Consider the following 72,089-nt stretch of genomic DNA (forward strand, 5'->3'; position numbering starts at 1 on the left):
TCTTCATCACTATACAATCCCTTTTACCATCGTAGTCCTCATCGTCATAGCCTGTATCATGCTATAATCAGTATCATAATACTGGTATCCATAACCTTCATAACTATTATAATCAGCAACATCAATGCTGCTAGCAAAAACTCACTTTAATATTATTACAAATTTGCTGGACCTTTGACCTCACTCTACTGTGACAAGAGTGCAGCTAAACTTGTTTTGGTTGTTGTTATACATACGCTTGATAAATATTCTCACCATTTCTTCCTCTTCCTTCTTACAGAGGTTTAGTGTCACATTGCATCGCCATCTTAAAGGTAACAGTTACCCCCCAAGCTTAACACAGGTTTTAAGAAGTTTATAGAGTGGAACATTATCCTCTTAGATATTTTAATGCACACTGGACCATGCCTGTACCTCTACTTCAGATTTGCCATACCCTGACTGAGAAGCTTGTAGCCATGACGATGGGTTCGGGGGCAAAGGTCAAAGCCCCCGCCAGCCTCAGTGACATCATCACCGTGGCCAAACGCATCAGCCCCAGGTGTGTCTGCAATTAGTGAGAGCGGGTATAAACAGGAAACTGCAAGCTTATTTCCAGTGGGGTCAGCTCCACACTGTTCTGATGTTTAAATGTAATGCGTGTCTGAAGTGTTTCAGCCTTTAACTCAAAGGCTGTGTCCTGTGTCCTTGCAGGGTGGACGATGTTGTGAGATCCATGTACCCACCTCTGGACCCAGTACTCCTCGATGCCAGGCAAGACAGTTTAAACCGTGAAACCCAAAAAATAAGACAATCTCAACAAGTGTTTTAATATTATATTGAGACTTAAAATCGTATTTCTACAACCCTTTTGCTAAATACGACAAAATTAGTACCAATGAGCAAAGGAAGTTGACTTATTTCAGGATTTGCCACAGTGACAAGCTAATATTTTCTACTTGAGAGAAAAAACTAAGATATAATACAAGACTAATACACTAGCAGTCACTTTTTGCAGTATATAAGAGGACAGGTATGCTCTACCCTGCTGATGTGTGAACCTCATGAATATGTACAAATCTGTGCAGTGATATTTATCACTGAGACAGCATGGACAGGAGGGTGGCGACAGTTTATCCAAATCATTTTATCCACAGTAAATTATTTTTTAAAATACTAATAATAATAATAATAATTATTATTATTATTATTATTATTATTATTATTATATAAAATGAGAATGAATATAAAATTAAATCAATCAAAATTTATATATTTTTTTATTTTTATTTATATTTATTACTAGTATGATGAAATTAAAATAATACAGACTAGAGAACGGAATTATTATGCATAATAAAAGATTGCATTGCCCATTATTTATGGTGGCGTGATGTAATTTTGTCCCTTCAGGGCCACCGCCCTCCTGCTGTCAGTCAGCCACCTGGTGCTGGTGACCCGTAACGCGTGTCACATGGCGGGCAGCACCGACTGGATCGACATGTCGCTGCACGCCGCTGAGGACCACATGGTGGCGCTACGAGAGGCGGCACTGGCTTCCGAACCCAACCTCACCCCTCCAGGACCTGAGACCTTCCAGAAGGAGCAGGCCATCTAGGCCCCCGGTAACCGGTGTCTAGATCTGCTATCAACGGCACCTAGATCTGTTCTGAATGGTGTGTAGATCTGCTCTGAACAGCACAAAGATCTATTCTGAACAGTGTCTAGATATGTTCTGAACAGCACCTAGATCTGTTCTGAACGGTCTCTAGATCTGCTCTGAAGAGCACATAGATCTCTTCTGAACAGTGTCTAGATGTGATCTGAACAGCACCTAGATCTGTTCTGAAACACCCAAGGCCTGAGGAGCATGAACACACTTCATGTACATACACACATCAGCTACAATAACAGACATGGGCCACGAGGGCTGTATCCATTTCTGGTTTTCATGCTGTCCTTAACTTCTGTCCTTAATGACTTAATTAGCGCTAACATTTACACCAGCTCACATCAGCTACAGTTCATCGAAGTGCACGAATGACAGCCGAAGACTGCACTTGTGTCCATATTACCAACATTTTATTGTGCTCTAATCGATGAGTGTAGCAATATTGGTGTATATAGCCAATTAGCTAATTCAGCTGGGGTAATTGGTGGAAATAAAAACAAGGTATTCAAATTCTCCATTTCATGCCTTGCAATGCCTGAGCTGTCAGGTAACACAGGTGTGCCAAATTAACAGAAACCCCAAAAGAAATACAACTGCCAAAATAACTGCTCTTTCTCAGCTCTTACTGTTGCTAGTGGTAAGAGTATTTTCACATGACAGAAGTCCACTGCGCAGTCCACTTTTTCGAAAAACTAATTTTCAGTAGATTGAAGCACAAAAAAATCGAATTTGTTAGAGAACTACTACACGCTCATGGGTCCCAGTTTGACTAAGCCCATTTGACATGAAACATTTCACACTTGGAAGGAGTCCTGCAGGCTTTTCACCCAAATCCTTTATGAAGGATCAGCCCTTAATCCATACACAGAACGCCTTTTCCCATCGTGGATATGGAAATACATTTACAGTACTGCCATTTTAAGGGTAGGAATAATAACTAAAGCTTCAGCCTACACCGTTTCGGCCAATATTGTTATTCATTTGTTTCTATGTGCAATCATTCTGTAAACTTGTTAATAAGGACCAAAATAAATTACTACTACTACTACTACAATGAAACAAATGTGCAAACTGCCCTCATGGAATATTGTTGTTATTGTTATACCGTTTCACAGATATTGTGGTATCTGTTTTTGTTATTAGACTTTATATTGGTGTATCCACAGTCATCAACATAATATGTTGTTGCTTTATTAACTTCTTGAAAAATGTATGTATTTAATATCGGTTTCGTAATACAGCAATTTTGAATGATTTTTATATTTGCTAATATATTGTGATGTGTATTTGTTCCACTATTTCTCGAAAAGGTCACCCATGATGAGAAGTTAACAGTTAAAAAACATAATTCAAGGATATGTAGAGAGATGTGAGAGGTCTTCTGAAGTAGATATTATGGGTGTGGGAATGTTCTTATCCAAGCTCTGCGGCCTAAGAGTGACCCATAGGCTAATCTCGCCGTAATCAGCAGTGAACACAGTGTTGTGGAATGCTGCTCAAACAGAAACTAATCCGTGACAAAAACAGTGACCAAACTCACAGGAGAAGGGTTACTTATTTCCCGTTCCGGGAACCGTGACGTGGTTTTAGGAGAGGGGTGGGTACCGTTGAGTCGTCCCAGCATTGGACCAGTGTTTCTGTGCAGTTTATCAATTTACAGTGCTTCAAGACATTTAGCATTTGATGAGAAAACACCTTACATTTCCTCTGATTAGCTTTGAAAATGAACAGCAGAGACTATGTTCAGTAACCAACTGCTTTAGTCAGAAAAGTACATGTAGTAGGATTTAAATATTATAAAATGTACACAGAGCAACCAGACCTTGGTCAAATACGTAATGGTTTTGGATTCAAATACTATTCTACGTTCTACTGAGCTTTTCTGGTGTATTGGAACCTATGAAATGCTCTCAAAAAAGGGCAAACCCCACATTATGGTCCTCTTGTTTGGCTGAATTGCACCAGAAAAGACCAAACAAGAAAAGTATTTGAATCCAAAACAATGAGGTATTTTACCCAGGTCTGGGAGCAATACTGAAGTATTAAAATGTTGAATGTCAATGATGTTGGGTGGTCCAGGGCACCAGCTGATTCAATGTAATTTCTATGATTTATCCAGCTGTGATTTAAACCACAGAACTGTACTTGAGCAATACTGTAACTTTCTTATTTTCACATAGCTTACAACCAATATGTAACGCCTTTGTACTCTTCACTGTTTACCACATTACTGGTGTTCTGCATTGTGTTTATTGTTTCCTATCTTTTATTCAGTTGATTTGAAATTCAAAAATGAGTTTCTTTAAAATACACAAATGGTTTTACTAATTTTTCCCTCCCCCCTCATTCAGTTCAGTAATACAGCCATACGTTTCACTTAAAGTCTTCTCAAATGAAAAGCACAAATGAATGTAAAAATTAACCAATTTAAATACAGATGTAACAATGTACAAATGTTGTACTGTGCTTCTTTATTACGACTGTGTGACTATGTCGTTTGCCTTTTTTAATTGTGTTATTCCTTAGAGCGCCGTGCCTACATATTATAAAAGAGTTCATATTGCACCATGTTACATTTATTTAAAAAAAAACTACAGATTTTTTTTCGCAGGAGCAATATAATGTTTTACAAATTAATTACTTTGAAGGCAGTTCATCAGTCAGGTACTAATCCAGAGCCTGGATTCAGAGCCACAGATCCCTGAACAATGCGATGACAAAGTACTCTCTCTGTTACAGGAGAGAGTATGCATAGACTAGTGTGGAGTAACTACTCCTTTTGAGTATATACAGACCAGAGTGGAGTAAAGTCTTAATACTCTTGACTATGTACAAACCAACAAAGAGTAACTACTCTGAATACTTAGTACGTACATACCAGTATACAGAGAAGTTACCCCACATTGGTCTGAGTAACTATTGTGAGCACTTTAGTACGGGAGTAACTAGCCTTAATACTCTGAAACAGGCCTGGGTTCAAATAGTTTTTGCTGTGTATTCAAATACTTTTCTGCATTTGACTAAGCTTGCCTGGTTTATCGGAACCAATTAAATAATCTCAAAAGTGTAAACCCCACCCCATCTGCTTCTCCGAACAGGCTCAAATGCCACAGGCATGATCAACAGAGTGGCCTGTAGCATAGTGGTTAAGGTACATGACTGGGACACGCAAGGTCGGTGGTTCGATCCCCAGTGTAGCCAGATTAAGATCCGCACAGCCATTGGCCCCTTGAGCAAGCATTGCTCCAGGGGAGGATTGTCTCCCGATAAGTCTAATCAACTGTATGCCGCTCTGGATAAGAGCGTCTGTCAAATGCCAATAATGTAATGTAATGTCAGGTAATTTGAATCCAAAACAAATACGACTTGAACCCAGGTCTGCTCTGAGAATGTGAAAACCAGAGTAGAACAACTACTCAGGATACTCTGAATAAACACTGGCCAGTTTGTGCCTTGTATTGCACTTACCATAAGCACCATTTTAGGGATCAGAATGGCTCTATTGTCATATCTTCCATGATTTTTGCTACAGGAAAACATTACACTTACAATATACAACATGTATACTAAGGATTTGTCTTCAATGTATCTAGTTGAATTGAGATTTAGAAAATTACTTTTTCTTAAAGGCATCTTTCCTCCCAGAATACATCACTGAGATATGGTAAATACATGGCTAATCCAGAATGTACAATCTGAGCATTGTCACTTTACAAGAAAAAAATGCTTTTCTTAAAAATTCAACATACAAAAAAGTGCAGAGTGTTTCTCCTGTTATTTGCATACAGAAAAAAAGTTGAATAATATTTATTCTTTTTTTTTCAAATCAGTCCTTTGCTTTTTTTCAAGCTGAGTTGTTTGCAGTCTGGAAGGGAGTTGAATTCTTCCCTCTTCATCGCCAAAACTCTCTGAAAGATTCAGACAGGAAATGGTGGAACTTCAGCAAACAAGAAACTTAGCTGAATGGAAGGCCCTACGTGAAATATCAATGACTGTTCACACCAGAAGCACAGCAGTTACATGCAATATCAAAATACCAGCGACTTCTTCAAATTATGTTGTCGCTGGGATATGACCTTCCCTCTTATCACTTAAGGGAATGGATTTGCAGGTAATAACATGCAAATCCATTCAACATTGTTTTCTGTATATTTCATGTCACAATGACAATAGTACAATAGTAATAATACAAAAGTATTGCAAGCTTGATGCAGCTTTTGCAAGCAACGGATATGCTACCAAATATTAAGTGTTATTTTCTTTCATTGACTTAGATATTCTCCCAATAATTCACGTAATAAACGTGGTAGTCTGATATCAAAGATGCTATGTTCAATGTAGTTTAACATATCTATGTGGAAATACCAGGAAATAAAAGCTGAAATTCTTAACTCGTCTTGGGTTCATCTTTTTATCTGAACCCAAAGTGTATAGAAAAAACAAAGACACTGGCCTTGCTGTTCCAATACTTTTGGAGGGGACTGTGACTGAAGTTTTAGTTTAATTTGTACAGTAGCCTCCCCTGAATGGCCAAAAATGGGCATAAGAAATTGTGGGGCTGTGGCCTAAAATGGACAGATGGGATTATGTGGTGTGTCTTACTTGGAAGTCCAGGTCAGAGAGGTAGGTCTCCAGGCGCAGGGGGTCCACTCCCTGGGGCAGCGGCTGCCTCAGCAGCTCCTCCACAGAGTATTGGGCTTTAGTGAGACGAGCCAGAGCATCCCGCACCAGCACCACCTTGCTCCGCACAGGCTCCCCCTGCTGGCAGACACAGTCATCACCATGCAGCTCTCAGCCAAAGCTCAACTCCGCTGCTTGTGGTGAACCGACTCTTCTACATTATTATAGGCATTTTGGCAGACGCTCTTATCCAGAGCGACGTACAGTTGATTAGACTAAGCAGGAGACAATCCTCCCCTGGAGCAATGCAGTGTTAAGGGCCTTGCTCAAGGGCCCAACGGCTGTGCGGATCTTATTTCGGGTACACACGGATTAGAACCACTGGCTTTTGTTTGTGTGTGTTTGTGTCATTTACCCTAACCTCTATGCTACAGGCTGCCTTCTACCTACAACCTGGTTTTGGGCTCCCTTTCTTACTAGCAGCCTGGTTTTTGGCTCCCTTTCTTACCTGCGGCCTGGTTTTGGGGTCCCACTCCCAGCGGGGGAAGACGTTGGTGAAGGTCAGGGGCTCAGTGCCGGCATGTATCAGGTAGGCCTGGGGGGGCCGTCTTGAGTTCTTCTCTGAAAGACACAAGAAACAGCTTTCAGCTAGTCCACAGAGACACACGCTCACTGTGCATACAGTCAGGCAGGAACCAAACTCAAACAGAAACCAAACACGGAAGGTTTCTATTGGTTCCAGAATGTTCAGGGTGCATTTCCCTGACTTAATTTGGGTGTACTCGTCCACTTAGAAGGCGAGGTCAATGTTCTGAGTGACCGCTTCACCCGACCTTAAAGCATTCCTTTCATGCAGAGGGGTGTCCTTCATGTTGACAATGTCCCTGTCCACAAAGTAGTCACTCAATGGTTTAAGGAGTGCTAATGTTATACTAAGGCCACCTCAATCATCAGATCTGAACTGAAACAAGCATTTCTTGCATGTTCTGGAATGGTTTTCTTACACTAAGAGCAAGGTGCTTCAGCGTGGAAGAATGGAATTCCAGATGTTGGTGCAACAAAGCAAACACACACGCTGCCCTAAGACACTCAAGTGACTTCAAATGGTGTGTCCATATTTTCTTCACTGCGTCCAGAACCAAATTCCCCTGTCTGCCTGCACCACTGTTGGGCCCAATCTCTCTCCATTGCAGTACAGCCCTTCAATACTGACCCAATGCCCCACCTCAAGCATACATGGGTCAAACACATCATTGTTTTGGATTCAAATCGTTGCCTGGTGCAATTCAGCCAACCAAGAGGAGTTACTGAGTATGTCATAGTTTCCAATACACCAGACAAGCTCAGGAAAGTGTAGAAAAGTATTTGGATCCAAAACAATTACGCATTTGACCCAGGTCTGATTTCAATTACTGAACAGACACACAGAGTGTAGCTCCCTGAGCCCCACCTCTGCAGTACTGAAGCACGGTCTCCATGGCGCATTTCCTCTCACTGTCCCAGCGAATCCGCGCCGAGCCCAGGGGCTCCGCCTCACCAGGCTCCTCCCCCTGCCACAGGTACACCTCCAAGTGGTTATCTAGCAGGAACTGGGCTAGAGACAGACAAACCAAAATACAACATAGTATTGGTATAAACCCCATATGATGACCAAACAGGAAGTCAGCTACAGGTATATTATAGGTAACAGTAGGTAAGCCTATTGTTTGGCCTATGTCTCCGTTTTCTTATTTCTCTGCCTCATAATGGCTTGTTATTGGCACAATGCTGCCCCTCATATTGACAAACGCTAATAACAGACTCCACAGGCAAACAAAAGCCAAGACTTAAGACTAGATATTGAAAGCTTTCTTAGACTTTTACTAAGGAAACTATTGAATACACTTGAGTAATCAGAAACAGCTGAGAGGCAGAAACAGCTAAAGTGTCCAATTACTTTTGGTCTCCTAAAATCTGGGGACTATGTATAAAAAGGGATGCAATTCTGAGACAGATCCCCCAATATGGGTGTAAGACCCTCAAATTAAAGCTGCACTTTGACCTCATATTCATCATTTAATTTCACATCTAATGTGCCGGAGTACAGAAATTGTATAACTGTTAAAATGGGTGCTGCACAGCATTTAGCACTGTGGTGTCTCAGTTTTCAACATGCTGTGTTGGTCTTGGCACCTACCTGGCTGGGGTACAGAGTACAGGTTCTCCTGTAGGAAAGGCATGGGCGTGACCACGCCAATCACACGAGCGGGGCCCAGGATCTCCTCCCCCTCAAAGACCCCTGTGCTCGCACCCAGGCGGAACAGGCGTGGGGTGAAGTTGTACTTTCCAGGGTCTGCAGGGAAACAACAAACTGGCCAATCAAAAACAGCCACAGCAGCCATTTGTCGGTATTCAGTTCCTTCATTATCCTGTATGAAGACCTGCAGCACTTCCACACTCCAACCCGGGAATAGGCAGGATTTCAAAAACATAGACTTAAAGAAATGCTGAAATGGAAATTCACAGCAGGACTAGCTTCCATGTCTATGCGAGTAAAACGGGGGATTTCTGGAGGGCGGGGAGTTGATTTGACTGATATACGCCCTATGTACAGTTGCAATCAAAATTATTCAACCCCCATTGCACATTAGGTTTATTGGCAAAATATACAATTTCTCAGCTGTTTGCAATAAACAAATTACACAAGAACTGTTTAAGTAGTTCAATGAAACATAATATTATAAAATATTACAAGGGTTTTATCCACATTCAACACAAAATGCTACTTTTAATCACTACTGCAGTCTCAAAAGCACACCTGATGCAACTAATCAAAATTACCCAACCCCCTGTTTCAAGCACACCTGGTGCAACTAATTAGTTCAGGTGTGCTTGAGATAAAACACATAAATACCTGGACTGGCTAGGGGTTTGTTGAGAGTGACGTTTGATTGCATGTTAGAAATATGTTAGTCAAAAGAATTGTCCAAAAAGTTCAGAGAAGAGATCATTGCCTTGCACAAACAAGGAAAAGGATACAAAAAGATAGCAAAAGCACTGAATGTTCCTAGAGATACAGTTGGAAGCATAGTTTGCAAGTTTAAAGTTAAAGGAACAGTGGCTACACTACCTGGACGTGGCAGAAAGAGGAAGCTATCAGCGGCTGCCACCAGATTCCTGAGGAGGCAAGTGGTCAAAAACCCTAGAGTGACTGCAAAACACCTGCAGCAAGACTTGGTGGCAGCAGGCACTGAGGTTTCAGTTTGCACAGTAAGGCATACTGGAGTCCGGGCTCCATGCCCGGACTCCAAGACGTACACCACTACTGACCCAAAAGCACAAGAAAAGTCGGCTCCAATATGCTCAAAACCATCTAAATAAGCCACAGAAGTTTTGGAATTCTGTTCTGTGGAGCGATGAAACAAAACTGGAACTTTTCGGGCCTATGGATCAGCGGTATGTCTGGAGGAAGAAGAATGAAGCATATGCTGAAAAGAACACCCTGCCTACAGTGAAGCATGGCGGTGGCTCAGTGATGCTCTGGGGCTGCTTTGCTGCCTCTGGCACTGGAAACCTGCAGCGTGTGGAGGGCACGATGGATTCAGTCAAGTATCAGGAAAACTTAGGGAAAAACCTCATGCTGTCTGTGATGAAGCTGAAGCTTGGGCGTCGTTGGACCTTCCAGCAGGACAATGATCCCAAGCATACCTCAAAGTCCACCAAGGCTTGGTTTCAGAAGAAGAAATGGAAGATTCTAGAGTGGCCATCACAGTCGCCTGACTTGAACCCCATAGAAAATCTCTGGTGGGATGCCAAACGCACACCCAAGAATATTACTGAACTGGAGGCCATTGCCCATGAGGAATGGGCTAAGATTCCTCAGAAACGCTGTCAGAAGCTGGTGTCTGGCTATGCATCGCGTTTGCAGCAGGTCATAACAGCAAAAGGGTGCTCTACTAAGCACTGAAGATGCTTGTCATGAAGGGGTTGAATAATTTTGAGACTGCAGTAGTGATTAAAAGAAGCATTTTGTGTTGAATGTGGATGAAAACCCTTGTAATATTTGAACTACTTAAACAGTTCTTGTGAAATTTGTTTATTGCAAACAGCTGAGAAATTGTATATTTTGCCAATAAACCTAATGTGCAATGGGGGTTGAATAATTTTGATTGCAACTGTAGCCTATGGCTCTGGGCGTAAGAATACATATTGGATATTGATTGAAGGGAAATGGAGCATGGTCTAGAGACACGCCCACTGGTACACGATGTCATATTTCTAATTTGTGTGGTCAGTGGTTCTGGGTGTGGCCAGGACCTTGCAGCATGCAGTCATAGGCCTTCCTGTCCAATGGTCCCAGGGCATCCCAAAACTCCACTGGCTCCGACCCTTCCTCCACCTCCTGCACCTTCAGACTGCTGCTGCTGCTCAAGCCCAGCTCGGGAGGACACCTAACACACACACACACACACACACAGACATGTACACACACACACACACACACACAGACACATACCCAGAGACCAACACATACATACACACACACACACACACACACACATACACACACACACACACACACAGACACGTACACACACACACGTGGAGACATACTCGCACAAGTACACACACACACCACATGCACACAAACACACACAGACACACAGACATAGAAACACACACACACATGCACATATTAATATCAAATTTCTGACACATATTTAAATTGTGTTTGTTTGTATGTGGTCTGCCCGAGCAGAGCCGGGTGGTTTGGGGGCACACATACGTCTGTGTGATTTTCTCTGCAGCCCTCCTGCCCACCTCCCGGGTGCTAGAGTGGGCCTTGCAACCGCTCCACAGGAACAGCGCCCCCTGCTGGGCATGCAGCAGGATGAGGGAGCCGCGGGAACGCAGGCTGGCACAGCAGCAGTCCACCTCCAGCAGGGACCCCTCATCCGCCAACTGCCCCCGTGCGCAGAACAACCGCCAGCCTTCTGTCGAAAACACCGCAGCATAGACACATGGGAATCACCCTCAGCACTGGCATTGGTGCTGTCTGTACTGGTGTTGATGCTGGTGTTGGTGCTGTCTGTACCTGTGTTGTTGGTCTATGTATTGGTGTTGGTGCTGTCTGTACCTGTGTTGCTGGTCTATGTATTGGTGTTGGTGCTGTCTGTTCCTGTGTTGTTGGTGTGTGTATTGGTGTTGGTGCTGTCTGTACCTGTGTTGTTGGTGTCTGTACCTGTGTTGGTGCTGTCTGTACCTGTGTTGTTGGTGTATGTATTGTTGTTGGTGCTGTCTGTACCTGTGTTGTTGGTGTATGTATTGGTGTTGGTGCTGTCTGTTCCTGTGTTGTTGGTGTATGTATTGGTGTTGGTGCTGTCTGTACCTGTGTTGTTGGTCTATGTATTGGTGTTGGTGCTGTCTGTACCTGTGTTGTTTGTGTATGTATGTATTGGTGTTGGTGCTGTCTGTACCTGTGTTGTTGGTGTCTGTACCTGTGTTGGTGCTGTCTGTACCTGTGTTGTTGGTGTATGTATTGGTGTTGGTGCTGTCTGTACCTGTGTTGTTGGTGTATGTATTGGTGTTGGTGCTGTCTGTACCTGTGTTGTTGGTGTCTGTACCTGTGTTGGTGCTGTCTGTACCTGTGTTGTTGGTGTATGTATTGGTGTTGGAGCTGTCTGTACCTGTGTTGTTGGTGTATGTATTGGTGTTGGTGCTGTCTGGACCTGTGTTGTTGGTGTATGTATTGGTGTTGGTGCTGTCTGGACCTGTGTTGTTGGTGTATGTATTGGTGTTGGTGCTGTCTGTACCTGTGTTGTTGGTGTCTTCTTGGCTACCCTTGTGGATGACTAGGCCTCCCTGGAACAGCTGCAGGAAACAGGGAGGTTCTCTCCCCTGTGGCACCAGCACCTGAACACCACACACACAGGTGTTCTATTTTACCATAGAAATAATCTTTACATACAGATCATGACAGTGCTGGTATGTTTATTGATAAATACTATTGTAAACATTGTATTTATGAAAGAGCAGAATTGAGAAAACGCTGAATGCACAGTGACGCTCACCTGCGCCCCCGTGTGGTCGCCCAGCTCCATGAGTGAGGATGTGTCCGTCCTGCTGATGCTGGAGCTCCGGCCCTGCCACAGGAAACAGGCACAGTGCTCCTGCCCTGGAGCAGCACTGCCCCCCTCACCCAGAGGCTGCTCCGGCCCCACTGCAAAGACATATGCAGACACACACGCACGCGCACACACGCACACACAGACACAAGCACACACATGCACACACACACACACAGACACATATACACACACACACACACGCACACACAGACACACGCACACACATGCACACACACACACACACACACACATACACACACACACGGACACACACACACACAAAGAAACACATCCAGTTACAGGCCAACTAACATACATGTCTTACATACATATATTCAGATGAAGCATCATACTCGAGGAGTACATGTTAAGTTTTACATTACGTATAGGTTTAATGACAACAGGCTGTCACAACAATGACTTAATAAGCTCTACTCATCGCACGTCATAAAGTAAACAATCTGACTAAGACAGATGCACCCACAATGGTGACCGCGGTAACAGATAAGCATACACAGGTAACCGTGGTAACATATAAGCACACACAGGTAACCGTGGTAACATATAAGCACACACAGGTAACCGTGGTAACATATACGCACACACAGGTCACCATGGTAACATACCTGCACTGGTGATAGAGTACTTCCAGCGCACGGCGTAGGTGTTCCCCTCGTGCAGCTGACCCTCGCTCTCCCGCGAGAGCCGTCGCTCGTCCAGCTCCCCGACGTTCCAGACGTCCACGGCAACGGTGCTCAGCTCCGCCTGCTGGCCGTCCTCCCCCCTCACCAGGCCACGCCCCCTCTGCACGTCCATGCCGTCTAAGATGGTGCCCGCCGGCCCGGCCCCCGCCGTCAGCAGGGCCCGGGCGTCACACGGCTGTAGCTCTGCCTCGGGGGGGTCAGGGGTCACGGGAGCCAGCAAGGGAGGAGACGGCTGGGATGATGTCACGCCGAAACCAGTCTTCTCCTGCTTAACACACAGACTGTGTTCGGAACTGCATACTAGCATACTACTTGTAGTACAATGAAAATGGGCCTGAAATTTAGTACGAGTAGTATGCTAGTATGCGGTTCTGAATGCACCACACAAGCTGTTCCTCACCTTTAGTTCCTCCACAGGCATCTCCACCGGGGCTCCGGCCTTCCCAGCCCAATCCAGAAACTTCTCTCTGAAGAGTGCGGTCTCGTTCTGCTCCGACAGACACCCGAACAGGGCCCAGCTGGGCCGCCCCTCCCCCTTCCTGTAGAGACAGACCCCGGTTATTTTACTTAACGCAGGGGAACAGCTTTAGATCTGACTGTGCTATCACAGGTAAATACCAATATATGTAAGACACTCTAAGGCATCACAGGGTAGCTGTTATTTTCTTTTCACCTTAATTCAGGAACCAGGTAAGGTGAGATATGGTGAGATTATCTCACCAGGTAGGGTGTGTGTGTGTGTGTGTGTGTGTGTGTGTGCGTGTGTTGGACTCACCTGTGTATCTCCGTGCTTGCGGCTGAGGGGTTGAGAGGGTTCACTCTGCAGTTGCTGTAATCGTAGGGCCCGCCCCACACCTGTCTGCCCAGTTGCAGCGCCACCTGCCTGTGGCCCAGAAGAACATCCTTCCCCTGCCAGACATACACCTCACTGCCAAAGTCAAAGACCAGCACCTGTATACCAATAAAATAAAGAACACACACATACACCTCACTGCCAAAGTCAAAGACCAGCACCTGTATACCAATAAAATAAAGAACACACACATACGCCTCACTGCCAAAGTCAAAGACCAGCACCTGTATACCAATAAAATAAAGAACACACACATACACCTCACTGCCAAAGTCAAAGACCAGCACCTGTATACCAATAAAGAACACACACATACACCTCACTGCCAAAGTCAAAGACCAGCACCTGTATACCAATAAAATAAAGAACACACACATACACCTCACTGCTAAAGTCAAAGACCAGCACCTGTATACCAATAAAGAATACACACACACATACACCTCACGGCCAAAGTCAAAGACCTGGAGCACCTGGAGATCAACACACACACACACAGTCAAACACTAGAGCCAGCAGGGCTATGCATAACACACACGCATGCACACACGCACACACACACACACACACACAGCTCTGACTCAATGTCACAGCTAGGTAAAGCACATATGCGCCCATACACACACGAGAGAGATACGGACACGGACACACAGAGCGAGCTCAGTCCCTGGGTGTAGTAGCGGGGGTTCTGACCTCGGTGGACTTGAGCAGGCTGACCGTGGGGATGGCGGCCCAGGCATCGTCATGGGGAACCAGCCTGTCCTCCATCATCCGAAACACGCAGTTCGACTCAACCACCCCACTCTCAAACTGCTCATCCTCCTCTGGATCTCCAGCTCCTGCACAAACAAACACACACACACACACACACACACACACACACACACAAAGGCCCATGACTATTTGACATACTATTTTACACCCTATAGTACACAGTACTAGAGAGTAGTTGTGTGTCCGTGTCAGTATCTAGTGGTACAAAATGGCTGCTAGCTGCAGCAGAACTGGTGTTAACAAGCTACTGAATTAAGATTTGTTCTCAGTTACTTCAAACTAGCTAGCTAGTTCACTATCCCCCCTGTTATAGTACGTAGCATCCTTAGCTACATAGCTAGCTAGTTAATAGCTGTGACTAGCTACAGCAGAGGAACATGTAAATATCATTGCGTACCACATCATGTCATGGAATGGCTTTTTCGAACTAGAGAGTAATATGAAAAAAGTAGTAATATATAATAATATATATAATATATAGTACATAGAAAATAAGTTATTGAGGTCAAATTAGAACTACGTAGTGAAAACATGCTGGCTCATGAAAGAAACACACGGGAGGACTTATTTTCTGACCCCAGGACTTTTGCAGATCACGTACCTCTGTACTGAGCCTTTCCTCCCAGCAGATCCCAGAACTCCTGGGCCAGGCTGCTGTCTGTCTCTCTGCCCTCCTCCAGGAGGGTCACCTGAGGGGCAGAGCACCCCAAATCCCCCTGTGCCTGCACCCAGGAAGCCAGCTCTGAGGCCTGGGGGGGGGGGGGGCAGGGATGAGTGCACATGCTATAACATGTATCTACAAATTATACCCCAATACCCCAATACATTTATATAAATCAAACAAGAAGGGGAACCTGTATGAAATACATATATGCAAATACATATTTCAGATACATGGATTAAAATACTTCCCATCCCTGCTTGGTAGAATTATAGAGCCAATGTCATCAAAATAAGCTTCTCTGGTTACAGGACTAACAGCAGCACACATATTTAACAACCCGTTGTCCTTTCATACATCTGAATATTTGCTTAACTGAAGTTACAGGCCATTACTCGGTTTTTCCAAAGCTCTACCCATGTGGTGTGGTACCTTGGCTTTCTCCATAGGGTTGGCGAATTCGCCGTTCCACTGGAAGCAGTGATTGGGCGTGACCAGAAGGAAGCAGTCACCGCTGTTCAAGGACCGGGCCATGGGCTCCACCAGACGCACCTGGACATGCCTTCGACCTGCCAAACACAACCGTACACAAACTCAGTGACCTCACCCGCACACAGTCAGTCACCTTCATTGAGAAACTACATATCCCAGCATCCTCAGCCATAAGACTTCCTACCACTTCCTGAAGAAGAGGAAGCAAGAAAACTTACCTTTGATGTGGAGGAGCATGAGTGCGCAGTATGGCAGGTAGCTGTTAGTCACAGCTTCGCTGGGCTTGGTGTTGCAATGGTTGGCATCACAATTCTCCTTATTGGCCGGGTCCGCTGGAGACTCATCTGATAGGCTGGGATTCTTGGCCACTGAAATACAACAGATTAACATTATTTCAGTGTATCCTTTTACAACTATTCAAAGAAATGTCCCAAAAATAGCTGCTGTTTTTTACGGTTGCCATTTTCTCTCAGTATGACATGAACGTGTGACATGACTCAACTCTTCTCCGTCGGTGAGGTCACGCTGGGGCGTTGCTCTGTGTAGTCCAGACGGATGTCCTCACGGGCAGCCAGCACACGCAGGGGGTTCCGTGAGCCCTGGGTCTTACGGGCCGGACGCACCGCCCGCTTATGATCCGCTACTGAGGACGTCAACCTGCACACACACACACACACACACACACACACACACATACAGTGAGCTCCATAAGTCTTGGGACAAAGACTTTTTTTCTTGTTTTGGCTCTGAACTGCACAATATTAGATTTGTAATCAAGTAATTCACTTGTGGTTAAAGTGCAGGTTTTCAGCTTATATTAAAGAGTATGTTTGTATATTTTGGTTTCACCATGGAGAAAGCACTTTTCAGCACTTTTATACATAGTTATACATTTGGGACAAATGGCTTTACAGGTGTTTATGATTAGTCAGGTGAGTTCAATCGCTTCGTTAGTATCGGAAAGCTTTCATGATCTAGTCCTTGATTGACTGCCTTTGGAGTTTGTTGTTGGCATTTGTCAACATGTCAGCATTTGTCCATTTGTCATTGTGCCAATGAAATGGAAGCCATTATGAGTCTGCTAAATACCAAAAACAGTCAGAGACACAGGCCAAACAATAGGCTTACCAAAAGCAACTGTTTGGAACATAACCAAGTGAAGGGCTTACTTGGGTGAGTCGGACTGGAGGATACAGCTGAAGTCCTGCTCTACGTGGAGGGGGCTGCTGGGGTGGAGGCCCCGGACCTCCTCACCGTCCACCGTCGACACCTCCATCACCGCCTCGGCTGCCACCTCCATCGGGGTCTCTCTCTGGGCTGATTCTGGGGACAGTCATCACACAGGACCATTTTAACAGAGCGTTTTACCAGGGGATTCAAGACAAATCGAAAGAAAATGTGATCGGTTCTATAGTGGCCAATGGCGTTAGTGTAGGGGTTTTTCTGTTGCAACCCCAAATTAATGTTCAGAAAATAATATATTACAGTCTATTGTGCCTTATTATAGTTGGGTTGTTGTGAGGTTCAACATGTAGTAGCCTACATTCATGCATTTTCAAGAGCCAAAATTTTTTTCTTTTATTTTATTCATTACCCACAGTTTTGGGAACCCCCACTAACTTCCCATTAGTGCTTACTGAAGCCCAGCTCCACTACTGAAGAACAAGATGAACAGAGTTATATAGAATGATCTAGAAAGGGTGCGCTTACCTTTGCTTTCAGGCTTGTCAAGGCTCTTATCCTCCTCAGGTTCCAGTTGGGGATGAGCAGAGGTCTCTGTTAAAAGTCAGAAAACTTAGGCTGAGCTGGGACAGAACACCTAAACCAGAAATAAACAACAGAGCTTAGCATCGACTTAAACTTAATCCCCCACAAGCACAAGAGCAGCAGTGCTTTAGGAGAGGATATTACCGCCGAAGAACCTAAGCGAGGCTCCTCTGGGAAAGTCCTGCCTGATGGATACAGCAGGCCTACTGTACCAGGAGACCAAATTCGGGGTCACCCCAAGCTCCCATATCCCTGTTGTTCGGCCATTTTACACTGCTCAGTCTCAAAGAACCTCCAGGCACTGACTGTGGCAGTCGTGACAGGTTTGTAAACTATATAATTTTAGTGTTTTAACTGCATCAATTGATATTGCTGGAAAATAACGTCCTCTACGTGGCCATCTGGGACAAAACCAGTGTTCTGTGCGCTTGTGTCCATAGGGGAATTCTTTTTCGTTCTTTATGGAACCGTCTATCATAGGTGTGAAGTCTGAAAGCTCCCAGACAAAGAACCATTTTGCTGGACAAAGAACCCTTGAACTGGAAAGGGTTCTTCTATGGAATCAGAGGGTTCCTTTTGGAACCATTTTTCTGAGCGTGGTTCACGAGGAGATTAGACCCGTTAAAGGAGACACACTGACCTGTCTCTGCCGTGCGTTCTGCGACCACATACTGGGCGGAGTCGTTGGAGGTGGTGTGACCCTTGACCTCCCGCTGCTCCTCCTCCTGCAGGACACACGCTCGCTCAGCCAATGGCACGCTGGCCTCCACCTCTGTAGCGGCACTCTGTATATACACACAGGGTTTGTGTAAATACTGCAGTTCACAGACACACAGGGTTTGTGTAAATACTGCAGTTCACAGACACACAGGGTTTGTGTAAATACTGCAGTTCACAGACACACAGGGTTTGTGTAAATACTGCAGTTCACAGACACACAGGGTTTGTGTAAATACTGCAGTTCACAGACACACAGGGTTTGTGTAAATACTGCAGTTCACAGACACACAGGGTTTGTGTAAATACTGCTGTTCTGTGTAGACACACAGGGTTTGTGTAAATACTGCAGTTCACAGACACACAGGGTTTTTGTAAATACTGCAGTTCATAGACACACAGGGTTTGTGTAAATACTGCTGTTCTGTGTATACACACACGGTTTGTGTAAATACTGCAGTTCACAGACACACATGGTTTGTGTAAATACTGCTGTTCTGTGTAGACACACATGGTTTGTGTAAATACTGCTGTTCTGTGTAGACACACAGGGTTTGTGTAAATACTGCAGTTCACAGACATACATGGTTTGTGTAAATACTGCTGTTCTGTGTAGACACACATGGTTTGTGTAAATACTGCTGTTCTGTGTAGACACACATGGTTTGTGTAAATACTGCTGTTCTGTGTAGACACACAGGGTTGGTGTAAATACTGCAGTTCACAGACACACATGGTTTGTGTAAATACTGCTGTTCTGTGTAGACACACAGGGTTGGTGTAAATACTGCAGTTCACAGACACACATGGTTTGTGTAAATACTGCTGTTCTGTGTAGACACACAGGGTTGGTGTAAATACTGTAGTTCACAGTCACAGGGTTTGTGTAAATACTGTGCGTGTGCATGTGTGTGCACGATTGTGCTTCACCTTCTGTCTCCAGGGGGATGTAACATTTCCCTCAGTGGGAGAGGATAGCTCTTGAGCCTCATAAGCCTGAGTGGTCTGGATAAGAAAGAGGGAGAGAGAGGATGCTGAGAGAGATTGAGAGAGAGAGAAAGAGAGAGAGAGCGAGAGAGAGAGAGATAGGAAATACCCCACACACAAAGAAGGGAGTACCAACCATTTATTTGCATATTTATTATATAAGCATTGGTCATTGGTCTTCTTTCTCAGCAGTATCTGTGTACCTTGATAACCCAAAACACTTGCCTGCTCCAGCAGATAAGTCTGCTCCCAAACAATCAGTGTACGTGCATGCCATGCTAGTTAAACTGAGACTACTTTAGAACATTCTCTATGGCAAACCAAGCGGCCAATCAGCAAAAGAGCTTGGTGAACTCCTGGCAATGTGATTGGAGGCTCTCTGCCCCCAGGGGGCGCCAAAGATCAGGCAGGAGGAACACACTACACAGACTGACATCTGCCATTTACAACTGCCGCAGGGGCTGCTCCCATACCAGCGCATAGATTCCCGCTGCATACGCGTGCTGGAGCCATCCTGCTATACTACACCTCCTCGCTTCGGGGAAACGCCTCCACAGTGTTGATGAAGGAACCCCTCGTTTCACACAGGCCAACTGATGCTGATAACCCAGCTCTCAGCTCAAAAGAAACCACGGCAGCCAACGAAAGAAGTACTGTGCAATAAGCAGACAAGCACAGAACTCCAAAACTCCAAACACGCACACATACGTGCACACGCAGACACCCACATGCACACACAAATGAGTGTGACAAGTAAACACTACACACGTAAACACAAATACACAAGCACACACAGACACAAATGCGCCTGCTCCCATACACGACACACACGTGTGCAAACACACAGACGCATGTACACAGCACATGCACACACATACAAAACACATATAAAAGCACCCACAAGCACACACACACACAGAAACACCCGCATCCGCACATGTGCACAGCCACATACATGCGCAAACACACAACATACAGTACATACACGTGCATACACCCACGCTTATACGCACGCACGTGCACGTGTACGCACTCACCTGGTTGTAACACAGAACGTACTGGGAGGTGGGGCTAGCAGGTACAAAGAGGGAGGAGAATACAGGCTCCTGGGATAGGAAGGCGGGGCAGAGCAGGTTCAAACTGAGCATCACAGCTCTACAGCTTACAGCAGATTAATACTCTCTAAGGGTCACACACCAGCCAATGGAATTAGGCAATAGTGCTCTCTCTGGAATGCACACCAGCCAATGAAATTAAGCGTTACTGTTCTGTATGGATCGCGCAGCAGCCAATGGGATTAAGCATTACTGCATTCTATGGATCGCACACCAGCCAATGAATTTAAGCATTACTGTTCAGTATGGATCGCACAGCAGCCAATGGAATTAAGCATTACTGCACTGTATGGATCTCACAGCAGCCAATGAAATGAAGCATTACTGCTTAATATGAACCAAACACCAGCCAGTGGAATTATATGTGATGATATATGAAAAATGGATGATAACACATTTATTCTGAGGCCATGGGAAATCTGGGGAGAGTATAATCTACACTTTCATAGGACTGTTGAAAAGTCCAGTATTGAAAATGCAGGCAGACATAACACAACAAATATAAAAATCTATTCCTGTAAATATTGGCTTTAAATACAACTGTAGCCAACATAGCTAACCAGTGAATACTCTTGTCTATGACTGCATCTGCACTGCTACTTATGGACCATGGGCAAGGGCAGGAACCCTGGAATCCCTGATTGGTCAGTTTTATCTGTATTCACTTCTGATTGGTTCACTGTTACCACCTATTCAACAGGACAACACAGAGACCTAAGCTTACCCAGCACACAGAGTGATCAGCAGCACCATGGGAAATCTCATTCTCAACCTAAAGGGGAAGTGTGGAGGGGGGAAGGAAGGAGGAACAGGAATAAGGAGGTGAACGCAGAGGAGGAGAGGAAAGATATTTTTCCCACACAAAGACGAGTAGAAGAGGATAATAGGACTAAACAACACGAGTTCTGAGAGGGAAAACATGAACTAGGGCCCAAAGGTTTAAACCAGCCCCAATATGGATAAACAAGGTAATGCATGAGCCTGCTTTTTAACGTTGAAGAGAAAAAAGAAACACATTGGCAATAACAACATTAGACAATACTGGAATAAACAAGTTGTCATTCATGGGCTTCAATGTTGAAGTTGCCTCCACCTTCTCAAGAATGTTCCGGAAAGAACTACTAGCAGCCAGCAAGTGGCCCATCCTGTTAAGAAACTAAGGGGTAAACCTCAGGCAGGATAGGATACAATTTCGATTCTTGAGGCAAGGGTTCGATATTCGGCAATATCGTGAAACAACGGGCAATAAACAATGAGGTGGAGCAAACAATGTCACGTACAGCTGGCCCAGAAAAACCATGCAGTCCCATTTCAGGTGCTGCTACAGATTCCCAAAGTCGCTTTCAAACACAACTTTAGCACTGGGATGATGACACGCATCTCATGCGTATCTGGCCCACAACCTCGAAAGCTCTACTGACTGCTGCTTTGAGCAAAAGGTGTAGCACCTAAAACAAACTGACGCCTGCCACCACTGAACCCTTCCACCAGGAAAAAATCACTCAAGATTATCTGAGACAGATTTAGGCAAGAAATCCTCAGAATCGTCTATGATGATCCACTTTCTGATTGCTACACTGTTTCCTGAGACATTGTGCTTGGTCGAATGAGGATGGTTGTTATGTCCAGGCTCTGTTGATCATGTGAGGCGGTACAGTCCAAGTTTCAGGAAGTCTGAATGGATTTTGCTTGTGTTTTAAAAAGTGTTAATCAAAGTCATCTTTCTCAGAGGATCTGAATGTTCTACCTCATACACTCACTCAAAGGTGAAAATAGTAAAAATGAAATCTCATGCAGTTAGCGGTGCTAGCGAGACGCAGTGCAGTGGCTGAATATAAGCTGTGCGCAGTTTGTGATAGCTGGGGAGATGCAGTGTAGAGTCTGTAATACTGTATTAGTGTGCACTGGGATCGGTATTGTAGTGTGTATAATAGTATTTTGATGGCACTGGGATATGTATTGTAGAGTGTGTAATACACTATTAGTGGCACTGGGGATATGTATTGTAGTGTGTATAATACTGTATTAGTGGCACTGGGGTCATGTATAGTAGTGTATGTAATACTGTATTAGTGGCACTGGGGTCATGTATTGTAGTGTGTATAATAGTATTTTAGTGGCACTGGGGACATGTTTTGTAGTGTGCGTAATAGTGGGTCAGTGACCTTACCTTCGCCCTACAGGAGTTCTCAGTGTCCTGCAGTTGGGTGTTGTGTTCTGGTAAGGACAGCTGGACCAGGTGACTGCCCTCACTATGCTTAACAGCACTCTGCTGCTCTGTGTCAGCACTGCAGGGCTCAGCCAACCCGCTAAAGAACAAAAAGCACAGTCACATGTGCACAAAACACACATGCGTACACACAGAGACACACACACACACACACACACACACACACATACTGGATGTTCTCTCCTTGTCTCTCAGAGTGCAGTGTGAGCTGTTGGTTCAGTACCTGGCTCTCAGGGGGCTAGGCTAAATGTTAGCTCTGGTTGTTGGTTCAGTACCTGGCTTTCAGTGCACGAGGCTAAGTGCTAGCACTGAGTATTGGTGGCTCTCACAGCATTAGACTAAGTGCTAGCACTGGGTGATGGTTCAGCACGTGTCTCTTCGTGTGCTAGGCTAAGTGCTAGCACTGGGTGGTGGTTCAGTACCTGCCTCGCAGAGTGCTAGGCTAAGTGCTTGCACTGAGTTTTCAGTGCTTGTCTGTCACAAGTGTAGCATGGGGTTAGCATTAGCGCTGGGTGTCAGGGTGTAATTTCAGCACCTGTGTGGCCCCTGGCCATGCTCGACCGGGGCGCCGGAGTCCTTCGGGACCAGTGGCTTCCCACGGGACCTGCGGGGTGGGGGGCGCGGCAGTTCGCCAAAAATGGGGGTGGTGGTCCTGCTCCTGGCCCTCCTCCTCCAGGGGGCGACGGGGGCGTAGACCTCGCTGCCGAACGTGCCCTCGCCGTTTCGGTCCTGGCCCACCAGCGCCTCCGGCTGGCTCCTGGGGCGGTTGGGGTTCTTCAGGATGCCCCGGATCTCCCGTGGCTCGCAGCTCAGGAGCTGAACCGGGGCGGGGTGGGGGGGCTCCGGTTGGAGCGCGGGCGGCTGGCGGCACACCTCGCTGGGCTTCAGGTTGACGGACTCGCCCTGCTGCCGGTCGCACAGGTGCGCAGGGAGGCTCAGGACCGGCAGCTGCACCGCTCCCTGCTGAAGCTGAGGGGGGTTCAGGGAGCAGTTAGAGAGGCTGTTGTTCAGATGAGACGTGCAACCAAGGTCCTGACTCACTTTATTAACGATCCCATGATCCACTCATTGCAAAGCTGGGGTTCCCCGCTGTCCTGGCTAAATTCCCAACCTGGTTCTTTCAGCCTACCACCTAATCATCCCCTGATTTAACAGGCTATAAAATTGTTCTGTCCTCTCCCCTAAGCTGGTGCAAAATGGCTGCTGTGCCTCACCTGCTGTGCTGCAAATTGGTTGTGTTTGAGACAAGTATACCCCTCATCACTGTGAGTGTGAGAAAAGTGCTATATAAATGCAACTATCTATCTATCTATCTCACAAGCTTCACAAGACAGGCTTTCCCTCTAGGCTGGATTGGTGTGGAGAGGGGTACTGGGGAACACAGCCACACACACACACACATACAAACACACACAGCGAGCCACTCACACACACACACACACACATACATACACACATACACACAGCCAGCCAGCCACCCACACATACACAAACACACACACACAGGCACAAACACATGCTCCACAACAATAACAAAACACCTTTAAAAAAACATGAATAATAATATAATGAACCTTTTAGCACACAAATACAAAATAAAAAAAGATACAATGCTCACCAGTTTGACCTCGTCCATGGTGATTGGCTGGGTGCGGTATCGCGCCCCCTTCTGCCTGCGCTTCTCCGGGGCATCCGTGGAGATTGGCAGGGCCTTCCTCTCGGGCTCCGCCCGCTTGTTGAAGAGGGCCAGTTTCTCACTCATGCTCAGCTTGGAGCTCTCATCTTCCATCTCTGGCTTCTCTACCTCCAGCCCATTCCCGTCGGTCTGCGGCTCGCCCTGCTTCACGCCCTGTTCCCCAGCCTGTTCCCCGCCCTGCTCCCCGCCCTGGTTCCTGCCCTGCTCCCCGGCCCTTCCAGCTGGCATGGGAAGTCTGCAGTTGGCGAAGCAGAAGGGGGCGTTGAATGCAACAGATTAGTCTTTGCGAATGGCAGCCAAAGCACGTTAATGTTCAATTCAACTTTCAACATGCCTGCATGTTATTATCCTCCAGAACAACAGGTGGCAGCATACACCAGGGACCATCAACTCCGGACCTCAAATCCAGCCCTGGTTTTCTTTTCTCCCGGGTAATTAGTGCTACTGATTGGACAGACTGTCTCGTAAACACAACAGGCAAACACAGTCCCAGTTAAAGGGAAGGTGGAAAACCAGCAGGTCTCGGCCCTCAAGGACCGTGAGTTGTTGATCCCTGGTATACACAATTTGTGAAGTATCTCAGTTTTACTCAGTTCAGAGCAGAGACACAGAATGAAGATTGTTCTCCAGTTGTCTAGTCTCAGTATAGATCATTGACAAAGAACCTTCAACCAATCATATCACATGAAAATTTGTGTCATCTGTGGAGGTGAAATCAAATTGAGTTTTAAAGCGAGAACCACCCACTCCCATCTTTTTTTTTTCCACATTCACCTAATTTATGTCATGTGACCCTTCACACTTGGCTTACAGAAAGCATAGCTAAAATTCTAATGGTGAAGGTTTGGTAAAATGTTGCTTGGTTGGCTGTTACAGTAATGGCACTTGAAATACAACACTAGACTTTCCGACGCACAGGAGTGAATCGACATTCATTGGAACAGCCGAAATTCCGTGCCGGTCAGCCAAGCAGGGGGTGGAAGGGTCTGAGCTGATATAGCTGCTGATTTACAACTTTCCCGCGAGTCGCAGCTCAGGATCCTGTCCTTCACAGCCAGGCCAAGGCCCAAGGAAGGACACAAGCCGATAGACTGAAAGAATAATAAATAGATAGATAGGACACACTGGTCCAGGTCCAAGTCTAAGCCCCTGCAGTTGAAAGTACAATTTCTATACAGTGCTTTTGTGAGTGAATACCCAGCCATTTTGTGAGTGAATATCACATGACTATCTTGAAATAATAACCAGCAACCAGTCGTTTCAAAACCTACTGTAGCTTGAGCTGTTTTTTCAGCAGGATACAGTCATGGCAACAGTCACGAAGTGATTGCAGTTTCTCCTTTAGCCAAAATCCTCCAACCCCCAGCTCTAAATCTTTTATCAGTCTGTTTCAACAAGACTGATAAAAGCCATGTTAACTGGAGCACAGGTGAAATACCTAACACTTCTTTTCTTACTGCAGAAAAAAAGGTATGTCATTCAGCATTATCAGCATTCTCTGGCCCTGTAACCAATGGTTTGAGGTAAAAGAAGAAGAAGAATGTTGGTAAAAGAAGAAGAAGAACGTTTCAACAAACCACTATTATCCTCCCAAGTGATTTATTAGACTTAACCTGTGACCCAACAAAGGTCAAACCATCAAAACCTTGTCACGTCTCATGGGTTAGTTCCAATATCACGTGACAGGCTTGATGGCTGTGTGCAGCTGCTTCATTTCTGCCTGAATGTGATGTGCACACTGAGCTTCGAGGCGGAGGCCTACCTGATAGCCTCCACCACCTCCTCAGTGGTGACCGGCTGCGTGAGCGCCCTGTAATCGTTGGCATGGCGACTCCGCCAATCGGACGTGCAGCTCCTAGGGCGGGGCTTCATGAAGGAGGGGGTCGCAGTCTTCTCCAGCTCCTGGAGACAAAACAAGCAAAACAGTCTCACTGCCAAGAAACCAGCAAAATGGCAGCACTGAGATGCTAGCACAGCTAGCCAGGCTCACTGCAAAAATACCAGCAAAATGGCTGTACAGAGATACAAGCACAAAAAGCCAGTCTTACTGCAATGATATCAGCAAAATGACAGCACTGACAGAGATACTACCAGCTATTCTAACACTTCCCTGTGTCTCATGGTTTATGTTTAAACTGCCTTAGAACTTGCTACAGTAAGTAATACAGTAAGTACAGTAATAATGCTGAAATCAATCTAGTCCAGCAAACTAAATTCTTAGGCATCATTATTGATAGTGATCTCAAGTGGTCTAATCACATTGACCTAGTCACCAAAAGATCTTCAAGGATGCTGGGCATATTGAGGAAAGTTTGTCCCTTAGTTCACTCTTCAGCTCATCTTACTCTATATTATAGCTTCCTGTTCCCTTTCATCAATTACTGTAACATTATCTGGGCAGCAACCTATCCTACATATCTTAATAAACTACGTACAGTACACAAGAAATACTTAAGGTTTATCTCCCACTCAAATAGATATGCACCATCCGCCCCCCTTTTTAAAAAATATAACATATTGCCGATTGAAAAAGTGAACACATACCAGATATGCATATTCATCCACAAATTCATGTATAGAAAACATGAACTTCCAGACACCCTTCAGAATCTATTTATTGCCACCTCCAATGTCCATTCACATCAAACGAGACACAGCAACAATAATCTACTCCTATCGCGCTCACAAACATCAAGACACCAGTATAATCTTTCCGTTAGAGGCCCAAAGCTGTGGAGTGAACTAAGTCCTCAACTGAGATCTATGTCCTCACATACTGTCTTTAAAAAACATTTGAAAAAATATCTAATGTCTACCTAAACTGCTACTCAATATTCATCTCAGTTATTTGTTTCTCTTCTTCTTGTATCATCCCATGTTTAGTCATCATCCTATGTTGTCTGTTTCTTTTTTCTCGTATCATCCTATGTTCAATCATCATCCTATGATGTCTGTTTCTTCTTTTTCGTATCATCCTATATTCAATCATCATCCTATGTTGTCTGTTTCTTCTTTCTTATATCATTTTATGTTTAATCATCATTCTTTGTTGTCTGTTTCTTCTTTCTTATATCATCTTATGTTTAATCATCACTCTATGTTGTCTGTTTCTTCTTTCTTATATCATCTTATATTTAATTATCATCCTATGTTGTCTGTTTCTTCTTTCTCATATCAACTGATGTTTAATCCTTAAACATTCTATTTTTCTTTTCTTTCTCGTATCAGCCTATGTTGGATATGGATTGGCTACATTTTATTTTGCCCGCTAAATGTACTAAATGTAGTAAGTGTTGGTTAGGTGTGGAGCTCTGTACAAGCCTGTTAGGGCTTCGCTCCCACCTTGCACAGATTTGTACTAAAATTTGTGCTAAATAAATAAACCTAAACCTAAACAGACGGGTAAAGGCCTGTGCTTGGATAGGGATAAAGTTTATATCTGTGCCAAGCAGCAGGGGTGAAGGCCTGCAGATAAACAGCTAAAGCCTGAGGGGTAAATGTGGAACTGAGGGGCACAACTGGGGCAGGGTGAGGTCTAGGGAGAGGGGCACCTGAGGGTCACTCTAAGTATGAGAGTTAGGGGCACCTGAGGGGCAGTTCCTGAGGGGCAGTTCCTGCTCAGTCCCCCTCAGGCAGACTCTGAGCTCGGGTCTTCTCCCAGGTTGAGGTGGAGCCGTTCTTTCTCTCGACTGAGAGGGGAAGCGGGCAGACGTGGGGAGAAGTCTAGCTAAGCAAGCCCCGCCCTCCCAGAGCACCCAGAGTAGTGGCGTGACGAATGGAAACGCTGTTGCCGCGCGGGTCACACGGTAACCGGACTCCCCAGTGTTCCGTTACTCTCCGCCCCCACGGGGAATCTAATAATAGGCTCTTAATTACTTTTAACGGTATCCCCTCCCCTCCTGGGCATTTTCACCTGGCTTCCACAAGCCAGGGGCACGGAGGCTCGTGTTTTCGACCACAACCCTGCGCCAACCTCGCGTTTCAATCAAGACAGACGGAAATGTGATATTAACCCAGAATAGCTTAGCATGACCAGAAACTAGAGCGGGTCTACATGGGTTCTACATGTACATAAACACTTTAGTACACTGTTGTAGACGGCTTTACGGCAGTCAGGGAGACCATTACTCAGATCTGTCATCCCTACAGATAAGTAGGAAACAACAATGAAACAGTCTTTATATGCACCATGAATACTTCTATCTTGACAAATCAGCCTACTTTTGTGATAAACTATGTATCATATGTATTTCAGGCTGACATGTCTACAGCAATGTGTTAATACTTAATTTTAGCTGTTGATGAAATATGAGTTGAGATGCTACAATACTGCTTTTAAAATATTCAGTTTGATACATAATATGATGATCCAGGTGTAAAATCCAGCTCTGACCTATGACTTGAAATACCAGCTACCAGCTGTTTCAAAACCTAGCTTGAGCTGTTTTTTTCAGCAGGGTATGTTTTATTTATACAGCTGACTCCTAACCTGGTTTTGCCCTGTAATTCTCTCTGACCCTCATAGGCATGAGGACTGTAGGTGCATCTACTGTATTGTATCTCTAACTCACAGATATGGTGGTTGAATACATACTAAAACATACTTTCTTATAGAGGACATGATTGTAAACACCAATTCGTATCAGACAGAATGGTTTCGTGCAAATCAACTGGAATTTTTTTGGCCGATCGAGAAATTGTACCCGGATCCGTTTCAGTGTTCAATTTCTATTTCTAATGACTCATCAACAGGGGGATTACTTACTCTGGCTCTGAGCCAGAGCAGCCTGGCGTTCTTCCAAGGCTCAGCGCAACAGCATTCCTGTATTCCCTCCACAATTAAAACTGCACCAGGGGTAACCTGGGCATGAGGAAATACTGTGGGAAACGCTGTCACCCCAGGAGGTGGCAGCAGAGGGCGCTGTAGGAGACAGCAGCCAGAGTACGGGAGAAAAAGCTTCTGTCTTTCAGATGAGAGCTTAAGCGGACTCACCGTTTAACAGGGAGTGCTGTTAACCTGAAATGACGGTCGTTAAAGATAGATACCACAGCATGTTTTGACCAAATACGCTGGTCAGCTGATGTGTGGTAAGAATTCTGGTGTAAAATGGCTGCTGTGTATCACCCAGGTATGCGCTAGACATTGATGGTGGCTGAGGCAAGTTGCCCCCTCATCACTGTAAAGTGCTTGAAGTGTGAGAAAAGCTCTAGGACTTATTATAAAAGACCCTTTTTTGAAAGAGGCCATTAACCTCATACGCCACTGAAATTGCCACAAAGGCTGGCTCTTTACACTTGTCCACTGTAAGATCTACCCCTAAGTCAAATTAGCAACACAACCCCAGGCAACGGTCATCTCTCCACCACTGTCAAAATTTGCCATGAGGAACGTTGACTCACTTTGATAGTCACTCTTCATAGTTAACGGCCAGAATAAACGGCACCAGCCGGAGAGCCACTCACATCGACTCACAAACCGTGACTGCGCCTTCAGCATCCAACAGCGCACTCCGATATTCACAATCCAGGGGGCTGAGCAAACAGCATCAGCCAGTCAGCCAATGCCATTGACACACAAAGTGTGGCCGTGCCTGTAGCTGCCTGCAGACGTGCGTTCAAGACAGTGAACGTTCATGGCAAACTACTTTTGCAGCAACAGTTACAGTTGAACGATTTTTAATGAACATTCCATTTAGTTTGTCACCATTGATTAAAGTGTATTATAACAGCCAAATAATTGTCAACTTTTGTTCTCTTAGCGTTTTCCCCATCAGCTGCCATTTTTGTTCGCTGCACACTACCTTTTCAAACTGTTAGCTAACGTTCATTCTCAACTTTTTTCTGTTCACCAACATATTCAAAAACATTAGCGAATGTTTACCATGTTGAACACATGTCAGTTCTCCTGAGAGACACTAAAGGCCTGTGGGATCATTAGGGTCCCCCTACGCTCGTAGGCTATGCACAACATCCCAGCGGCATGAGAGGATTTTGGAGGCACTGGGTACGGAGGTACTCACTTTGAAGAGAGACATCTTGGCAGCGACGCTCATCTTGGCTCTCTCGTCCGTTTTCACGTCAGCTGGAAAAGAATGCGGACACCGTCAGACCCTCAGCCCGGTCAGGGGCTCAGTGATTCTCTGAAGGTGGAGGATTGTGTGAAGTGCAGGGCCACTTCTGAAATGCAGCTTATAAAACAATTTGCTGCTTGGTTTGGCGCCCATGATCGTGTCCATGTTCCACTTTATACAATTGGTGCCAACATAGGGCTGTATGTATCCAATTCTCACCCTAATTTGGAATGTACAATCACCTGCAGCTGCATTTGCTGTGCTCATGCGAGAACTCAGGGAGAGAGGACTGCCGTGCATTAGTGTTCTGCAGTGGGTTGGTTGCATTTTCTCCTGGATTAGTTAAGTATTATTTGTTTGCTTGCTGATTCTAAATTCAGTTTAGTTGTCATTATAGTGTTCTGTTGTGTACTTGTTTGTTTGTTAGCTATTACAAGTGGTGTTTATTTAGATTCAGTGAAACTGGGTTAGGTGTTTGTTTCTCTCAGGTAAGCTAGGCTATTAAGTTAGGCTATTGTTTTACTGGCTGGCAGGCCACAGCTTTTGTTGTAGGAGGAGCCAATACTTTGCACCCTGCTCAGGGTATAATTACTGGCACACCTGAACTCACTTCAGTGTGCATTAGTGTTCTGCAGTGGGTTGGTTGCATTTTCTGTATTCAGCGTCAGTGTTATTTAAGCTGTTGTGTAGCGCACCAGCGGCAGCTGTGTGCGGCAGCCTCGGCTACTTGCCTCGGCGTACGAAGTCGCAGGTGTACAAAGTCGGGGGTGTCCATCGAGGCTGTCCGAGAGCCTGATGTTTGATTTTGTTTTTGCTGCCTGCCCTCATTCCACTGTGTAGTATTCCCCTTGTCCTCCCTAGTTCCCTCCATGTGTTTCCTTCCCATCCCTGTCCTCTCTCCTCTCCCCAGGTCCCAGTCAGGTAGGAGGTTCGCCTCCCGCCAACATGGGCAGAATATCTCTAACCTCATCTTCCCTCCCAGATCCCCTGGTATTGATCTCTGTGTGGCTGGTGGCCTCTGGAACTGCCAGTCCGCCGTCCAGAAAGCAGACTTCATATCTGCCTATGCCTCCCACCTCAAGCTTGACTTTCTTGCTTTAACTGAAACGTGGCTCTCACCTGAGAACACGGCCACCCCGGCTGCCCTTTCCTCTGCCTTCTCTTTTTCCCACACACCCAGATCCTCTGGCAGAGGAGGTGGCACAGGTCTCCTAATCTCATCCTCATGGAGATCTAGTGTCTTCTCCTCATCCCTCTCCTTCTCCTCTTTTGAATTTCATGCGGTTTCTGTTACTCTGCCGTGCAAACTGTTTATCATTGTTGTTTATCGCCCCCCGGGTCCTCTGGGGAACTTTTTGGATGAGATGGACATCCTCCTCAACTCCTCACCTGTCAATGACACCCCCCTGATCCTCCTGGGTGACTTCAACCTCAACTCAGAGTCCACCCAGTCTACCTTTCTCTCCCTCCTCTCTTCTTTTGACCTTACCCTCACTCTTTCCCCTCCCACCCACAAAGCAGGCAACCTTCTTGACCTCATCTTCACAAGGAGCTGCACAACAACCAACCTCTCTGTAACACCACTCCATATATCTGACCACTCCTTCATCTCTTTCTCTCTTCCACTCTCCTCTAACACCCATCCATCTCTCCCACCATCCACTGTCACCTGTCGACGGAACCTACGCCACCGGTCTTCCTCCACCCTCTCATCTACAATCCTCTCCTCCCTACCATCTGCGGAGTCTTTCTCTCGACTGTCTACCGATGATGCGGCTACAACTCTCATGTCCTCCCTCTCATCTTCCTTTGACTCTCTGTGTCCCCTCACCACCAAACTAGCTCGGGCCTCCCCCCCCAGTCCCTGGCTTTCTGATGCTCTACGAGCTGTCCGAACCGAACTGCGGGCGGCGGAGAGAAAATGGAAAAGGTCCTGTCTCCCCAGTGATATGGCTTCCTTCCATGCCCTCTTATCATCTTTCCATTCCTCTGTCTCTCTAGCTAAATCTTCCTTCTTTCACTCGAAAATTAACGCGGCCGCCTCTAATCCCTGCAAACTGTTTTCAACTTTCTCCTCTCTTCTGGCCCCCCCTCCCCCCCCACCCCCCTCATCACTCACACCTGATGACTTTGTCTCCTTCTTTGAAAAGAAGGTCGATGCTATTCGCAATTCCCTCTCCCAACCCTCCACCCCTGCTGACCCTCCTACCCTCCCCAACTCCCTAACCTCCTTTTCTCCCCTCTCTGACGCCGACACGCTGAAACTCCTTACTTCCCACCGCCCAACCACCTGTCCTCTTGACCCCATCCCCTCCCCCCTCCTACAATCTATATCTGAGGACATTCTCCCTTTTCTCTCCTCTCTAATCAACACCTCCCTCTCTTCCGGCACCATGCCCTCTTCCCTGAAGAGGGCCAGAGTCACTCCCCTCCTCAAAAAACCTACTCTCGATCCCTCTGCCCTGAACAACTACCGGCCTGTCTCTCTTCTTCCCTTTCTTGCTAAAACCCTGGAACGGGCGGTCTGCTCCCAACTGTCCACTTATCTTCTCCACAACAATCTCCATGACCCCAACCAGTCTGGCTTCAAGAGTGGCCACTCCACTGAAACCGCCCTGCTCGCGGTCACTGAGGCACTCCACTCTGCTAAAGCAAAATCCCTCTCCTCTGTCCTCATCTTCCTCGACCTGTCGGCCGCCTTCGATACAGTCAACCATGAGATTCTGCTCTCATCGCTGTCTGGGATGGGTGTCACAGGTTCTGCACTCGCTTGGTTTTCCTCCTACCTCTCTGGTCGCTCCTACCAGGTGACTTGGAGGGGCGCACTCTCCGACCCTCAACCCCTACAAACTGGAGTCCCGCAGGGCTCGGTTCTTGGGCCTCTCCTCTTCTCGCTATACACCATGTCTCTTGGTTCTGTTATCTCTTCCCACGGCTTCTCTTATCACTCCTACGCTGATGACACCCAACTCTTCATTTCCTTCCCCCCTGACACCCAAATCACCACACAGATCTCTGCCTGCTTGGCTGATATCTCTGCATGGATGACTTCCCATCACCTGAAGCTCAACCTTGCCAAAACTGAGCTTCTCTACATCCCTGCTAAGTCCTCTCCGTCAATCGACCTCTCACTGACTGTGGAGGACTTTGTAGTTTCCTCCTCCCGTACGGCAAAGAATCTTGGGGTGACTCTTGATAGCTGCCTCTCCCTGGCTCCACAAGTATCCTCCACTGCCAGAACCTGCAGGTTCTTTCTGTTTAATATACGCCGCATCCGTCATCTCCTGACGGAGAAAGCCACCCAGCTCCTAGTCCAGGCACTCGTCATTTCCCGCCTGGATTACTGCAACTCCCTCCTAGCCGGTCTCCCAGCGTGCGCCATCAAGCCCCTCCAGCTGGTCCAGAATGCTGCAGCCCGCTTGATCACCAGTCAGCCCAGGTCGGCTCATGTCACCCCGCTTCTCATTGGCCTCCACTGGCTTCCTATTGCCGCACGCATCCGATTCAAGGCCCTAGTGTTGGCATTTCAGGCTGCTAAGGGGACTGCCCCACATTACATACAATCCCTGATCACTCCCTACTCCCCAGCTAGACCACTCCGGTCTGCCAGCTCTGGTCGCCTTACGATTCCCTCTCTACGGGCACCTGGCGGTCGAGCTGCACGTTCACGCCTGTTTTCCGTTCTGGTTCCTCAGTGGTGGAATGACTTGCCTACCACTGTCAGGACAGCAGAATCCCTCCCCCTATTTCGACGCAGACTCAAAACACACCTCTTCAAACTCTACCTTAGTCCCCCCTCCTGATTTACCCCGCCCCCCCCTTCTGATACCCCTATCCCTGTCTAACCCCCCCCCCCCCCCAAAAAAATAAAAATAAAATAAAATAAAAAAATAATTGCACTTATGATGACGACTATATGTTTAGAACAGCAGTCCAGGTGTATTTTTCTAGTTCTGGATGTGATGCTTTGACTTGTGGTAGAACCTATGCACTTGTAAGTCGCTTTGGATTAAAAGCGTCTGCCAAATGACTAAAATGTAAAATGTAAAATGTAAAAATGCCGATGTTCTCCTCCAAAACACCTGGTGTCACCAGCTGCTTCTAATCACACTGCTACAGCTGTGGCTAAGCTTGCATAGAGTAGAGTCAGAGGAAGACCTTTCACATGCTACATTTGCATGCAGTATGCATGCAGGTCACAAGACAGCAATGAAATGAACCCTCCCGTATCCGGGCTGATGTAATCGGCAATTGCTTATGGTGCTACCGGCCACAGTCCACACTGGCACAGTCTGGACTCGATCCGAGTCCATGGGGCTCATCCATGCACTGCAGCGTGATGCCTTATCGAAATGAGCCACTCAGCATCCCCCATTTTGTATTTCATTAGGTCAGATGCACAAAGGCACAGCTCTAAAGGTCAGGTCAGGTGATGCCGCTTCGCTGCTCAGTCACTCAGCCAGGGAGTCCTGCAGCCCAGAACCATCAGCTCTCTGTCTAATCCAATTAAATGCGGGTATCAGCAGCCATGTGACTCCCCGCACAGGAAACTGATCCACTGCTCGTCACGCACTGAGCAGGAGACACGGGGAAAGCAGGAGTCCCGTCTTTGTAACCATGGTTACAAGACCATTTTCTGGGATCCCAGCTGCCAGACTTTTTAATAATGTATGAGAAACACAATATGAATAAATCAACAGGAATGTTTGTGTTTGTGTGTGTGCGTCTTATGCCAGTGCATGCGCACGATCACATAATCACCCCCTTAGTGATGAAATGCGATATGTTATGAGATGTTATTTATGTCAGGGTGTTGATGTCACACACAGTGATGTCGCCTCAGCAGTGATGATCATCACTGTGTGTGACATCAACACCCTGACATAAAGTAACTCCTGAAAAGTACATTTCATGATTAATTAATGTATTTGTACATCAATGAACGAATGTTAACATTATTTAATGCCATTTCATGTAACATATTATGAATTGGCAGTCCATACACCTTGGGAACAATAGCCAATCAATGATTTAAATGAATCACTGAAATACACCAAAAACCAGCAGGTATTGCAGCTGTCCGGGACTGTAGTTTTACACCCCAGATTTAAAACCATCCATCAATCCATCCATCCATTATCTTAACCCGCTTATCCTGAACAGGGTCGCAGGTGGGCTGGAGCCTATCCCAGCATACATTGGGTGAAAGGCAGGAATACACCCTGGACAGGTCGCCAGTCCATCACAGGGCACACACACCATTCACTCACACACTCATACCTATGGGCAATTTAGACTCTCCAATCAGCCTAACCTGCATGTCTTTGGACTGTGGGAGGAAACCGGAGTCCCCGGAGGAAACCCACGCAGACACGGGGAGAACATGCAAACTCCGCACAGAGAGGCCCCGGCCGACGGGGATTCGAACCCAGGACCTCTTTGCTGTGAGGCGGCAGTACTACCCACTGCACCATCCGTGCCGCCTGATTTAAAACCAATAAGCCTGAATAAATAAGGATAACAAGGAAGTACAAAATGGGTATCTAAAAAGCCAGGTGCTTCTATTAGCACTTCTCAAACACATCGCCTACAGGCCTGCAAGCGATATGTACCTAAAATAATCTGTGTCCCTATCAATTTAAAGAGATAAGTTCTTGATACAACCAAAAGGAGAAAATGTTCTTCAAAAAGCATTAGAAAGAGGCTTAGTTTACCTTTCTGGGTGTCCCCTTCTTCAGTTTCATTTAAGCTATGAGAGAGACCAGAAGACAAATGAGATTAGATAATGAAAAACTGGCCAAATAAATTGGTTATACCCCGTACAGCAGCACCAAAACTGAGCTGAGAACATATGCCATTCTTGAAAGGAACTGAGGTGATCAAATGAAGAACTGTGAAAGTTACACAGTTGTTTTGTAGTGTTCAGAATGCAAAAGCATTCAAATTCCATTTTGGACGCTACTTCTATTTTTTATTTATGGTTTTCCCAACTTTTTCTTAAAGTGATGATATAATGTATTACAAAATGAATGGACATTGCACAAGGAATAATGATAATATTAAAGTTCTATAATTAGTTGAGTGATATCAAAGTTTAGTGCAATCCGTCCTAAATTGATAATCAATTTTGTGTACTGTGTCCACAGTGATGTATAACCATGCCCATCCCTAGCTGGGCCAGCTGTAACTCAGGCGAGCCCCAGGCTTCACAGCGCACACCAGGCCCGAGCAGCCTCTAGCCCCTACCCGGCACTCTCCTGCACTTCCGTGGCCGTAACCGGCTGGGTCCGGAATCGCTCGTTGGTCTTGCGGCTCCCGGCCGCCCCCTCTGGCAGGTAGCGTCGAGTGCGGCGGCGCCCCTCGGACCCTGAACCTCCCGCCAAGTCCAGGGAAGAGGCCACGGACCCGCCATCGGCGCTGATATCAGGGAAGCAGAGACATGAGGAAACCGTGAGGAGGGAGAGAAGAGGGTGAGCCACACAAACCTCCTCCTGCACACAGAAACACTCATTTCCATATTCCATCACCAGCAGTGCGCAGCATTCACTCTGTATGCAATGGCTTGTGCGAGTTTCATGGAGGCTGGGAAGGCATTGGGAAAACACGGGTTACGCACAGAGCCAAGCAGTGATCCCAGTCCCGGCATCCGTGCCGCGTGCTCTGCTTCCAAAATGCTGCAGCCATGCAAAAGCATCCAAACAGTAGAAAAGCTGAGAATTCTCCTGTCACCCTTCTGCCCCCAACGGTGGAAAAAACTGTAATTCCGATTTACACACTTTCCCCCTAACTGTGGAAATGCCTGGAATTCTCATGATTTTCCACCGTGGAGTTCTGAGTGCAACAAATGTGGGCCTGAGCTGCATATATCCCCTTGGTATATGCACACAGACGTACACACACACACACACACACACACTCTAGGGGATCACCAGATCGGTGGGGATTCCACATCCAATTAGTATAAAGAGCACAACAGACAAACTCCCAGCTCCCAGCTTGACAAGGTTTGACCAGCTACCAGCTCAGACAAACTACTAGCACTAGCTGGTTGACCAGCTCATACCTAGGTAGACCAGTGTAAGGGTAATTTCCTTAATTGATTCTTAATTGACAATGTGTGTTAACAAAAAGACAATCACGTGATTAAAAATGACTTTTTATTTGTAATCCTTATTAATATTAGACCACTTTCTTTCTTTCTAATTAAGTGCTTACTAGGAGTTTTTCTCTGTCTCTCTCCCAGCAGACAAGACAGCCTTTGACCTTAATATATCTGCTTCTCCTGGAAGGGGGTAGCTTGCACATTCCGGTCTTACAGCAAGGTCAACAAGCGGTAATCAGAAGACGAAATACTGATAAATGTTAGTCTTTTTTGCTTTGGTAAAGCTCCCCCCCCTCAGGGAGAAAGTACTGAAAACTCAATATAAGTCTTACTATGTCTGATTCAAATCAGAAAGCCGGTAAGCTTTCTCACTTTCTGTTATTTCTTTGGAAATAAATACATAACGGTAAGTTAAACTCAAGTATAGCTATCATTGTTTTTACTGCGATCTGTTTCATCAGACCTGTGAAATGTAAAAATTTTTCCCTAACACCAGTTTCATGACCAGCTTGGCCAGCTCAATTTTCAAGCTGGCATAACTGGAAGGACAGTACAGGAGACATACATTTCTAGGCCTTCATTTATCTCCCCTGTGAATTCCACAGTGATAAACAGATTAGTTCTAAACCAGAGTCTTTGACACAGGCTCAGCCAGGAGGAAACAACAATGGCCGATGAGCCTACGTTGGACCCAGACAAAGATGCAATACTCAAGCCATCAGTTCCATTCATCAACACAGCCTGTGTGTCTCTTTGTGCTGTCAAATACACCCTGGGGTGTTGCCTAATAAGTGTACCATTCCCAAAGAACAGAGTCAAATGCTTAGAGACACACTTACACACAGAAAAACAACACATATGTATTGCTTCTTCAACACAGCATGCCCTATAGAATGAGAACAAATGCTACCTCGGTCAAGCACTTGCGGTTAGTAGCTTTAGCTAATCCAGGGATGGCCAATCCAGGTCCTTCAGATGCATGAAATTTCGTTTCTAAAGAGCCTCACCTCACCAGACCTGGGTCAATTATGTAATTTTTTCATATTCAAATAGTTTTCTGCACTCAATTGATCTAGCCTGGTGCAACTGAGGCAACCAAGAGGAGCTTCCAACATACCAGACAAGCTCAGAAAAGCATAGAAAAGTATCTAAATCCAAAACAATTATGTATCTGACCGAGGTCTGCACCACACACAGCTTGACTGAAATTACAAGAGTCGAAATGAGAATGACTTCAGTTACGTCCTTCTCACAAAGCTGGTTCAAGTTCTGTCACTTCAATGACAGGCCCCCTTAAACAGAGTTTTAAACCAAAGGGACCATTTCTTATGGACTGAACAGTGACTTAAAACATCAACAGGAAACTGATACACGGTTGATCGCGAGCGACATTGCCGACACGCCTTGTTGGCGGACCTTGGGCTGGCGCCCCCTAGTGCGGGCCCGGGATAAGGACACGCATGCCAGGCGTGACCTACGCTCTTTCTGGCTGCGGTCCGCTCTGCTGCAGCAGGGCGCTCCTCAGCCGGCCCACCGACACCCGCGTGCGAAGCTGCAAGGCATTGTGGGCAGGGGTGTCCACATCTTCACCCCCCTCACGCAGCCCCCCAGCAGTCTGGGACCACTGCCTGGAGGGGGCAGGGCAGGGGCGGAGTAGACGGAGGGAGGGAAGGACAAGGAGTGAGGGAGAAAACACTACAAAAACTACTACGAGACCTCTATCTCCAGCCTCTAGTGCAGTTTTTGGATGGTGACACAATTGTTGCTGTTTTGGGCCTGTACTCCAGCACACTGAATTTGAAATTAAACAACAAATATCAGCTGTTTAACTTCAAGGAAGTGCAAACTATCAGCTTTAATTTGTGGATATTTACATCTATATTGTGTAAACCATGTATGAATGCTTCTCGCTTGTCCAGACCATGAAGCGTCTCCACCGTAGCTTCTGTGTGGTGGAACGACCTATTCTTGTATGAACTGCTCAGTCACTACCCATTTTCCACCATGGCATGAAGATTACATTACTTCAGACTGTACCTTCACTAACTCATTTGCAAGGTTATCCCCAATCTCGAATCACCCTCATGCATCACTTGCACCATGGTCTTCTAGAACTTTCATCTAGTCATTCCAATGACCAAAATAGTATATATACTGGTACGGTATATATACTGTATATATGCTGTACACACACAAACACAAGTAAATGCAGACACAATTTGGCTCTGTTTCAATGAAGATGCACATTTTCTGGCTTTGCGTAGCTTCTCAAGATGCAGGAAAGTAAGGTCCACTCAAGTTTGCTCAGTCTGGATAAGAACAGAATGCCATGGTTACGATGCTCACTATGGGATGGGCATGCTGCTGCAGTGACACTTAATCATGTCTGTCCAGAAATCACGTGACAGCACACACTTAACAAACTCTGCTTAAACTCCAGTACAGACTGTACTGTACCTATAGATCACGGTCAGGAATTAATTACCTCAAACTATGTTGCAATGAAAAATAAATCTCAGAAATGTAACCATGAAATGAAATGATATTTGTACAATATTTTATTGACTGGAAAACACTTTGAAATTTATATGAATGGAATTGTTTTATGGAACTGAAGGCTATGTAAAGTTTGCCTCGCCTGTGTAATTTAAGGGTGAGGCTTCAACCAATACCACAAAGCAAGATATCTAAAACTTAATCTAATCACTGGATTAGAACCAATAACCTGACCCTGAGCAACACCTCAACCAAACTTCACCTGAGGTAAACCTGAACCCAGAACCCAAAACCCGAAACCACAACACAGCCTCACTTGTGGTAAACCTGACCAAAACCACAGAACAACCTCACCTAAGGTAAACCTGACCGAAACCACAACACAATCTCAGCTAAAGTAAACCAGACACTGAATTTGTAAGGATTGTATGCTTTGAATTAGTCCTCAGTAACACTCAACTCTGTACTCTTACACAGTCAGGCATAGAGACAACAAATAACCTGACTGGAAAGTGAATTCCTTGCCTCCTAAACAATCAAGCGTTCCCTGCTGTGATTTCCTTATAGTTTGTTAGCTTTTTCTTTTAATGAGAAATATTCTCATCTAGAGGAGTCATTGGAGGGTAAATTTAAGAATGAGGCAACAGTAAACAGAAGTGTAGACAGGATATTACTGTACCAGAAAAATGTCTGGTGTGGAGCTACAGAAAAGCTAAAACCATGTGCAGCGAGGGGCGAAAATCATTGCTGTGTTTTTGGGAGTTACTCCACTCGCTGGAGGCAGTTTTGGCTGTGAACCAAGCAAACCCTGAAGGTAGAAAACCAGGTGTGAAACAGTCAGATCCCCAAAAGTGGCCTGGATATGCCCCCCCTCTTTCCCCTTCAACAGCAAAGAGAGAGAACAGGCTCACCTGTCTGCGTGGGGGTCGGCTTCTGTGCCGTTGGAGATTTTCGGCGGGAGAGGCTGGGTCGCTGTGTCCGAGGCGGCTCTCCATCGAGGCCGCCCTAACTCTGCTTGGCCGTTAGCATTAGCATTAGAGTCCCCGCCAGTGCCCTCGTTCTCCGGACGGGTGAGGGGCGGGGTGTCGCGAGCCTCCCTCCGTTCCCTCCGCACGTATTTGGACGGGAGCTCCTCCATGTTCCCGAAACGCTCTGCCAGCTCCCGCCTCCTCTCTGCCTTGTAGCGGGCGATCCGTTCGGCCTTCGACTCCAGAAGCGGGTTTTCCATGGCGTCCGTGCCGACCGCTCTCTATCTCCTCTCGTTCAGCAGCCTCTAGCGTCTGCTCCACTGGCTGTACTTTAGCATTTAAAAACGACCCCCCTTTAACGTCCCTTCCTGTTTAGCGCAAAACACCAGAGTGGTTCTGCAGGAGAGGAGATCCCAAATTTCTGACAGCAGAAGGCCCGTGTCTCTCCCCCAGTAGGCTGGCTGTTTACTCCACTGTGCTCATCCCCCTGCTGGAAGAGGACAAAGAGGAGAGAGCATTAATGGAGTGAAGCAGGGCTGAGCTGTTCCTTTACAATCTTACAACAACACAGCACTCTCCGTATGACCTCACAGGCCCGTAGCCCCACGCCAAGGCCTTTCTACAATCTGGGGTTAATTATGCGGCAAGGGTGAGACACACACAAACCCAAGCTCAAATACTGACACACACACACATAGTATACATGCACACACATATACACGTTCTCTCTCAAACACACACACATACTGTGTGTTTTTAGTGAGATGGGCTGGGAGAATGCTGCTTCAGCATTTATTCCTTTCAGCCCAAATCCCTCCGGTGCTACAGGGCAACTCAATGGGCTCAGAGCTTCACTGTACTGACCAGAGCTCCACAGAACTGACCAGAGCTCAGAGCTTCACTGTACTGACCAGAGCTCCACAGAACTGACCAGAGCTCCACTGTACTGACCAGAGCTCCACAGTACTGACCAGAGCTCCACAGTACTGACCAGAGTTCCACAGAACTGACCAGAGCTCAGAGCTCCACTGTACTAACCAGAGCTCCACAGTACTGACTAGAGCTCCACAGAACTGACCAGAGCTCCACAGAACTGACCAGAGCTCCACAGAACTGACCAGAGCTTCACTGTACTGACCAGAGCTCCACAGAACTGACCAGAGCTCAGAGCTCCACTGTACTGACCACAGCTCCACAGAACTGACCACAGCTCAGAGCTCCACTGTACTAACCAAAGCTGAAAAACCAGTGGATATGCAACAAGGACATATTATTGGGTATGTAATGAAAATGGGCCTGGTAGCACTGCAATGCTAAAGCAGCTAAGCACTGAATCCCTGCAGCACAATTCCGGAAGTTTCCTCAAGCAGTGGTTTGAACCTGGCTAATCCCGCCACCTGGCAAAAGGCCTGCCATGTTGGCTCCTTCTTCCTCCTTTTTCTATCCTCCTCTTCCTTACCACTAAAAAAAGTACAAAAGGTCAAGGATCCCTTACACCATGGGGAACCTGTACTGCCATGCATCCAGCCAACAGTCCTCCAAAACAGAAATATAGGAGGCTGCAAAAATAACTTTCGCATTTCTACTGAGGCGTGCGAAACAAGAGAGCAAGAGAAGGTGAAACCATGCCCCAAGGAAACGCTTTTCCAGATTAAACACTGCCCAGAATACACTATGGGCTCGTTCTAAACACTTATTTTTCTCCACTTTTTTCCTTTCCATGCTCCTGACCAAATCAATCGAGGTCCGCCATTTTTAAGGACATACCAACCGCTTAAATGTTCCTTCTAGGAGCTAGAAGCAGAAGATAGGGACTCCCAATCTTTCCTTTGAGCAAGAAAACATCAGTGCATTCTTTGCGGAAGTATTTTTTTTTTGGAAAGCCTGATGTATAAATGACTTGCGGATCCACCTCTCCCCATCTGCCACATCTGTAACTGACATGGCTTCGAACTGACGTTTGAAGGAGCATGGACATTCCATTTGCCTAATTCATGTTTTCTTGTTTTCCTTGTTTTCATTTCTTTTTCTTCCCACTTTTTCTAGCCTCTCTTGATGGGTGGAGCTAGGAGTAGAAAAAGAGCAAGAAAAAGAAAAAAGAGGAGAAAAATAAGTGATTGGAATAAGCAATACCCCAAGACTCGATACCATGGGCAGTTGTCCCGATCCAGTCTTCAGTCTAGTCTGTGACTCGTGTGAGGTTATCAAACAGATTTTATTTTAATCACAAGTCTTTAGGTATGGCTCCTCAAGTTTGTGGATGGAAATACTAACTTATGAGAGGCGGTAATTAAATGTGAGATGTTCTTGTAGGATTATGAAAGTTCTGTGGTGTACACAAGGCATTAGGGAGAAACAAAAGACTTACTTTGTTTCGGAATGCAGAAGAAAAATATCCACCGATATCCCAGGACACTTGCGTGTCGGTACTGCTAAATCCCCAGCAAGGAACACTTGAATTGCTCTCCACTGATTATACCAGAAATTACACCACTGGACATGAACACTGCCCCAAAAGAGGATTCAAGATGAATGACTAGAGGGGTAAACTACACATTTACATTTATTTACTGAGCAGCAACTCTACCCATTGTGGTTTATGGAATGGTAAATACCATGAAAGTTCAACAAAACAAGTACATAGATCAGAGCCAAATAAATATTCCAAATACTTTAACCCTTTTCACACCAGACCAATATCTGCTGCTAAAAAAGTTTCAAAAGAAACATTTTCACCACTATCCTGGGCAGAATCCTAAATTGGTAACATTTTGTTGAAAGTGTCCTTTTTGTTCTGTGCGTATTACTCACAGACCAAAAGTGTTACTGACTTAAGCAAAGCTATAATAATACTATCATGTACAAGTGTCATAGTGAAGGGGAAACACGGTTATGGACCATTGACCACAAAGTGCACACATATTAACATCTGTATTGGAAGTCAATCATCTCTATGCCATGGATCATCAAATCGGGCCTTGAATCCAAATCCAGCCCTGGTTTTCTTTTCACTTGCATAATTAACTGAACAAATAGGGCATCTGATTGGCCAGATTGTCTTCACGCCTGATTCCCAGGTAAAAGGAGGGTGGAAAACCAGCAGTTCCCTGATCTATGTATTATTACCAGATGAAGAAAAACTATTTTTTTGATGGCACCAGACTGTTAAAGCAGCCATTTCTATTTTGTTCAGTGATGTTTTTGTTTATATTGTGATCAGAGAAAAAGTCACAGCATCCCCACTAAGACTTCACACATTCACACAATCAGTCGGGGTTCATGTTCAACACACAGGCAGGGAGAGGACAGAAGCCTGCGATGTGTGGTTTGCCTTGGTTGGAATTGGCTCTTTTGTGCTACCAGGTTGTGAAACTGTGAAAACTGGCCACATCAGCAGAGCCAGCGCAAGCCCAATGCTGCGTCGCTAATGCTTTCTGCATTCATACACACTGCATGAGCTCATTAGCATCGCTAGCCTACACTCCATTACCATTTCAGTGAGCGTGATTCCCCCAAGCAAATCATGGATTGTATTCCAGTGGTTATAAAACCAGAGAGAGGCTCTAAAAAGGCGTCACCGGTACCTTTCTTCCTCTGGAGAATCGGTACCAGCTTGGCTCAGTCCACTTTCAATTTTGAGATGGTTTAGCACATTACTATTACTGCTAGCCTACCCACAGGAGACGAATGGGAGGAGGTGACAAGGTGTGTGACATCACTGAGAAAGGAACACACGGTACCACCAAGACTGGTCAGAGCATGTAACATGAGGCTGACACATGTACTGTAATATGGAGGTTTATCTTTGTTAAAGCAGTGCCCTTGACAGCAGGCAAAGTCAAGTTAATTATCTCAGTTTGAACATACAGTCAGGTCCGGAATTCTGGAGCTAGCATTCATTAGCTCTGTAGCCCTGGCTACAGCTACAAACTGTGGGAAAGCCTGTCTGTGTTGGCTGCAACCCCTGCTTGGCTGCTTCTAGCTTCTGCAGTGGAGAAGCAATGCAGCTGTCAATAGCTGGGTGATAATCACTCGGATACCCAAGTTGCTAACCAACTATGTAAATAAAAACGGCTTGTAGCTAAAGCTGCTGGCTGTGTTTATACTACAGCCATCCCTTCCCCTGGACGGTGAGTCATTTCGCCGAAATTTCATGGAATATTTCTAATAAGAGTAAAGGAGATTTTCCTTCCTTGATTTTAAGGATGTGATAAAAACAGGTCACCAGAGTTCACCAGATTTCTCAAGTTGACAGAGCTGATTTCAGAGTTCAGAGATCGGAGCGACGATTCAGGGAGATGCGACATTGCCGTTTGCAATGAATGGCGAGTTTGAGCAAACAAGAGAGGGTACTTCACATCCAACTGTGGTGGAGATTTACAGTATGACCTCTCGTACAGCAGGTATTAGGGTGACTCCTGATTTGGGATGTGTGGGTCACTGAGTTGGTTTTATTACCTATTGATAGACAACGTTCCCATAACTACAGGCGGTGCCTCATTCCAGAGTCCAACTCACACTAGAAAAGGAGATGTTAAAATCTATTTCTAAATTGACACTTTCATGCATGCGTTATCCTGACAGTCTATTTTCTATACCAGTCTTTACACATGAGAATAGGTTCAGGTCTAGAACACAAATAGAGCATCTGTTCCACAGACTATAAATAATGAAACAGTATCTGTGGGTTTGCACATGGACCAGAAATGGACCAGAAATAGACCAGGACAGTGGGATAGCCTGAGGCTCCAGAGGGCAGTACCAGCACAACTGAGACAACACCTCCAACACTTCCTAAGTCAACTGACCCAACACCGTCAACACTGCCTAAATCAACTGACCCAACACAGCCAACATTGCCGAAATCAACTGACCCAACATCGCCAACACCGCCTAAATCAACTGACCCAACATCGCCAACACTGCCGAAATCAACTGACCCAACACTTCCTAAATCAAACGACCCAACATCGCCAACACTGCCTAAATCAACTCAGACAACACCGCCAACACTTCCTAAATCAACTGACCAAACAGTAACCGAACCGACACTGCCCAAACTACCATTGCCCAAATCATCTGACTCAACACCAAGAACAGTGCCAAAATTAGCTGACCCAACCCTAGGAACACTGTCCAAATCAACTGAATTAAATGAAATACAACTATATTTGTATCACACTTTTTACAGAAGACGCTTTACAGAGTCACAGAAGGGCAAAAGGGAAAAGTGCAAACACCATGCCAGAGCCCCAAAATGGCAAATGACCCAGAATAGAGCAAACACCGCCCAAATCAACTGATCCACACATCGAACACAGCCAAAATAAAGTGACGGCAAACAGCCAATATCAGACAAATTAACTGACCCGAAACAGCCAACACTCAACACTACACGACCCACTCTGTGTGTGTTTGGTACTGGTGTACATATGCTTTGGGGAAAGCCCTATTATGTGTATTCCTGACTGCTGTGTGTGTTATTCCAATGTACCTAGGGCTGTCGCTCTGCACAATTCATTAACCAAACGCACTTAGTTTAAAATAAGCTTCTGCCACTGTACAATCACAAATTTGGTGACACAAAAATGCTATATCCCAAGACCACATATAGATTTGGACATCACCATCAGCAAACACTCTCCCTCTCTCTCTCTCTCACACACACACACACACAGGCTCAGTTTGCACCAACACTGAGAACAGGAGCTGCCAGAAAGAAGAGTCTCACTGTTGGACTCCACCCAAAAATCATCATTTGGTGCATTCTGCCTTACCCTTAGAATAATGGCATAAACTAGTTTTTGTACGAAAGCCAAATCTATCATCTGTATCTGAAAAAGTCAATTGAAATAATGATGTCATTTGGTAACAACTGCTCCTCTTTTTATCATTTGTATGAATGGAGATGTAATTTCCTGTCACATAGGAGAATAATGCAAAATGGTGGCAAATCTATAATTTTCTTCATATTCCTGAAGTCACTCCCACAATATTTATAGGTATATAAAAATATTGGTGAAGAACTGCAATTGCATCTCATCTGTCTCATCTGAACCAAAACTAGGCTAAATCTTCTGTACATTTTCTTTGTTCTGGGCTAAGCATTATGTGACACATTAGATGTGAGACAGATAAATTATTCTTAAGGCGAGGACCAGTGCGGTAAATAATGAATGTTGACTGACCGGAGTTCTACTTTAATTCAGTATCTGCGGCGGCCAGACGCACAGACACTCTCCTCCAGGAGCAAAGGTCACCGCTCAACACAAGAGGGACTTTGCGAGAGGCACACATCAGCAACTCAGCCCTCCGGTGTCAGTCCTTCCACTCAAGTCCTAGAACGCATTAGCCACAGACCTTCCACCCGTCAGCAAACAGGAGCAAGCCCATTAAAACAGGCTGTGTGGACAGTGCCCTCAGGTTACCCAGAGGAGCAGAGACGCTGTTGTCCAGCAGTGGAAGAGTGGGGCTTGACGATCCACAAAAGATGCAGGCCAGTTTTACTGTAAGAAACGTCTGTCTTAACATGTGTTTCAGTCTCGTAATGAAACTTAAAACCTTACTTTCTTCTCTCAAGTATAAAATATTATCTTGTTTTAAGTCACCGTTTGCTTGATACATGACATTTTCTAACTCCATTAGCAAAACTTGTCTCGCCTCAAACTGTTTCACCTCAATAGCGATATATCTGTCTCATTTAACAAAAAGAAGAAATAACAGTAGATATAAGACTGTTGAGATGGACTTATTTTTTGGTTTTTTGCAGAGTGCTAATGAGTTACCAACCATGCTACTTGGGAGAACATGTCAGTGATGTATTGCTCCACCCATAAAGGATGTTAAGAAGCCTCCCTCTCCAGTCGCTACACACTGTCTTCTGTAAACTAATGTCATCATGCCAATTACATTAATTACAAGGAGAGGAATGGCACACCCTCAGTAACAATGTACATGCCAGAGGAGTAAATACACACTGAAGCAGAAAAGGTTTGCATGTGCTTATTAAATCCATGAATACAGTTGCTAATACATGTTTTGCCATTGCCTGTGCCTGTGTCAGTGACATTGTCAGCACAAATGCATGGAATATATATGCACACACAAAATATATTTCTGAGAAAGCCATTATAAACTGTTTGGATAGAAACCGGTTTTGGGCCCCAAAGAACTATCTATGCGCATGAAGACCTATTCTAGAACGGCATGCAAAGAAGCATCATGGTATCGGTTTGCAAACATCCCCCTCATGCCAAATTATAATATGACACAAGCAGAAAATATTACTGGCAGGTCACCCTCAACAAAAACAGGGTTCAGCCAATGATGTCATTACAGGATTTCATAACACTGAGGACACTCAACACCGCTGTCCTGAATGTTACACTGGCGCTTTAAGGTGTAGAGGTGTGTTCTGACATCGAAGCTCAATAAAAAGCAAAGTTTGGGGCCTGTCTGTTTTGGAAAACTAGTTTACCAAAACTGGCTCAAACTGTGCTCCTGTTTACTGACTGCAGTGCTCATAACTGTGGGCCTCAGAGCACTCTGCACACAGCTGCCAAAAGGAGACGTGTCAGCCACCGCAGTTGAAATTACACACCCGGAGTTACGCAGGACCAATATACCACCATCAGTGAAAAGCATTTGTGCCAGTTACAGCTCCTGTTAAACCATACCTGACAATCATAGGACACAAGAACATACAGTTAATGCTTTTTAAAGTAGACATTGTAAGAAGCATTATTGCTCATCACAGACACACCAAACAGCGAACGGAACTATCGGAATGGTGAAGGAACGTATGTAGTCTAATCATGACCTACTGGAATTGGATTCATTTAGTGTTATCTTGATTATCCGACTCCAAAACTATATTTTAACCTGTCCTCAGAGCTAAAATTTAACTTAAGAGACTGCAAATGTCTGCCAGTAGTGTGTACGGATTGCTATTTATCTTGGAAAATGCATTATGCCTCTGGTTTGTATAGCCTACAATGGTACAATTGTGTATCTTGTGACAACAGTAGTGTAGGCTATAGGTAAGTGAATACAGGGTGTAGATATCCTAAGTTCTAGGCGTTTGTTAAACCCCTAGGTGTGTAGTGATTTAGAGTCATGGACAGTGCCAGGTTAAAATGAATGCAATTGATTAAACAGTAAGTCAAATGATAGCAACTGGTGAAATGGGTATTCGCAAATGACAGGCAGGAGATCGTATTAATTTGTTCCTCAACCCATTCCACTAAGCCCTTTATGTACCCGAGGGTAAATGAAAAACATCACATCAACAAATAAAAACAAAATCACAAAATGGCAGCAACAACAATGATCCTGCTTACGTTATCTCTGTATGTCTATCAAACCAGGTAAAACTTTGTCAATGACATCAACTATTCCCTATGACATTGACTTTCCAACAATACCAAACGTGATTACACAGTGCATAGAAAACCTAATTTTAACATAATGCTATTTCAACTAAGTAGCTGTGGGGGCAATCACCAGCTTGCTTTTAAAATGCGATTGTGCCCCCTCGTGTGTAGACATAATCGTTGATAGACACACATAAATCACTTCAAAACACTCACTTCAATGGCAGAGCTGAAGCTCATAAAACGTGCTGAGCTCGTTGACCTGCTGACCTCAACATACACATTCTCGGGTAAGCTGGAGTCTGGTACGGAATGGCTAGAGAGGGTTTATCTTGTCAATAGTGCTGCATCATTAAAAGGCTACAACAAGTGCGTTCAACATAAATCACCAAGCTAAAAGTATATAATGTAAGTCATATTCTACATGCAAGCGAGCAGGATGATAATTCGACCATATTTTCAAGATTTATGTTTTCTATCTCAAAGCAACCACAAGCTCTGGCGTCTGCAAGTTTCCAAAAACGTGAGACAAAATGGCCTCTTACGACATGATTTTGCAGGCACGACTGTCACAGAGGAAAGTTCCTGCACTCGCAAGGTGTTTGTTCCCCGGACAGTTTGGAAAAACTAGCTCGACGCACAGTCAAAACACGGAGATGGGAAAAGGTTCGGAAAAACAGACAAATTCCCATCCTACCTTCTCCCCGGAAAGAGAGGGAGGGAAAGACGTCCCTAGGGTCCCGATCGGACTCGTTAAATGCGGGGGGGGGGGGGGGGGGGGGGGCGTGCTACAGCGCGTATCCCGAGCGACGGCGAGAGGGGCCGGCTCTGCACTCAGTGATCCCAGGAGGTCATGTGACGGGCCCGAGGGAGCGGGGATCAGTACGGATCATCAGCTCGTAATCCAATAACGCTATCTGTCACATACACGCACCGATCGGTGGGCTGCTCAGAGCGATTCGCTGTTAACACGGGCAAACGCACTGCCCCGTGACCCACGCTACTGCCCGCCAACAAAGCGCCAACACACACGGGGCCAGAGGCAAGGGAACACTGTCGCTGTTAAGAGCCACGTCTTACTCGGTGAATTCCGCAAACAGAGCGAACGTCCGGTTAAAAACACGCAGGGCTTTACAGAGGGCCCCACGACCGATTCTCCTTCCACACACAGGTATTAGGGGCTTAGGGAGGGATCCCACAGAGCCGCTACCACCGCCGGTGGAACAGGGCGTTTAAATCGCTGGAACTTTAACGAGATGACACCCGACCTTTGCCGTGATTTACTGGGCTTTTGCGCCGGGACACGGCAGCCCCATTTTTCAGGCTTCTGTCACTATGGCACCGGGAAGACCCCTCCTACACCCCTGTCAAAACAGTGGCGGGTTGGTTCTTTGGCCGGATGGCTCATTGGTACAAATAGAGTTCTGACACATTAAATCCCTCAGGCGTTACCCTAGGCAAGCAGCCAGGCAACCACTGGGACACATGTAGGCTATATCAAGACCTACAGACCTCAGTCAAATACTTTAAGACACCAGAGGTATAAATCTCTGGCAGTTTTTTTTATTTCTCCAATAGTCAGAATGTGTATGTTTTCTTTTTTGGTAAGCAACAGATTTTGTTGAAAATACAGAAGTGTTGTATAATTTTACCAACATCTATGAACTTTACCAATTTCACATGGGAATCTGGTCCAGGTTTTCCAGGTTTAACCTCTGTGGTACAGACTCACACCACAGCCCCTGCAAACAATCAAACCCACCGCTTAACACAGCACAAATCAACAGAACATCCCCACACACAACACCACAAAACAGAAACCCAGCACAATCCAATTCAACATCAGCTACAGTAACACAATCCAATTCAACATCAGCTACAGTCACACAAACCATTCCAACCTAATATAGCCAAACAAAGCAAAATGCAAACACAAAACCCAAACCATCACCAACTAGTCAAAATAGCTTAAAACCACCCAAAACAACTGAGCACAACCTATGTGAATAACATCCACCATAGGCCATCCCTGCTGAAAAATAGCTCAAGCTAGGTTTTGAAACAGGTGGTAGCTGAGACCAGTTTCCAGCTCAACATGGTTTAGCTGGCTGACCAGTTCAGACCAGCTCCCAGCTTAACATGGTTTCACCAGCTCAAACTATGTTTTGAAACAGCTACCATAGACTAGCTTATGACCAGCTCAGTTTTCAAGCTGGTAAAGCTGGCATAGCTGGATTTTACAGCAGAGCTACAGTAACAACCCAAAACAATACCATTGTGAAACCACAGGACAGACTCTGAAACCTAAAATTAAAGTGAATCCACCTGGCTGCTGGGCATGAAGCAGTCTCTTTCCTTCACTCTGGTCTTCAACAGGATCTAATGAACATTTAGCTCTTCGAAGAGTATGTTTTTGGAATGGTTTTTCAAAAAGTCAGTGCCTTCAATTACCTGTTGTGCATTAGAATGTTGAGTTAAGAATAATCTAATCACATTTGTCATCTCACACCTTAAAGAATTAACAGGAAATCACAGGCCTACACCCCAGATCAGCTGTTCTGGGCACAGATCAGAGGTGCTGAGAGATAATTGGCTGAAAAAATGTCTAAAGCACAAGTGAGAAAGGTTTGGCCAAAAATAGAGCCCAATTTGTGTCACAGAAATCGATGGGAAAATGGAAAATGGCAAACTCAAAAAAGTATTCCCACGACCACGGGCACTGGAGTGCTTTTTGTTTTCCTTTTTTCTGTAGAATGTTCTTGAACCTTCCTTTTTCAATTCCCACAAACACCAAAGCACTTCACAGGCAGATACACCGTCTGTCAGACATGGCCAATTCCAATTCTGGCCAATTCTGTGGTATAAACGGCAATACCACACTGGTGGCATCAAGACTGCCAGTTAGTGATCCACACTGGTCTAGAGAGCAGTGCCAGTTAGTGATCTGTGGTTTAGTATGTCAACAAGATGTGACTTCCACAAACCCAGGAACCCGCAGCTGTGGCAGCCTTTTAAAGGTCATAAAAAGCAAACACCTGTTGAAGAAGACTGTTTTGGACAGCTTGCCAAGGGTCAAAAATATTTAGAAAAATACATTTAAAAAATGTAAGATTTAATCTCACCTCTAGCCATGGGCCATGATTTATTTTTTACAAAATCTTTCTGTATTTTCCACCTAAATCTCATATTAGGACTTACTGCAGAAAGCACCCTGACATCCCTAATCTAGAACTCACACAAAGCCACCTGTTTGCGACACAACCCACAGTGAGTCCCTGTGTTTCAGCTGCCCTGTCAGTGCCCCCACACCCACCACAGACCCCATACAAACCACAGTCCCTCCCACGAGACGGCCGGTCACCGTAGGGCAACGTCAGAGCCTCCCTCCCTCTCCTAAACAAACAGTGCGACCCTTGCTTCCTCCTCTCCAAAGAGAATGGAGTTTTAGCAGCCAATCAGCCTTTGTGATCCTGAAGACAAGGGCTGAGGGCTGGGCCAACACGCCACTGGGAAAATATGCGTGGGGCGGAGTCAATCTCGCACAGAAAAGATGACGGATTACCAGCTAGTCTCTTTGCCATATCCGTGTATGCACGACGGGGGGTTTGACTGCATTAGCCCAAATCCTCTGTCTCCACCGCTGCGCCATGGAAGGACCCAGCGGTCCCAGAATAACAAGCTGTAATCCCTGCTATTGCACTGTGATCCTGGCGAGATGCACACCAGAAAGAGGGATATCCTCCATGCTGAAAAGAAAACAGCTCAAGCTCGGTCTTGAAACAGCTGGTAGCTGGTTGACCAGTTCAGACCATCTCCATACGCAACACGGTTTGACCAGCTCAAGCTATGTTTTGAAACAGCTGGTAGCTGGTTGACCAGTTCAGACCATCTCCATACGCAACACGGTTTGACCAGCTCAAGCTATGCTTTGAAACAGCTGGAAGCTGGTTGACCAGTTCAGACCAGCTCCATACACAACATGGTTTGACCAGCTCAAGCTATGTTTTCAAACAGCTGGTAGCCGGCAATAGTCGTAGCTGCCAAAGCCCACCAATTAATGCCTTGATTCAATGTTTTTTTTCTCTTCTAAATTCTAAGTCAGTGTTCTTGAACTCCACTGCTTTCAATTACCAGGAGCATTAGAATGTTCAGTTCAGAACATCCTAATCACATACTTGGGATCTTACACATTAAAGCTTTTACTGTACAGGTGAGTATTAGTTGATCTTTAATGGTCATTTTTCATGGGTAAATGCCCATGTATTTCAGTTTTGTATGTACTTGACTGCCATGTGGGGATCAATACAGTAAATGAAAGTTAATGACAGGTTCAGCGGGGCATGTCGGGGAGGAGGTCATGGGCAGGGGGTAGACTCCTGGAGGTAAAGGATAGAGGAAGGGAGGTTGGCGGTGGGGTAGGTTGCAGGGGTGGGAGTTTGGGGGCATGGGCTGAGAGCAGAGGCATGGTTGTCTATCAGCTCATTCAATGTACAAGCTCAGCCCCCCTGGAGTGGAGGAATTATGGCAATACATCATTTTTCAATATTATTTGCCAAGCAGGGAAACAGTGGGCAGTATTTAAGTACATACTATATATCATCTCTGGAAACCAGACTGAGGACTAAACCTTATCCCTTTGGCTGGCATGGCACTAAAATCCTAAACACACTGATCTAAACAGGAATACCATGGCTAAAATCAACAATGCTATCCCATCCCTTCCCCTGTTTAAAGTCAAGGAGTTCAGGATAAGCGTTGTCCCAAATCTCCAAATGGCAGCTCTGCGCTACACACTCAAATGTCTCCCAGCATCTTCCGATGTCCCGTTGCCCAGCAACCGGCTGTAAACACAGGCAAACTGGAACTGGGCCTGAAAGCTGATAAGTGACCGGGTCACCTGCACTCAGACACCGGAGGTACACCTGGAGCAATGTCATTCGGCTTAAAACACGATATCCTCCCCGAAGACTATGCAAAGCACAGAAACCCATTTTGTACAAACAACAATGATACACAAGACATACTTTGTTGCACACGGGTGTGAATTACAGCAGAAATGGTATGCGTATGCAAACTGGGTTCAGTTTACCTGGACTATCAGAGCCTAACTGCTCTCCACCTGAATGCCTATGCAGTATTTCTCTGTGCTATACATTTTACTATGCAAATGAATCACCAAGGTAGGAGCAGAAAAGATGTAATCAGTTTTGCTGAACTGAAGTGACCAATGTTGAGCTACATACAAGAATAATGTACAAACACACTAACTGACTCAGGCGGTCAAAATTTTATTGCACCAGACAGAAAAAAAAAAAGATTTTAGGGATGTTCAAATTTGGTAGTCTATTGGAGCTTGTCCACTCTCAACATTAAAAGCCTACTCTCTGGAGCTACCAAGCTACCTGGCTATCAATGCACCCCAATCTCTACACTATGAAGCCCTGACATACTTCCACCAAGAATCAGAGGGACTTTTCTGGGGCTGACAATATGCTGATGGAATCAGAACTGACTGACAGAGTGACCGTTTGGAAGCTGGCAGGAGATGGAGCATTCTCAAACTTAACTCCAGTTGGTACCTGTCAGTCCCTGTTTATGGTGAATTGTGTCAGGTCCTAATTTGATATGCTGTATTGGTCATTTATATTATTGGGATAACGCCTTACAACCTTAGGCCTCTTTCATTTTTGCCAGTATGTTGTTCGCTGAATATTTAATTTAGCAGGCAAGTTTATATTACATGGTCAAGAAAGAAGGAAGCGCTTCTGGTTGCAAACCCAATATCCTCACCATTACATCATGCTGGTGCATAGCTTATTGCTTATGTCCATACAATTAGTTAGGAAATACACTCATTGATCACTTTATTAGGAACACCTGTACACCTACTTATTCATGTGATTATCTGGAATGATTGTTGGTGCCAGACAGGGTGGTTTGAGTATATCCTGGGATTTTCCATGCACAACAGTCTCTAGAGTCTGCAGAGAATGGTGCAAAAAAACAGAAAACATCTAGTTCTGTGGGCAGAAACGCGTTGTTAAGGAGAGAGGTCCTAGGTGAATGGTCAGACTGGTCAAAGCTGACAGGAAGTGACAGTAACGGAAATAACCACACATTACAACAGTGGTATGCCGAAGATGATATAGGAGTTATTTTTTTCTTACTTGATAATCATCGAAAGACAAGTAGCGTAATTCAACAGTGCGTTAGTATAGTAAATATACCCTAGTCAAATCATATTTATGCGAATGACTAGTAGGCTATAAGGGTGGCCCAGCAACGAATTGCGTTCCGCTGTTATTCAACAGTGTAACAAAGGCAAAATAAACGAAACGTTATTTAAAATAAAATAAAATTCCCAGCAAGGTGTAGGTGATACAGAACTATCTTTCTTTTACCTGACACAAAGCAACACCCAGACAACTGTGTTGTCCTCAGTTAGCCACCAACTTCACAGCCAAATCAATATGGAAAAATGTAGTACATGTGCATTCGTCGAGTATAATACTACCTAAAGAATATGAACGACTTCACAGGAGCATTCAACCTCTTTCCCCGCCTTTGTATAAGGATTTTCTTGGACACTGTTGCGTAAAATTTGGCTACTCACGGAATCCGTCGCAAACGCAGAAGCCTCATGCAAGTAGTAGAAGGCTATATTAGCGGTTCAGGAAAGCTGGTCGACTCAACAAGAGAGAATCCCATTTCCTTTAAAGCGTAATTATCCTCTCAGGATGGCAGTCATTACTTATTCTTGGATGGTTCGGCTACTGTTCCCATTTAAAAGTCGCCGCACACAGCAGCGCGTCACCTGGACACGATCCTTCAACCGGCAGAGTATCCGCCCCCATTTGCTCAAGCATAAATTGAAAGTTTCTTAGATCGTGATCTTTAATGGACACCTGGTTTACATAATGTCTTCAGATGTCTTTGTTTTGATTAAAATAAATGTAAATAGCCTATCCTAAAGCAAAGTATGTGTAGGGTACACATTTACCGTCTTATTAATTATTATTATTATTATTATTATTATTATTATTATTATTATTATATAGAGCACCTTTCATAGTTTAGAGAATAGTAGATCGCAGTTCTATGGCATATCTGAATAAAAATCACTGTAATAAATTAATGTTAAGTGGATCCTCTTACATTTCAAAATGTAATTTCCCATAAGCACTTAATGAGAGAGGTACTCTCTATACTCTCAATAGTAGGCTACATCTGTGCAGTTGACAGGTCAGCAATGTGAAGTTCAGCTACAAATCATCTTGGGCAGTATCAATACAGTGTGTGTCTATTACGTGACTTTTTAAGCTACGTTTAAAATAAATAGACTGCATTTCACAAAACCCGAAAACAACAAAAAATTATAATAGATCGGCGACAGCAATAGGCTCAATAACCAAAGAAATAAATAAAAGTTAAAATGTTAAACATTGTCATAAACAATAATGTATACTCATCTCTACCAGAATAGAAAAGGCATCGGGCGTATAATGTGTAAAATCCAGCGTGAGACCTGACACAAGAAAGTTTGCAGAGGTACTTACACGAGTTGCTTCAGCTGTGGGATTGGGGTCGATGGGCGATTGGTGGCGTGGGGACCCGGGGAGGCCATCTGTGCGCTGTTTGGGAGTGCAGGACAGTCCATATAGGGAATGCGAGCCTCACCCCGATAAAAATACCCCCTGCGTTTCAGCATTCCTCTATCCCCGCCGCAGCCAAGGGCGCAAGGCACAGCAATCACTCATGCATACACTCGCACGCGGCAAACACTTCCACAACTAACCGCAGACATATTGACAGCTGTACATTTGCAGCCCATACCTTTCTAAATGAAGAATAATTATATTTCGTGCGTTGATCATTTCACCTAAGGTCAGCGATTTATTGACTTGGATACCCTGGGGTTATAGAGGCGAACAAAAAAGCATGATCCGACTGAGTTTCCCCCTCTTCATAATGCGCTCTTTGAATGCAACATTCTAAAATGGCCATTATTACCCAAGAAGTCTCCATGTTTTTATTTTCCTTTCCTTCAGTTAATCATAGGTCCAGGGACACAATTTGTGATACATACAAGTGAACACCTCGTCAACAACGTAGTTATAACAGAGGAATTTGTCGGTCTATTCACACCAACATATATCAGCACACAAGTGTTTTGCAACAGCGCCACTTGCTGCTTATAGCATGGAAAAATTCGGAGACAATCATCAGGCTAAAAACTTCGTGCTTCCTCTCGTCGCCGACAGAGGACAAACTTAATTAGTTAAGCTAAACCCTGCTGTCGTTTTTATAGACTTGGAAATATGTTTAGTTGACGGGACGTGTTTTCGCTTTCTGTCCAGTACTCATGAGAAAACCAATAAAAGCTGGCATTCAGCAGCTTGCTCTGTGCCACCTTGCGTGAAATGCAGAGGTGACAGAGCAAGCCAACCATATCAACCAAAACACAAAAGGACACGTGAGCGAACATGCAAAAGATCTTTTATTTAATTCAAAACCACTTTTGAGTGCCCCGTGCAACAGCCTTTAACAACTCTCGAACAAACCAGAGCTACTCACTCAATTGTGAAAAATAAATGTAAAAAAAGAATGTACTTTTTAAACGTTTTCGTTCAGAAAAAAACAGATGAAAATAGATATAAAGACAAGTTATATTACACTGGAACAGGACTGAATTCCACAACAAAAAGTGCTTCATTGCAAAACCTTTTTTGTTTGTTTGTTTTTTTCATTTATTAAAACCCCAACCAATAAAAAAAGACAGTTATGAACATTACAAACCTTTTAGAAGTGACCACAAACTAAAAAAACACACACACACCATGCACTCAAAACACAACGGACAACGTGCTGGTGAAAAAAACATTCATTTCATGAATAACGGTCACAACCTGCAGCAGCAAGGAATTTGACATATCATAATGGCAATTTCCCTCGTTCTGGTATTACTTGTTTGTAATACCTATATTATAAATGGTTTTATGTTAAAGACTTATCTTTAAGCAGCTGAATGTTCGTGTTTGAATTTCAGCAAACCTGTGAAACTCACTAATAGATTCAAAAAGGCTAGACATGAACTTAGTAATTGTGTATAATATCAGCTCTAGTACACCCATCCATATTTATCCATATTACTTTTACTTTCATTTGCCTCATCAGTCAGATAAACCGTTTTATACAAAAATATATTTCCAAACATCATTTGAAAAAGTATCCTCTGTCCAACCAACAGACATGCACACATATTATCTGATGGGTCTACAATTAACTTTAGCCCAGATGCCAAGAAGTTATGTGCTGGTAAAATCTGACTAATGGTAAAAATCTAATGAATGTAAAATGCAAAACAACACTATTCAAAAACACTAAATACAAGCTAAGAGCAACTATTTAGGTCCTTTCCATCACACTTTATTCTGAGAGCTACACTTCGCACAGTGGTAGATGGTCATGGAATTTGATGAAATGTGGGAAAATTAATATATTGATTGCAATTGCTGGCTATATTGTCAGGAAAGGCCCTTCTTTAGAGCCTGAACCTCACTTCACTTCATCCCTATATTGCTCCACACTTCTCTTTATGCTCTGTCACACACCTACATATCATGTGTGTATGCAAGGCCCCCTGGGTAATTGTTGTTTGCATCCAGGATCTCCACAATAAATTACAAAAATAATAATAATAATAATAATGTCACAATTACCAAAGAGGTATTCCTTTTATGTTTGGTTAGCGTTTCCAGATCGAAACTCACGGCAGCACCAGTGATTGGCCAGCAGATTACTACTTCCTGAGCGAGGCTACTGATGCCATAGGGTACACCTTATCTGATCAAAGCTGGAGAAAACAAAGAGTAAAGTCATTTGAATTTTCTTTCATACGTCGAGAACTACATGGAAATTAAATGGAAATGGAGCATTTGTTACGCATGATGGCCCGGACTCTTTTACAGTATAAGATGCACCTTAAGGACAGGGGACTAATGCTCATTCAACAAGTATTCGGTCAGCTGGGAAATATATTGCCAGTTTAGTACAAATTCTATAGACCTGTAGTTTGGCCCAAGGCAGGGGACCAAATACCCGGACTGTTGCTTTAGTCTCGGCCTCCTCAGGGTCCAATCAGGAAAGAGTGGGCCAAGGCCCTGGAAGCTGAGATCCTCTTAGCGGGGTTGAACACCAGACACTGCTGCAGGAAACAGAAATGTAAAATGTCAACCCGCCTTCCCCTCAAACCATTAGAAAGCACACAGGCCAAACGTGCCCAGGACTTAGGGACATGCTAATTATTGTAGCATATCTAAGGGGTTTTCCATTATTGTTAGCATTAAGCCAGCAGTTGAACAGCAGTTAAGCTAACTGTATTTCTGTGTCGTTTAATTCCTGGGAGGATTAGCTGGCTGTCAGTTGTATGCCAAAAATCTTTTTTTCAAGGTTAGATTGTGGAAAACAACATTTCCCTTGCTATGTGGATTATAAAGTAATAATTAGAATAAATAATTAGAATTTAAACATATACTATTTACTGCGAAGTGCAACCCCCCCCCCCAAAAAAACCCCCAAAACAAAACACGCCAAGTGGAACTATTTGTGCCTACGCTAAGCAGGTCGTTCTCCTGCTGGCTCAGGCTGGGGAGCAAGTGGGGTGATCCCGCGCCCATTCCCCAGGTTGAGGAGTAAGGCACGGGGCTCGCCGCTGGCCAGTCCTCCTCCCTGGGCAGACCGATGACTCTGATAGACAGGAAATAACGGGGAAATGCAGCAGCTGAGCATCATGGGGAATGTATGCCTTTTCGACGTCATGACGGAGGACCGGCGGATACTCACTCAAAGATCTTCTGCAGCAGCCGCGCCTCTGAGAACTCGCGGAACAGGGGCCTGCGTTGGAGCGGGAGAATCACGCACATGGAGATTACCCCTCCAGTACACAGGAAGCGCTGGCTCGTAAAAACATATTATTATCTATCGTATCAGTCCTCAACAAGGGCCTGTTAAGACTCATACAGTCATATACAGTCTAGTGCAGTGGTCCTCACTCCTGGTCCTCAAGAGCTGCAGTGTGCTGGTTTTTTGTTGTTACTTTCATTCAGAACTTAATTGATGAATGAAAAAGTGAATTACACACTGGTCTTTTGTATTTTCGCATCAGTGTCTGTTTTTATTATTTTACCAAGCAAGCCAGAGGGCCTCAGGACAATTTCACGCTCATGTAAATTTAATTCGCAATAAAGCTTTTCAAATTGTATTCTATTCTATTCTATTCTAAGGCGCTCATTTTCCCACAGTGACCGTCAGCCAGGTGGCGTCCCTACCTGAGGAGGAAGAGCTCGGCAAAGATGCAGCCAGCGCTCCACATGTCCACAGAGGGCATGTAGACTGAGTGCAGGAGCACCTCTGGGGCCCTGTACCACAACGTCACCACCTACACACACACACATAACCGTGAACATGAACACACACACACACACACACACAACCATGAACATGAACATACACAACCATGAACATGAACATGAACATGAATATGAACATGAACATGAACATGAACACACACACACACACACACACACACACACACACACACACACACAAACAACCATGAACATGAGCATGCACACACACAGGTACTTTACGTGTATGGTGAAACTGAATGAAATCCAAGGGATTACTAATGATGAAATCCTACTATAAAATGACACTTGGAAACAGCCATGAACTTACACAGGGTGTGAGAGCAATCTGATGGCTGTAGATTCGGGCCAGTCCAAAATCGGCGATCTTCACCTCCCCGCGACTGCTGACCAGGACATTGTCTGGCTTCAGGTCGCGATGCACCAGCATATTGGTGTGGAGAAAATCCAGCCCACTCAACAGCTGCCGCATCACATCCTGCTCAGACAGGAAGGAGCACATGGTTACACTTAGTCACACTCCAGTAAATATCTACAGTCAGCTTAAAAAATAAATGTACTGTTCTGTTGTGTCTGAAATATTATAAATGATGAATATCAGTTCATGAAAAAATATGGTTGCATTAAGCGTTGAGTAGAGAACTATTTGAGCTAAGCAGAGTTTAGATAAGACTGAAGACTCACTTTAATTTTTTCCACACACAGCCCGCTCTCTGGGGCTGACGCAAGGAATGTTGTCAAGTCTTGATCAATGTACTCGAAAACCAATGTTAAGTCCAAAGTTCGATTCCGGAGTATGGCGGCTACATTTAGCAACCTACAGAAAAGTAACATCAGAGTTGACATGCTATATTTGCATAGACTAGTTAATATTTACATGTACATAGCCTACATGTAAATATGGTTGGCTAGGGTATACTAGGTGGTTGCCAGGGTGTTACTGGCTGGTTGCTAGGGTGATACTAGACATTTGCTAAGTTCTTACTGGGTAGTTGGTAAGGTGTATTAGGTGCTTGCTTAGGTGTTACTAGGTAGTTTCTAGGGTGTACTTGGTTGCTTGGAGGATGCTAGGGTATACTAGGTGGTCATTAGGGTGTTACTAGGTAGTTGCTCAGATGTTACTATGTGGCTGCTAGTATCTTGCTAGCTGGTTGCCATGTTGTTACTGAGTGGATGTTAGGGTCTAACTAGGCAGTGGTAAGGTGTATCTGGTGTATTTGGTGGTTGCTTGGTGGTTACTAGGTATTACTAGGTAGTTGCTATTTTCTTACTATGTGGTTGCTAGCGTGTTACTAGGTGGTTGGTAGGGTGTTACTATGAGGTTGGTAGGGTCTTACTGTGTAGTTGTTTGGGTGAACTTGGTAGTTTTTTGCCAGTTGTTCGGCTAGGTGGTCACTAGGGTGTAAACAGGGTCTTATTAGGTGATTGCTAGGGCGTTACTATATGGTTGCCATGTAGTAGCTGGGGACATACAAGATTGGTAGGGTCTTACTAGGTGGTTGCTAGGCAGTGGCTATGTTATTAGGCAGTTGCTAGGGGTCTAACTCAGTGGTTGCCAGGTGGTCGCTAAGGTGTTACGAGGGTGTTACTATGTGGTTGCTAGTGTCTTACTAGCTAGATGGTAAGGTGATACTAGGTCAGGGGTCAGCAACCCTGGTCCTGGAGAGCCGCAGGGTGTGCTGGCTTTCGTCTCCACCCTAAAATAAGCGACCGATTCAGACCCAAGAAACCAGGTGAGGTGAGTTAACTGTGTAATCAACGGCTTTCATTGATCAATTAATGCCAAGTAACAACGAAAGCCAGCACACCCTGCGGCTCTCCAGGACCAGGGTTGCCGACCCCTGTACTAGGTGGTTGCTGTGTTACTATATGGTTGCCAGGTAGTTGATGGAGTCATACAAGGTGGTTGGTAAGGTGTTACTAGGCGGTTGTTATGCCTTCATAACAACCTATTAGAGAGGTGCTTTCAGGTGCTATTTGCATAATGCAAACCATTTGGTGCAATGAAAGTAGGCACAGAGGCAATAATTCAGCTGCAAGTGGGCAGAGGGAATTGTGACATCACAAGATTCACAACATCACAACATTCCACCATTAATTTCAATGGGAGCTTTTTGTGCTTTAGGTATGAAGTATTAAAACTGTAGGAGATAGGTGTACAAAATGGCTCCATAATAACAACAAAAACAACAAGAGCAACAACAATACATACTTTATTTTAAAGACTTAATATAGGAACTGTTACAAAAATTGTAAAAATATTTCTTAAATTATGGTTTTGAGGTCAGACTTCTGTACTCTAATGAGCTTTTGAATACGTGCAAGAAGACAAATTAGGAATGCAACTGGCCAAAACCACGAGTCTAACTGAAAGTAGTAACTGTTGAGTGTTTACACATCCTGTAGTCTAAACAGTAATAAAAAATGGTTAGTTATTTGCTTACTTCACGATATTTGGGTGGTTGAAGCACTCAGTTTTTCGCAACAGCGCCACCTCCCGGATCATGAATGCAGGGATACCGGTCTCTGGGGCGTTTGGTATATTCAGCTTCTTCAGTGCAACGAGGCGTTGCTTGCCCCTTGTCTCTCTGCCTTTGTACACTTTGCCATAAGCGCCCTCTCCGATTTCCACCAATATTTCATAATCATCAGTAGCAGGGCAGATGTAGACGTCCATGTTTTCACAACTGCATGGACGCATAGAACAGAGCTCAGTGTTTGACTTGGTATCCGCCAAAGCGATTATCAATTTCAACCACCATTTGCGGAGGCCACTTTTAGCAATGTATGGCAACTAGGAAGATGGCACCAGCTGGCAGGACCGATCTATGAAAATACGGCATGTCTGCCTCAAACTTCAGGTTACATTTTCTAGCTAGCAGGCTTGTTTCCAGCCTTCCCAGTGCAGTCATCAAGCTAATTTTTCATGTTACACAAGATAGGCTTTTGTTAGCTTAAAAAGCTAGATGGTATTTCGGGCAGTATGGTAGCTACTAGTTAGTGTCGTGCTAAAACCGTGTTGTTAACAAGCACGTTATATAATTTGACTGAACAAATTTGCAAGAACGCAGCGTTAACATCGCCAGTAATGTTAAAATGGTAGCTAAATTATCTGGACCATTGCAGGCCAAGATGAACTTCGGTATATCCACCTATTTCCAGATCACAATTTGCAGTATTTTAGCAATATCTGGCCAGCAAAGACCATATTTGCTGTCGGCAAAACTTATTGAAACGATGCATGTATTTGTATTTATTTATTCTAAAATATACAGAATTGTGTAACTTTATCATGGATATTCACATTGTCAATTGAAATGAAAACAATACCTGGGTAGAAAGCGCTGCCATTAACTTCGAGCTCAAACTGCCTTTTCAGCAGTATGAGTTTGGGTCATTATGGATGCGCATGTACCGTTGCCTAGGGCTCCAGTCCTCAGCTAATCAAATTCCTCTCCATTCCCATCCTATCTGACAGCAGGGGTTGCATGAGTCAGAACGTCACTTTCACGTGCTCTACGCATGCACACTGTTCTGTTCCCACGCACTTTTGATTTACTTTGAGTCTGACCAACTAATTAAATGATTGACACTCTCCTCCATTGCTTGATATCGTTTTTATACGTTTTATTACTGATCTAACTGGAGGTTCAAACTGAGAAAAAACATGAAATATTACATTTTAATTGAAAATTTATTTAATCAATTTAACACCAAATAAAACAGAATCATTTTCTGAACATAAGTGATTTCATTTAAAAGTTGACGAGACAGTGGAGTCGATATTGAATAGACACTGCCTCACGTACCTACTATTGAATATACTATACCCAATACGAGGCAAGAGTGCCGATTTAGACACGGTCACAGAATTGCGTACTTACAGAAAATTACATTCACATCTAGCGAATAATAAGGAATGCATCGAAAGATAAAAGGCTATATAGGTCTACACACAAAACATTATTATGGCACATAAAGCAGCCATTTCCATGAACATTCTTTCAAGCAACTCTGAAGGCACACTATCGTGACCACTTTAAGGAACTGGAATTTCTAGGCATGTTTATCAGGAAATCGAATGAAGAGCGTCGCAGACGGAGACGTTTCGCCACTGCCTGATTAAAAACAACAACCTCACAGCAGTGTTTGGTTTAGTGTTTAATAGCAATGAGCAAGTTACTGAAAAGGTATATACAAAAAAAAAAAGGTCAAGCATCACATATCTGCTCAAACTAAAGGCATTTAACCCAGGCGCAAAGCATGAGTCAATGAAATTATAGAGGGAAAACACCGATCCTACAAACATAAAGGCATGTACCATTATGCAAATATAACACAGAAAATGAAAATGTAAATTTACTTTGCAGGAACTGACAAAAGACAAGAAAGGCAATCATCCTTAAATGAAATCACATTTTATCAATGTGTCAAAACCAAGGTTTGGAAGAAATTATCTTTATTCAGGATATGTTATTATTATCATTATTATTTATAGCCTCATGCACAATCTATCCCTTCTTGAAGCTCTTAATACGAGAGTTAAATTATATATATTAAATAATAGAAAGAATTCAGGTCTGATGTGAAATATTCTAGGGTACATTCCACAAAGACACAAAGTAAAGCTGTAAAAAGTACAGAAGTAGAAATTTTCCAAGGCAAGTGGTCAGAGGATTCTGCCACATCATGATGATCTGACCACACGGCTCTTCCAGTGCATTACATTACATTAATGGCATTTGGCAGATGCTCTTATCCAGTGACGTACAGTTGATTAGACTAAGCAGGAGACAGTCCTCCCCTGGAGCAATGCAGGGTTAAGGGCCTTGCTCAAGGGCCCAACGGCTGTGCAGATCTTATTGTGCCTACAGCGGATTAGAACCACCGACCTTGCGTGTCCCAGTCCTTTACCTTAACCACTACGCTACAGGCCGAGTACACATCCGCATCCACCAACCTGCTACTCAGTTCGCTCCTCCCATCCCATCGACTGGCAAGCTGTCAGCCGTCAAGCTGAATACGTTTCCGGGATATAGCACGTGGAGGACGAGTTAGGCTGTGAAACAATCTCAATCACAATCAAAATTGCCATGAGAACAATAAACATTCAAGTTATTTCTGATGCAGTACTCTTGGGCCCAGTTGTGTCTATTCTCATAGCTTGCATGTTGTTGAAATGCTCAGAATGAGCACTCGCGCTGAGCAGGAAATCTGCTTCTCTTCATGGGTAGAGGAGAGTGTAGCCTCCAAGGGCAAGGCAAGCGTGCTCCCTTTCCCATGTTAACTCGCTGATGTCAAGCAAAAACACCGCAAGAGCCACACCAAGGCTATGCTTTCTTTGAACTTGTGCATGCTGGCGGATCTCTTGGTCAATGGGCTAGCTGCCATTTGCTATATTCTTTATGCCATTAACCTATATTTACAATTTAGGTATTTGGTAGACATTCATATCTAGAGCAGCTAACACAAACTGCATTCTTTACATACAACCCATGTACACAACTTCATATTTTTAATGAAGTGCCTTATTCGAGGGTACAATGGCAATGAACCAGCTAGGAAACTTGGCGGTGCTGCACTGACACCAAACTTTCAATTGACATGTTTGTTCCATAACTGTCCAATAACTTTTGGTCCCCTAAAATGGGGGGGGACGACTACCGATATTAATGTGAATACTAAAAATTAAAGCTGACAGTTGGCACATTCACTTCATGATTTCATTTAATCCAATCCAATGTGCTGGAGTACAGAGCCAAAAGAGCATAAATTGTACCACTGTCCAAATACACGTAGACTGCACTGTAAGCGCATTCATCACAGAATGTGAGCTTGTTTCCATTTAAAATAATCTTATTTGCATATCAGCTTGTTGGTTCTGTTTAAGATAATACTTTAGTATTTCGCCACCAATTAATTTTATCTTTCATTTTACATTGATTCCGAAGCCAGATACATATATATATATTTCCATAGAGCATTATTTGATTTTACATTTAACCGACTAAAATAAAAACATTGCGTTAACTATTTTAGGCTATATTGCCAAGCCCTATGCATAAGGGGAAAAAAATGTACTTGCGTGCATTACCTGTGAATAACATACAGCAACTGTAGTTGTTTTAGAAAATATACTGAAAAATATGAATCCAATTTAGTGGTCTCTCTTCATAGAGTGAGGAAGAAGGGTTAATGGTAAGTGCCATTAATGCATTATTAAACTGCAAAAATGTAGTTGCTGCTCCCTTCAGAAGACGGACCAGTAACACATGAACAGGAGGGCTCATGAGTCCACGTGGCAGGGGATGTTTTTGTGGAGATCTTTCCGGAAAGTGCTTGCAGACTACAGCTTCTTTTTGTGTTTGCTGTTGTTAAGACTTTTGGCCAGGGCGATGGTGTCAAGGTGCAGATTTCGGTTGAGGATGACAGATCCGCAGGTGAGGGCCCCAGCCAGAGCCCCCGCGAAGCCGCACACGAAGACATCCTGACCTGTACACGCGCGCGCGCACACGCACACACAAACAGGAGCACACACACAAACACACACACACACGAGCACACACACAAACACACACAAACACACACGCGTGCACATGCACACACAAACACGCGCACACACACGCGCACACACGCGCACACACACACACACAAAAACACAGAACATGTGACTTTCACTGCTCACAAACCCTTAAAACAATTTAAACGTATGTCGAAACAGACAATCTGACATTGTCAAGAACTATCTTAAAATATAACTTTCTTGCTGCTAAGACATTCTATATTAGTGCTTTACCTGGAGGGCCAAAGGGTCTGCAGGTATTTGGGTTTTCCGTTCAACCACCAGCCAATTAAGGCTTTGAGAACAAAGGCGTGTTGACACCTTAAGCCAACCAATGACTGAAATCACTGGTGCTGAAATGCACCAAGAACCAGCAAACACTGTGGCCCTCCAGGACCGGAGCTTCTCTGGACCCACCTGTGAGGTAGAGGTTCTTCAGGGGAGTCTGGGGCCGGATGGTGGCGTTGAGATTGGGGCTGAAGCGAGCCGTGCCGTGGTCGCAGCCGTAGATCTCCCCGCGCGGAGCAGCGATGTAGTGCGTGTTCGTTATCGGAGTCCCCACGTCAACGTACTCAATCTGCACCAAAGAAGGGAAGGCATGGCGTTGTGACTGATCGTGAGCTTATCTCAAGGCAGTGGTCATCGCTCCTGGTCCTGGAGAGCCGCAGGTTACGCTGGTTTTTGTTTTTGCCCTAGTATCAGCAACCGATTCAGACCCAAGAAACCAGATGAGGCAAGTTAATTGATCAATTAAAGCAGTTGATTACACAGTTAAGTAGTGAGTAACAACAAAAGCCAGCACACCTGTGGCTCTCCAGGACCAGTAATGAGGATTCTCTGGGTTATATTAAAGGTACAATTGTTAAAAGATCATTGCAAATCCCTTCCTATAATTGAAAACGGCTCACTGTCATTTTGACTCTGCCTGTGTTTATAGTCCTTAAATTTGGGTTTCAAAATATACAGTTGACAGCCCAGAAAAGTACCAAAACACTCTATACCAAAACATTGCATAACTGTACAATAATTCAAGCTCATTTGTTGAAAATTGGTTATAACTGCCACAGCCAATGGCGTTTCAATATCAGTCTGTTTACAAAGAAGGGGGAGGGATAAACAGTGCTGTGGTTTGAAGGTTTTTGTTGCAGCTATTCCTCTCTTGACTGTGAGAAGTCCAAAATTACCTATTGTACCTTTAAGGCAGTGGTCTCCAACCCTGACCCTGGAGAGCTACTGGGTCTGCTGGTTTTCGCTGTTACTCTGCACTTAATTAATCAATTAGAGCAGATGATTACAGAGTTAACTCACCTCACCTGGTTACCTGGGTCTCAACAGGGTGCTGATTTTAAGGTGAAAACAAAAACCAGCAGACCCAGTAGCTGTCCAGGACCAGGGTTGGTGACCTCTGTCTGTCTGCCTGAAGGCCTGTTCAGGCTCATAGTACAGTAAGGCAGGGCTTCCCAGCCCTATTCCTGGAGATGTACCATCCTGTTGGTTTTCACTCCAACTGTAACAAATCACAGCTGATCAAAATCTCAAGCTCAGGGGTCGGCAACCCTGGTCCTGGAGAGCCGCAGGGTGTGCTGGCTTTCGTCTCCACCTTACAATAAGCAACCGATTCAGACGCAAGAAACCAGGTGAGGTGAGTTAACTGTGTAATAAACGGCTTTCTTTGATCAATTAATGCCAAGTAACAATGAAAGCCAGCACACCCTGTGGCTCTCAAGGACCTGGGTTGCTGACCTCTGCTCTAGCTGTTGAACGAGGTGTGCTTTGTTAGGGTTGGAAGGAAAACCTTCAAGGATGGTACATCAGGATTGGGAAGCCCAGATGTAAGGTAATGGGGCAATTCTAACCCTGTCCTTTAGGTTGGGGTAGATCTGGACCACCGTGTCGACAATAGTATTGATGAAGGTCTCCTTCAGCTCTTTGTAGTCTGTCCCCCTGTTGTTCACCTTCCCATCCTTCCACTCCTCAAACCACTCATATTTGGCGATGGTGACCAGGCTCAGAGTGGACTTCCCTGGAGAACAGAAAAGAATGTTCTAGTTCACATACAAACATTCATTAATTCATTATCCTAACCCGCTTATCCTGAACAGGGTCGCAGGGGGGCTGGAGCCTATCCCAGCATACATTGGGCGAAAGGCAGGAATACACCCTGGACAGGTGGCCAGTCCATCGCAGGGCACACACACCATTCACTCAGACACTCATACCTACAGGCAATTTAGACTCTCTAAATCAGCCTAACCAGCATGTCTTTGGACTGTGGGAGGAAACCCACGCAGACACGGGGAGAACATGCAAACTCCGCACAGAGAGGCCCCGGCCGACGGGGATACGAACCCAGGACCTCCTTTCAGTGAGGCGGCAGTGCTACCCACTGCACCATCCGTGCCGCCACATACAAACAAATTCACACAATTATTCCACATGTGTGGCAAAAACATTTATTTAAAAATTGGGTAGCAAACAAAAATTTGATGAGGGGTCAGGTCTTTGCTGGTTCCAGCACTTCTGTTATTCGTTCAAGTCTAATTAGGTAAAGAAGGTGCCTAGTACCCAAAACCTGCTTTTCAATTGAAGGGAACACTGAGCACACCTGGAGTTTGACAGCCCTGTATTAGATATTGCTCTGGAGACACGGATCTCATAGGCTCACCTGGCTGTCTTTTCTCCCACGTCGGGTCTTTGGCTGATGGCGAAGCAACGAATAGCAGGGGTATGCTTCTGGCCGCTTCCTCCCTGTTTCCGTTCATATAGCTTTCCACCCTGAAAGGGAAGAAGGCCTCAATGCTAGGCGGCTCAGTCTTGCTGTTGAAGCCTGAAAGCACTTTGTGTACCTTCTGAGCTTATAGGGATAATTGGCATGCCTGTGGATATAACTCCACCAACCTCCTAGGCTGCCGGCCAGATTTGCAAGTACAGTGCTCCACAATTATACTGGCAATTACAATCCAGGGGCTAGCCGGCAGTTAGTGGGATTGACATTAAAACAAGCGTGACGAAAACATAATCAATGAGAAAAAAAAAGTTCATAAAACTGCAGTGCATAATTTCTGAATAAAACAACAATAAACTGTAATAGTTGTGCCAATATATTTTTCTAACAAACATGTCCATGTGGCCATACAGCTCAACAGTCAAGAGTAAAAAGTGCTTCTTGCCAATTAACAAGCTTTCTGAAGCTAGGTAGGCAACTGAAACATTTCTTTGGAGAACAACAGAGAACCGCATAAACAAGGCTTTTTCTAGATTCGACTGCTTTTGGGAGATCTATTATCCGAAAGACCAAAATAATAGAATCTCTCATCCATCAAATCCCTTGGTAACAAATTTTGGTATTGTTAGATGCAACAACTCATATTGTTTTCTACCAGTGTTGGGTGTGCATATTTGTGATTTCCCCCTGCTCTTTTGGTGGCGATCTGAAATTATGCATTGTACGTGTACATTAATGATCTGAAACTATGCACTGAACGTATACGTTACAGAAAGCTGGTTGATGGCAGACAGCGAGGGCAGTGATGTTTGGGAGTACCGTACATAACAGCCGGCATAAGGTGAACACCGTATAATCACTGAACGTAGTGATAGGATACGCTACATACAACATGCAGCTTACACAACTATCTGACAGGGTAGGCCATTACGTTTTCAGCCAAGTAAAGTTTCAATTCCACAGAACTGGAATTGATACATGCGGCCGTAGGTCTTATCTGAATTATTCTGATAAAATGCAACCTGGTACATTATTTAAGAAATAGATAACAGGCCCTTGGATGGATTCTGGATACTGTAACAAATAAACGTTGTACTGTATGTTGCATTCTACCTTGCCTTCATCTCTCTTCATGTCTCTAACAGAGGGGCAGGCATTACTAATCATAGAGCACCAGATATGTTTTAGTTGCATCAGAGCTTGATTACACCAGATTATTAAGACAGTCAGAGTCTTAATATTCAGAGCCTGAATGGTTCCCCCACGTAACCTGCATTTTTAAGCCTAATAACGAATACAGTTATGGCTTGGATGGAGCAAAAAGCAGGAATATCTCTGGATCCCCAGGACCAGGGTAGCCAGTTTTATTGAAGGGGTCCAAGGACAGGGTTTCTTATAAAAGGGAAAGGCCTTTTTCCAGATCTTTGCTGAGTTATGACAGAGCTGTGATGTAAGGGAGTTTTTCTGCTTTGGAGAGTGGGGAGGGAAGCTCACAGTTCGTCCAGATTGTTCTCGGTGAAGATCCAGTAGTTGTCGGCTTTCAGGTCCAGCTCCTCCTTGGTGCCGTTCAGCCCGAGGAACATGCTCAGCCCGCCCACTCCATTCTTCATCATGCCCAACTGTGTCTGCACAGCTGCAGTGCCACACAGGCAAAACAAGAAATACCAGTAATACAACTCGCCCGTCATTCCAGAAAGATAAGTCTTTTCTGTCTCGCTCGTGACATTGTGGATAGATGTGATGTTTAAAAGTAGATCTTCAATTATAACTTAAGGCGATAGAATTCTTTAATGGAAAAGAATGGTAAATTGAAGAGAATATGTATGCGTTTCTATGGAAATAGAATAAACATGCCCACAAGAGTTTTTAGTCATTTGGGGGTTTCAGTGTGAACGGGACACTTTTGGAAAACGTGGACAAAAACAAAAAACATTTTTAAATGTACCCATGTAAATGCGGTCATGGCCAAAGAGGAAAAGAAAAGAAGGAAGTA

At 44.7% G+C, this 72,089-nt stretch overlaps 4 protein-coding genes across 17 annotated transcripts in view; 1 reads left to right on the plus strand and 3 right to left on the minus strand.

Annotated features, from left to right (window-relative positions):
- The window catches only part of LOC133115448 (transmembrane protein 98-like), a 3,622-nt gene extending 1,993 nt beyond the window's left edge, over positions 1-1,629 (plus strand). The window contains exons 4-7 of the mRNA XM_061225357.1: positions 281-314; positions 426-541; positions 694-753; positions 1,393-1,629. Of these exons, the coding sequence (XP_061081341.1) occupies positions 281-314; positions 426-541; positions 694-753; positions 1,393-1,597 (415 nt within the window). The 3' untranslated portion in view covers positions 1,598-1,629. The remainder of the gene's footprint in view (positions 1-280; positions 315-425; positions 542-693; positions 754-1,392) is intronic.
- Positions 1,630-4,211: 2,582 nt separating this feature from the next.
- Positions 4,212-57,008, minus strand: LOC133114470 (supervillin-like). 14 transcript variants are annotated; one of them, XM_061223901.1, is made up of 34 exons: positions 43,380-43,508; positions 42,779-43,076; positions 40,955-41,501; positions 39,026-39,175; positions 36,692-36,862; positions 36,160-36,194; positions 30,395-30,456; positions 26,137-26,276; positions 24,297-24,609; positions 23,214-23,647; positions 22,619-22,757; positions 21,173-21,220; positions 20,371-20,439; positions 19,277-19,351; positions 18,270-18,414; positions 17,573-17,638; positions 17,032-17,185; positions 16,365-16,519; positions 16,081-16,230; positions 15,803-15,939; positions 15,311-15,458; positions 14,629-14,774; positions 13,858-14,033; positions 13,483-13,621; positions 13,005-13,350; positions 12,322-12,470; positions 12,064-12,163; positions 11,037-11,244; positions 10,568-10,701; positions 8,448-8,603; positions 7,722-7,865; positions 6,780-6,892; positions 6,254-6,412; positions 4,212-5,559 (listed from the first exon to the last, which is right to left on the minus strand). In XM_061223901.1, exons 3-34 carry the CDS (start codon positions 41,269-41,271, stop codon positions 5,473-5,475), a joined length of 4,965 nt encoding a protein of 1,654 aa, XP_061079885.1. In that variant the 5' UTR covers positions 41,272-41,501; positions 42,779-43,076; positions 43,380-43,508; the 3' UTR covers positions 4,212-5,472. The 14 variants fall into 14 exon arrangements, with proteins under 14 accessions (XP_061079885.1, XP_061079882.1, XP_061079888.1 ...); XM_061223898.1 differs by lacking the exons at positions 42,779-43,076; positions 43,380-43,508 and adding an exon at positions 56,940-57,008; XM_061223904.1 differs by lacking the exons at positions 42,779-43,076; positions 43,380-43,508 and adding an exon at positions 56,859-56,924.
- A 2,501-nt stretch (positions 57,009-59,509) lies between these two features.
- On the minus strand, positions 59,510-64,158 carry cdk21 (cyclin-dependent kinase 21). Its single transcript, XM_061223326.1, has 8 exons — positions 64,140-64,158; positions 63,254-63,496; positions 61,494-61,626; positions 61,120-61,287; positions 60,711-60,820; positions 60,226-60,276; positions 59,997-60,129; positions 59,510-59,587 (listed from the first exon to the last, which is right to left on the minus strand). Exons 2-8 carry the CDS (start codon positions 63,484-63,486, stop codon positions 59,510-59,512), a joined length of 906 nt encoding a protein of 301 aa, XP_061079310.1. The 5' UTR covers positions 63,487-63,496; positions 64,140-64,158.
- A 799-nt stretch (positions 64,159-64,957) lies between these two features.
- LOC133114514 (all-trans-retinol 13,14-reductase-like) overlaps positions 64,958-72,089 on the minus strand; it is a 12,169-nt gene continuing 5,037 nt past the window's right edge. The window contains exons 7-11 of the mRNA XM_061223985.1: positions 71,591-71,729; positions 70,037-70,146; positions 69,228-69,394; positions 67,789-67,948; positions 64,958-67,301 (exon numbers count right to left, since the gene is read on the minus strand). Coding sequence (XP_061079969.1) covers positions 67,156-67,301; positions 67,789-67,948; positions 69,228-69,394; positions 70,037-70,146; positions 71,591-71,729 — 722 coding nt within the window. The 3' untranslated portion in view covers positions 64,958-67,155. The remainder of the gene's footprint in view (positions 67,302-67,788; positions 67,949-69,227; positions 69,395-70,036; positions 70,147-71,590; positions 71,730-72,089) is intronic.

Source organism: Conger conger, chromosome 16 (genome assembly GCF_963514075.1).
Source record: "Conger conger chromosome 16, fConCon1.1, whole genome shotgun sequence".
Taxonomy (NCBI): Eukaryota; Metazoa; Chordata; class Actinopteri; order Anguilliformes; family Congridae; genus Conger; species Conger conger.

Excerpts from the sequence above, each read along its gene's own strand:
- LOC133114470 (XM_061223898.1), bottom strand. The coding sequence starts at position 41,271 with ATGGAAAACCCGCTTCTGGAGTCGAAGGCCGAACGGATCGCCCGCTAC. Across the intron at positions 16,520-17,031 it reads CTCCAGTCCGACTCACCCAA|GTTGACGTCCTCAGTAGCGG; the intron begins GTAAGCCCTTCA and ends GTGTGTGTGCAG. Across the intron at positions 10,702-11,036 it reads GCAGAGAAAATCACACAGAC|GTGTCCTCCCGAGCTGGGCT; the intron begins GTATGTGTGCCC and ends TGTGTGTGTTAG.
- cdk21 (XM_061223326.1), bottom strand. The coding sequence starts at position 63,486 with ATGGACGTCTACATCTGCCCTGCTACTGATGATTATGAAATATTGGTG. Across the intron at positions 61,627-63,253 it reads AACCACCCAAATATCGTGAA|GTTGCTAAATGTAGCCGCCA; the intron begins GTAAGCAAATAA and ends ACTTTTCTGTAG. Across the intron at positions 61,288-61,493 it reads TGTGTGTGGAAAAAATTAAA|GATGTGATGCGGCAGCTGTT; the intron begins GTGAGTCTTCAG and ends CTGTCTGAGCAG.